The sequence below is a fragment of the Castanea sativa genome, chromosome 1, assembly GCF_040712315.1.
Source record: "Castanea sativa cultivar Marrone di Chiusa Pesio chromosome 1, ASM4071231v1".
Classification (NCBI taxonomy): domain Eukaryota; kingdom Viridiplantae; phylum Streptophyta; class Magnoliopsida; order Fagales; family Fagaceae; genus Castanea; species Castanea sativa.
This window is the reverse complement of record NC_134013.1, coordinates 28,662,445-28,734,533: the sequence shown is the minus strand read 5'-3', so window position 1 is coordinate 28,734,533 and position 72,089 is coordinate 28,662,445. Positions and strand designations below refer to the sequence as shown.

The window sequence follows — 72,089 nt, the reverse complement described above, 5'->3', positions numbered from 1 at the left end:
CTCCCCCCTGACATATTGATGCGATTGTTACTGAAGAACAGAGTAACAGACAGTGGAGGTTCACTGGTTTCTACGGTCATCCTGAAACTAATAAACGCAAGGAGTCTTGGAGACTATTGGAAGAGCTAAGCAAAATAAGTGATTTACCATGGATTTGTATAGGTGATTTCAATGAGATAATGTATGCAAGGGAAAAGGAAGATGGTAATCTACGTCCAGATTGGCAGATGAAGAACTTCTGTGAGGCTGTTAACCGGTGTAACCTGAGAGATATAGGATTTATCGGGTCTGACGTTACCTGGTGCAGAAGACTAGGTATGCGAGGATGGGTTAGAAAGAGACTTGACAGAGCCTTGGTGTCCACAAACTGGTCTGCCATGTTCCCAAATGTGAGGCTACACCATGCGGTAGCATCCACATCGGATCATTGCATGTTGGTCTTGAAGGCTCTTCGGATTAGACAGCGAGGTACTCGACGACTGAAGCTTTTCAAGTTTGGGTCTATGTGGTTGAGGGATGAGGGTTGCAAGGAAGTAGTGACTGAAGCTTGGGAACGAGCACTAAATATAGGGGCCCAACACCCGTTCTCTTAATGCATAGAAGAATGTCGAAGGTCCTTGACCACTTGGAACAAGAACACCTTTGGACATGTTGGCAGGAAGATAGCAAGCCTTCAGGAAAAGCTTCGAGGGTTGGAGGGAAGGAAAGATAATTACAAACTCATGGATGTGATCCATGAAATAAAGATGGAGTTGAACTGAATGCTATTGGTGGAAGAGGAAATGTGGCTGGAAAGATCAAGGAATAGCTGGCTGAAAGCAGGGGACCATAATACCTCATTTTTTCCATACAAAGGCTTCTAACAGACACCAACGTAACACTATTGCCAACATCAAGGGTTTGAATGATGAATGGTAGAAGGAAGAGGAGACAATGGGCAAAATCTTCGTGGAGTGTTTTGAACAGCTGTTTTCCTCTTCTCAATCAGAGGTCAGTGCAGAATTGCTGTTGGCCATCCAGTGTAAGGTGACAGATAGAAAGAATATTGTACTCCTGCAAGACTTCAGAGCTCAAGAAGTAGAAAAAGCATTCAAACAGATGCACCCACTGAAGGCGTCTGAGTCGGACGGTATGCCCCCTTTATTCTATCAGCACTTTTGGACTAATGTGAATGCTATTGTTATAAAAACTGTTTTGGACTTTCTTAACCATGATGTAGCTACCCCTAAATTCCATGAAACTCATATTGTACTTATCCCTAAGACGAAGAACCCAGAAAGAGTGTTGGACTACAAACCGATCAGTTTATTTAATATGGCCTACTAGATGACATCCAAAGCAGTGGAAAAACGGTTTAAAGTGGTCCTGCAAGACATTATATATGAAAACCAAAGCGCTTTCGTTTCGAAGAGGCTCATCACCGACAATGTCTTGGTGGCTCATGAACTAAAAAACCATATTAACAAGAAGAAGAAACGAAAAAAATGGGGAGATGGCCCTAAAGCTAGATATGAGCAAGACATATGACCATATGGAGTGGGGTTGTCTACAACAAATTATGTCTAAGCTGGGCTTTCATGAAAGGTGGATAAGTTTAGTCATGAGATGTGTCTCTTCGGTGACATATGCAATGCGAATAAACGGCCAACCTTGTGGCCACATTGTTCTAACAAGAAGGCTATGGTAAGGGGATCCACTTTCCCTCTACCTATTTCTTATTTATGCTAAAGGGTTGTCTGTGTTGCTGCACAAAGCTGTCCAAAACAAGATGCTTAAAGGGGTTGGTGCCTCAGCATGGGGTCCAAAACTTTCACACCTATTTTTTGCAGACGATAGTCTGATATTTGGTAGGGCCACTGTCAGGGAAAGTGCAGAAATACAATTTGTCCTTCAAGTATATGAGGCGTCCTTTGGCTAACAACTTAACAGGAACAAGACCTCTCTATTTTTTCAGCCATAACACAGACCATGACACAAAGGAGACAATAAAAGCAATGTTTGGAGCACATGTCATCAACCCACATGAATCCTACCTGGGTCTGCCTTCGTTGGTGGGAAAATCTAAACGAAACACATTCGCATAATTAAAACAAAGGGTGACAAGCAAGCTAGTGGGGTGGAAGGAGAAGTTACTATCAAATGCCGGAAAGGAAGTACTGATAAAGGCGGTAGCTTAAGCAGTGCCATCCTACACGATGTGTTGCTTTAAACTACCTAATACTTTGTGCGAGAAGCTGACCGGAATGGTTAGGCAATTTTGGTAGGGGACCAGTAAAAGATGAAAAGAAATTGGCTTGGTTAAGCTTTGAGAAAATGTGCTTGCCAAAGGAGAATGGCGGAATGAGATTTTGGGATTTGAGACTATTCAACCTTGCTCTTCTGGAAAAACAGGGATGGAGACTCCAAACAAACCCTTCCTCCCTCTTCTACAGAGTGTACAAGGCTAAATACTTCCTAACAGTGAGTTCGTAGATGCCTGTATGGGGTGCCAACTGTCCTATGCATGAAGGAGTATCATGGCAGCCCAAACCCTAGTAAGACGTGGAATGAGATGGCAGGTGGGAGATGGGAAATGGATCAAGGTCTAGAAGGATAAATGGATTCCAAGTCCACGTACATACAAGGTGGTTATGCCAGAGAGACTTTCGTCGCAAATACAGTGGGTATGCGACCTTATTGATGAGGACAATAAGGAATGGAAAGGAGACCTTGTTAGACAATGTTTTTGCCACAGGATGTAGATGCAATTCTTAGCATCCCCTTAAGTGTCAACGGTGTAGGTGATAGGGTAATATGGGCCAAAAACAAAAATGGAAGGTTTTCAGTCAAGAGTGCATATCGATTGGCACAAAAGGACCATGGGGAGAGCAGGTTGGCCAAATGTTCAAATCCTATGACACTGAAACAGACCTGGAGAAGACTATGGCAGATGAATGTGCCGAATAAAGTCAAGCACTTTGTGTGGAAAGCTTGTAGAAACATTCTTGCCACAAACGAAAACTTACAGAGGAGAAATATCACAAAGGATAGCTTCTGTGATGCATGTAGTGGGCACGTGGACTCCACATGCCACTTGCTTTGGTTTTGTGGCCACACAAAGGATGTGTGGTCTTCTTGCAAGCTTTTGTTACCCTTTGAAATTCAACCCTCGTAGGACTTCATGGATGTTGTATGGCATCTACAAAAGTGGGAGGAGTCACGGCTTGGTCTATTATAGCAAGCCGTCATGATTTGCTGGGGAATATGGAAAGAGAGGAATGTGGTAAGACACGGTGGCAGGTGCCGAAATGGTCTGGTAGTGGTGAAGAGCTCACCAAGGCTGTTGGAGGATTTCCAGGCAGCAAATGAACGATCAATGCCCATTGGAGAACAGAACCAAGACATAGTTAAATGGGTCCCTCCACTGTTGGGTTGCTACAAGGTAAATGTTGACGGTGCCATGTTTTCTCAAAGGAAGCAGGTCGGCCTGGGTGTGGTGATTCAGGATGAAGCAGGATAGGTGACACCTTAGCAGTCTTCAGCAAGAAGTTGGACACTCCGTTGGGGGCGCTAGAGGCAGAGGCTAAGGCTATGGAGATAGGAGTTGCTTTTGCCATGGAGGTAAGGGTTTGGGACGTGACCTTTGAGGGTGACTCCCTAGCAGTCTGCAATGCAATCCATGGTCTGACAGCAACAGTGCCCTCAGTTCTGAACATTGTAACAAGGATTATTAAACACATTCAAGGTTTTCGCACTTTTGACTTTTCTCGTACCAAAAGACAGGGAAAGGTCCATGCCCACGTACAACATGCAACTAACGTGGAGGACTGTGTAGTCTGGCTAGAGGAATGCCCTAGCCTTATTGAGAATGCGTATTTGCATGATGTACTCTCTTTTACCAATTATGAATGAAATATCTTTGAGCTTTCCCATAAAAAAAAAGAGGTTCATTGATTTTGGACTCCTTAATTTTAGTAGCCTATTAACTTAATAGGCATCAAAAAATTAAAAATTAAAATGAAACACGTGGCATAAAACACATGGCATAAAATTGGAACTCTAATTTAGAATTCTGATTTAAGTTTCTCTCAACTTCACCTATTATTATATATATATAGATATATAGATTGCCTATCTACCTTCTTTTTCATCCCTACCTTATTAATATTGAAACTATAAGTATGGCCAAATACTTTCAACTTGACCCCAAACCCACTATGGTTCGCATAAATTTGTCTTGCTCTTAAAAGAGAAGGGAGGTACTCATGAGTTCATGATCCTACCCTATTTTGCATGAACCTACCCTGTTTTGCCTTATTGTCATCCCTAATGCTTTCAACACACACATATATTGGATATTATTTCATTCCAAGCCACACAAATTATATTTAGAAGCATATACTTTATTTAAAAACTTGTGAAAATGGAAAAACAATATGGGGTTTAATTTAAAACCATTGCTAAATTATGAGATTTGATAAAAAGAAAAAGAAAAAAAAGGGGACAAATAGGATTAAGGCTATAAATTTTAATTATAAAAGAATAAGAATAGTAGGGCTGTAAATGAACAAAGTCATTCATAAAAAAGCTTGGGCTTGATTCAATAAAAAAGATTTTTCATGTTTGTTTATTTATTTATAAATAAGCCAAGTTTAATACTTAGTTTTAAGCTTGTTTAATAGATGAGCCAAACCCAAGTGAAAAAAAAATTGTGAGCAAGTTTGCGAACAAAAAGACTTGATAAAAAACAACACGAGCCTAGACTCGTTCATGCCTGGTAATAAACTTGACATGAGATTGAAAAATAAACTTGTATCTCACAAATAATTTAATTAATTAGGATTTGAGACCATTTGTTAAAACCAAACGAGCTTGATAACATGCTTAATATGGGCTTGATAATATATTTGTATTGGATCTTGAAATTAAGAGCTTGATATTGAACTCAAGCTCGACTTGAGTAGTGAATCAAGTCGATCTAAGTTGAGTTCAAACTTTTGGACTTTTGGATGAATTCTAATATTTTTCTAGATTTTGAACATTTTTTTTTTATACAAATTTTACTCTAACCTAATCTAAATGTATATGAGTGTGAAGTTTCCTCTTAGAGACTTGAACCTCGGCCTTTACTCCCACACTTCACAAATACTTATACTTATAGATTTTGAACATTTTATTTTTGTTGTCAAGCTCAAGTAGCCAACTCAACAAAACCTCGTTGGGATAGGCTTGCAATTGCAAACAAACAATCACTTGCCCAACCCTTTACCTAAACGCCGTCGTTTTCGTATTATACTCCTTCGCCCACACAGAGAGACAAAGGTATAATCGCAATTCACAGAGCCAAAGTTTGCTTTCTTCTGGTTCTTCTAATCTCTGACCTATATATAAATTATAAATCGGAAAGCCATTATAGGGAGGTGGTGAAGAAAATGACGGAGGTGGCGAGCTCAGTGGTGCACGAGGTCCTGGGCCAGAGGGCTCAGGACGTGGATGAACCTATCATCGACTACATCATCAATGTTCTCGCCGACGACGACTTCGACTTCGGCCTCGAAGGTGAGGGCGCTTTCGACGCCGTCGGCGAGCTTCTAGTCGCCGCCGGATGTGTCTCCGACTTCAACGAGTGTCGCTCGGTTAGTTCTCTCTCTCTCATTTCTTTTGAAGGATTTTCGCTTTTGCTATGTTTGGTTTCTCGGAAAGTGTGGGAAATGATGAGAATCTATAGGTTTTATGATGATCAGATTTTGAATTATTTACTCTTTTATGGTTGTTAGGATTTCACACATTATAAGAAACTATTAGGTTTTATGATTATCGGATTTCACACATCGTTCGACTCATTTTTGCTTTTGGTCCGTTTGGTTGCTCAGAAAGTGTACGAAAGAGCAAGGAAATTGGATTTAGGGATATTGAATCTCTGTGTGTTTAATCTTTTGCTATTGGTTCGTTTGGTTGAGAAAGATAAAGAGATTATAGGTTTATGGATTTGCTCAGCAGAGTGTAATCTCTCTCTTTTGTGTCTGTTTGGTTGCCGTAGTAGAGAAGGAAATGAAAAAAAATTGAATGGTGAAATGTTGGATTACTCATGATTTTTGCTGCTAAGGGCTGTCTGTTGCTTTTGGCCAAGTTTGGTTGCTAGGAAATTGCAGGAAGATGAAATGTTCTTTTGCTTGGTTTTGGGTCAGGGTGGCATGATTTTCTGAATACTATGTCCTGTTGCTTGATTTCTCAGACGGAAATAGGGGATTACTTTGATCATAATTGTATGGTTGTCCTTGCTGTGGGTCTTAATTTTACTTTTGAGCATGCTATTCAACGCCTGATTCTGCGGGCAATTTTGTCCCTATAGTTTTTCCATGAAACTGAATTGTTGCTTTTAATTTGAATTTTTGGCTCTATATTTTTTTTTTTTCGCTAAGTCAAAATTTTGTTATTAAGTGCAGTTAAGACTAAGACTATGCCTTTTTGTTTCTAGTATGGAATAATTGAATTTTTATGATTCAGATTTCTAGGTTATTTTTTCATTGTCTAAGTTTTCTTAGCAGCTATATGAAAATAAAACTTATTGTCACAGTTGTTCTGTTCAGCCCATGAAGAAGTTTTATAATTTTCTTTGCCATTCGATATTTTGATTTAACTTTTGTGGAAGTTTTTGATAGGTTTGCAGCACACTGTGCGAAAAATTTGGAAAGCATGGGCTGGTCAAAGATAAACCAGTCATGCGAAGCCTTGCAGCACCATTAAGAATGAATGATGGAATGGATGAGGAGGAAGCGCCAAAGAAGAAACCTGAGCCAATAGAAGGTCCTGTGCTAACAGAACGTGACAAAGCAAAGATGGAAAGAAAAAAGAGGAAGGACGAACGCCAAAGAGAGGTAAAAATTTAATATTAAGATACAATTATGTTGATCCAACTATTCTTGATGATTTATTGGCAATGGCTGGGTTTGGTATTATCTAGGCAGAGTTTTGGCCACATTGTTTAGCCTTGTTGACACAAATTGCGTTATTAGTTTTGCACTTGTTCTAAGTTTTGTCTCCTTAATTATCCAGTCAGAATTCCAAATGCATTTAGCAGAAATGGAAGCAACCCGGGCGGGGATGCCTGTTGTTTGTGTAAATCATGATAGTGGTGGTGGATCGACTGTCAAGGACATCCATATGGAGAACTTTAATATCTCTGTGGGTGGTCGTGATCTCATTGTGGATGGTACAGTCACACTGTCATTTGGAAGACACTATGGTGAGTTCTCTTTTGCTCCCTCACAACTCTTGCTGTCAATCTTAAGAGAAAAGAAGGAAACCAAAATAGAGTTATATATACATATATGCTAGTATCTTAGTTATTGCTAACTTATTTGAAATTATGTTAGCATATATATACATACATACATACATACACACATATATATATATATATAGAGAGAGAGAGAGAGAGAGAGAGAGAGAGAGAGAGAGAGAGAGAGAGAGAGAGAGAGAGCTGGTGTAGCACTTACACCTTTTCTACACCACTAGATTTAATAAATACTAACGGTTAAGAATCAATTTGTGGCCATGCCAATATTCTAAAATTAATGATTTAAGAGCATTAACTCACTCCTCCTTTATCTTCTTCCTCCTGTTTCTCTCGCTTTCTCTCTCATAAATGGCTACCCTTGTACTGTTATACGTATTACCATACCTCACCAAACCTACCAAGCAGAGAAAGCAGATATTTCATGATTCCTCCCACTATATTTTTTTTTCCCTTTTTCTATTGTCTTTTCTTTTTTCTCATTTTTTCGATTTGTCAAATGGTGGAAGATTAGTTTGAAAAAAAAAAAAAGAGTTCAGAGTTTTGTTTTAAAGTATGCTAATGTGTGGAGTAATTTGGATGATTCGCAATTGTAAAAAAGGAAAGTAATTAAACATGGTGCATTTTTTAAACCAGAAATCATAATTAAATAAAAAAAATTTAAAAAGAGCAAAGATAGATGGGTTTCAGCGTGAATAGGACCAGAACTTTACCTCAATTTTAGAGCACATCCAATAATGCAAGTCAACTTCTCTCTTGCCCAATTCTCAGTTGGAGAATAAGGAAAACAAAGAAAAAACAAAAATGATGTCCCCAGATCTCACAATTTAAATTGATCTGAATGGGATGTGTAGTTGAACTCAGGAAAAATGGTTGCAGCAGGAACTAGAACATGGGATAAAGCTGGGAATTTGATACAGGTGACTGTGAAGGAGAAATTAAAAGATTCATCTTTTCTTTGAATGGTAATGACCATCTCAAATGGATTAATCCTGTGTAAACCAGTTGCAGGAACTGTGGACTTAAGAAAGATAAGGAGATAAGAGAGGGGAGGGTATCTGTGTGTGGATAAACGAGACTTAAGATAGAGCACCTGGAATTTTAGGAAATAAAAAAGATTTATGACATGGTTGCTGCTTTCTTTTTTAACCGTTAGATCTAATTAGATCCAATGGCGTAAAAAAGGTGTAACTCTTAAGAGTTACACCAGTTCTATCTTGAAGCCATCTTATATATATATACTCTCCGGAGTCACAACTGCACATTGATTCTGTTGGTTCTTTATAGTGGTATTGGGTATGGGTTGGCCAATTGCCCATTTTTTTTTTGTGTTGGGGGGGGGGGGGGGGGGGGGGCTGATAAAGTTAGTTCCAGCTTACCTTTGGTTGCATGATAGTTTTCTTCTGTATTGTTATTGCCAGTTAGTGTATTGCTAAGATCAGTTTACAGTCACTCTTGAAGAGTTGACGTTTTTCCTCTGAGATTATAAGATTGTTTTGAGTTTCTAAGATCTTGTCCAAGGAAGATTAACACAGTTGCTCTTTGTTTTGAAGATTTTTTAGGCCCTGTTTGATGGAAAACATTTGGGCTATTACCTTTTAAGTTGATATCTCAATATCAATTGTTGTGATGGTGTTTTAAGCATAATTATTAGAATTGTGACTGAATTGTAGGATAGTACTATCCTACAATCCCTCTTTATCCAAATGATCCAGATCATGAGGATTGGTGGAGGAGTAGGATCGGAGGTCAGAGCAGGATCAGTGGGATCCCACTGATACTATCGTCCACACCTTTGTGGGCTTCTTCTTTGGCTTCGGGCTAAATAAATTTTGGACTATGTTAACTAGGTTTTACTTATTCGGGTGATTTTAGCTCAAATACAACCCATTAAACGTTTCTTAAACAAAAAAGAGTCATGGATCAGATCATCTTTAGCCGATCATGGGATCTCACCTCATTTTTCATCTTTGGTCTTCTGCCTCCACAGTGCAACTTCTCCAGTTTTAGTTGATTGGGTTTTAGCTATGCTTTTCTTCTTCTTACATATTTGTAATTACAGCCAAATTTTTTTTGCTAATGGGTTTGGTCAAAATTCTTTAATTCAGAGTCGATTCTTTTGTGGGTTTGGGATAATTCAATGTTTATAGTCAAATGCATGTAGAATATAAGCTTATTTACATGTGGGTTTATGAGTTTTCTACTTTTCTAAAGTTTCTTTATGGTGACTGCACAATTTTTTAAAGTTTGAACTTTTATTTAATTGGCTCAATAATTTGTGCAATATTTTTTCTGGCTCCTTTAGGCTTCATTTGAGTGTTCATAAGGGAAGGGAGTGGAATGAAATTGAATGATCATAAGGGAATGGAATGTATTGAAGTAAGGGAAATGAATGGAATTGAGTAACCTTGATTGAATGTTTTAAAATAAAAGAATAGAAAAGAATGAAAATGAATGGAATGTAAGTAATCTTGTTTGGGAATAATATAGAGGGAATGGAATGGAATCATTTTATGACAATATTACTATTAGACTCCTATTTAAAATAAAAGGTTTAATATATAGGGGTATTTTGGGAGTTTTAGTAAAAAATTCATTAGATCTAATTTCATTCCGTCCAATTCCTCCCAATTTCAGGAGGAATAAAAATTTGAGATTTTAAGGGAATAGAGAGGAATGAGTGTTCTCTTCTACCAATTCTATTCCCTCCCATTTAAATTCCCAAACAAGGGAATGAACTTTCTATTCCTTCCATTAAAACTCCCAAATAAGGGAAGGGAAGAATATTCTAAAATTATTCTTTTCATTCATTTTCATTTCCTCCTATCAAACGAGGGCTTAGGTCCTCGTTGGATTAATATATAGGTGCTCACAAATTGGGTTATTCTGCTATTTTCCATTGATTTTTTGTTGTTTTTTTTCCCTCATATGAATCTATTTTAGTCCAATTTTTCTTATAAATTTGGTTTGGCATGTAGTTAATTTGAAATATGTTTTCCTTTGCTTATGCATTGGTAACTTGGCACTTTGTTGGTAACTAATGACCTTTTGGCTAATTTTTTTTTTCCTAAAAAACCATAGATAATTTAGTTAATAGAAATGCAGTCGTATAAAGTATACTTTTGGACTTATCAAAAACAGAAGTATACTCTTCTTGTTTTTATTTTTATTTTTAAAGTATATCAATTTATATCTACATTTCTATTAACTAATTTTTTTTGTAAAAAAAGTTGACATTGTTCAATGTAGTCATATAAAGTGCCTATCAAAAAATGTTGTTATATATAGGCGGAAAGTGGTTATTGTGGATTGGTGTTGTATGTGTAAGAGGAATGGGGGGACTATTGATCACCTACTAATACATTGCCCAGTAGCCCAAGAGTTATGGAATATGGTGTGCTCACTTTTTGGGGTATGCTGGGTCATGCCACGTGGTGTTGTGGATCTCTTAGCAAGTTGGTTAGGTAAGTTTCACAAACACAAAACTAAGGTGCTTTGGAGTATGATCTGTCATTGTCTTATGTGGGTCATTTGGAGGGTAAGGAATTTACGCACCTTTGAAGGGAGTGAAAAGTTGATTAATGAGTTGAAGCATCTCTTCTTCCAAATTTTGTTTTACTGGACAAATGCTTTGGGTGTTTTTCCTTTTAACTCTCTGCTTGATATGCTTGATTTTTGTACTTTTTTGTTATTATTATTATTTTTCTGTTTTGCCTCTTAGCATACTGCCTGTGTGCTTTGTTTTTCCTTGTAATTTCTTTTAACAATTTTCAATGAAGTTTATTACTAATTAAAAAAAAGGTAGTTATATAAAGTATAAAAATACTCTATATTGAATTTGAAATTTTTTTATGGATAGTTTAATGATTATTTAACATACATAATTATTACCAATCTTCTTTAACCTTTTTCTTTAATAAAAAATCGGATCTTACGATCCTCGATCTGATCTGTAAAGCCACTCCAATTCTACTTAGGATTCCGATTTTAACAACCTTAGTTTTAAGTTCTTTTAATTAACTTTTCTTCCTAATGTTATTAACTTAAGTTGTCTTATTCATGATCTTGTAACTTTAGTGAAGTTTACCAACAAAAAATCATGTAAATTAGTGTTCCATTAGTGTGATTTATGTTTATAATTTCTTTCCCATCTAATTTATCTTAGCATTACAACCCTAATTCTGATACTTATCATGATATGGATGCTTTAAAAGGATGAAAATATCATGATTCATGAGACAGACATCTCGGAACATTTCTGAGGCGTGTACAAATCAGAATCTATTTCAATATTTTGAGACAAATTTTACAAGAGAAAAAGAAAGGAAAAAGAAATTTAAGACAAATTCAAAATTGTTCAGATTCAGTTATTGAAATAAGAAAAGAGAAATATACTTGTAAATAAATATTTGATGTGCTTACAACCTTTGGAAACTGTATTTGAAGTAATATATATCTGTTGGATTGCAACTAGTTTCTTAACTCTCTGAGTTTGTCTTACATTTTTTCTAGGTGTAATAATTATTGAGCTGTTAACACTTCAATTTTGATGCAGGCCTTGTTGGAAGAAATGGCACTGGGAAAACAACTTTCCTTAGATACATGGCTATGCATGCCATTGATGGTATCCCTGATAATTGTCAGATACTGCATGTGGAGCAAGAGGTGGTTGGTGATAGTACAACTGCATTGCAGTGTGTTCTTAACACTGATATTGAGAGAACCCAGCTTTTGGAAGAAGAAGTTCGTTTAATTGCCCAGCAGGTTGAATACATACTGTTTCAATTTCAAGACCTGCATTAGTTCTGATTTTTATCTTTATAACTGCTGTTTCTTTGTTGCTCTGTTTGCATTGAGGTTTTGTTCTCCTGTAGTGGACCTACTGAAAATATTGTGGTTGTCTTGAAGAGAGAATCGGAGTTAGAGGATGCAACCAGAAAGAGCAATGGGGAACTGAATGGGGTGATGGACAAAGATGTTACGGCACAAAGGCTTGAGGAGATATACAAAAGGCTTGATGCAATTGATGCTTATTCTGCAGAGTCACGTGCAGCCACAATTCTTGCGGTCAGTTCACAAATCTTTTGCAATTATCATTGGCTTTGTTTTTTTTTTGGGGATGAGTAACGCATTCATTGAATTAGAGGTGTGTGGCCCACAATTAAACTATAAAGTTACATTGATCAATCAAATCTAATAATTAAGTTTGAAAAAAGAAAATAATCCTGACGTGTCCATGCAATTATCATTGATTTTAAAAAAATTTCCAGATTGACCTAAGCTTGAACTAATAGCTGGGCATTTGGAGCTGGCTTCAGCCCTACCAGAATAGAAAAAGACAACTTTTTATCTTATTATATATGTTAATGAGTAAATATGAATTACCATTTATAAAATAATCAAAGAGACTGAAACTTGATACAATAGTTCCAATTATTCCTCTGATTGGGTCATTGGCTAAAGCGAAATTTTGTAACGCAGTAGGGCATGTTTTGGACAAACAATATTTCTTTTTTTACTTAGCCCCTTCTCAGTGAAAGAGCAAATAAAAAAAAAAATGATATGATTCAACCTCAAACCCACTTAAATGTAGCGGATAACAGCAGCGCCCGACAATTAATGTGTATTCAAATCATAGGATTTAGTAATTGACGATATGCAAGGTGAAAATTGAAACCAGGCGAGTACAGTAGGTTAAATATATGTATAGACAATGAAATTATGAAAAAGTAGTGGGATGTGGGGTGCATAGTTGCTGTATGTGCCTGGATGAGAGAGAGAAGAGTTGGATCAAGCCATTGTTGCTGAACTGTGGTGACCAGATGAATCACTTGATCTTGTCTTTCCATTAAAATCTTATGGTTGCCAGGTCTGCTAACACCTGATTAGTAAATGACCAGGAAGATCCTACCTTTTGGTAGATTAAAGATGCCATTCAAATTCAAATGGCTCACTAGGTAATTGGGAAGCAATAAGTACATGTGTGTTTGTGTCCGTGTCCATGTCCATTCTGGTGTGTTTTAAATTTTTAATTTATGAATTATTCTCCTATACAAACCTATAAAAAAAAAAGTTATTCTCCCAAACAAGCTGGTTACTCAAACTTCTGTTTTGGTATATTATCAAGACCATCAGCTCTTTTTGTCTGAGATACTATAATTTTTGTATATACTATTTCAGGGCCTCAGTTTCTCTCCAGAGATGCAGCAGAAGGCTACAAAAGCTTTTTCTGGAGGATGGAGAATGCGAATTGCTCTTGCTCGTGCACTGTTTATAGAGCCCGATTTATTGCTACTAGATGAACCCACAGTGCGTTCTGTGTTATGTTTCCCTTTCACAATATTTATTCTGTTCTGTTGGATTTGGGGCATTCTTTTTAGTTAAATTTAATTATTTTTATTTCAGAACCATCTTGATCTTCATGCGGTTCTATGGCTGGAAACTTACCTGACGAAATGGCCAAAAACATTCATAGTTGTTTCTCATGCAAGAGAATTCTTGAACACGGTAGTACACCAGCACACATTGTTTCTTCTCATATTAAGATATTTTTATAATTAGTTAATCTGTTGATTCTGTGTAACTTGTATCATATAATTGTTTGAGGTGTCTCATTTTGGCATCACTATATTCCCAGGTAGTCACAGATATTCTTCATCTACAAGGGCAAAAATTGACTGCGTACAAGGGGAATTATGATACGTTTGAGAGGACACGGGAGGAACAGCTTAAGAACAAACAGAAAGCATTTGAGGCAAATGAACGCTCCAGATCTCATATGCAGGTATTTTCCCTACTCTGATGATATCTATATATGTATTTGTGCTTGTTGGGCTTTGTTTGTAGGTATGTATCTGTGATTGTGAAGTTTTAATGATGTGTATAATTATTAGATCAAGTTCAAGTTATTCTTTTGTATCCATCTTACTATTTCCATGTGCCTCTTATTGCTTTGTGTTGATTAGAGCTAGCTTTGTACTTCTCGGGTAGTCAGTCTATGTTTATTTTTGAACAAACAGTTTACATTTGTGATTTTTGTTTTATATAGCTCTCTATTCTGTTACTCTGTAAATGGACCTAATTATTAGTTCAAGAGACATTCACTTGTCTAAAAGATGCATCACCACCATATTACCATGTCATGGCCAGTTGATTGCCAACTTAACCTTCTGACAGGCGTTCACCTTGATTTTTGCTTAAGTTGGAAAAATTTTCAGAATACACTGCATCAAATTTCCCATTTATAGCCCATTGTTGCTCTCTCCCTCCCTCCCTCCTGTGTTTTCAAAATTCGAGTAGCCATTGATTGACTTGAAAATTATTTTCTTTTCTGGCAGGCCTTCATTGACAAGTTCCGTTACAATGCAAAGAGGGCATCTCTTGTGCAGTCAAGAATTAAGGTACTTATTATCATTACAATTATCCTGTCCCTCTTAAATCAAATTCTGACTCCTTTTTTTTCTTTTACTTTATTTTGTTGGGCCTGATGCATGTCACTCAAACGGTTTCAAAAGTTGTTTTTCATAATTTCCTTATGTTTCTTAGTCCATTCATCTTGGTTTTATGCTTTTTGTGTCTTAAAGAATTTACATGTCTACGTTCTTTCTGTTGGATTCTTCAGGCATTGGATCGGATGGGTCATGTGGATGAAGTTGTCAATGACCCTGAGTATGCACACCTGTCCTTTTATAGTCAATTTTTACTGATGCATGTAGAATCAATCTTTGTATGAGTTTGCTCTATATCTCTTTGTAGTTTTGTGTGCTTAAAACTTATTCAACATTTTTTGTCTGCAGCTATAAATTTGAGTTCCCAACTCCAGATGACAGACCTGGCCCTCCTATAATAAGCTTCAGGTTTGCTCAGCTCATGTCGCAAAGTATTGAATTTCTGTTTTAAGTGATAACTCTCTGGGTTGTGGATTGCCTACTATGTAATTATTGTCCACATTAAATCCTTTGATTCAATATAGTTGAAGTATTTTAAAGATTAACTTTAGACTATATAGAAAGTTTGTTATATAACCTTTGAAGATTGCCACTTACTTAGATAGAATTCTTGTTGAATTGTTTTGATGTTTCTCCAATATCATTGCAGTGACGCATCATTTGGTTATCCTGGAGGGCCCTTACTGTTTAAGAATTTGAATTTTGGAATTGATTTAGACAGCCGCATTGCAAGTAGGCATGCTAATCCTAATGAATGCTTCTATTTCTTCTCTTGTACCTCATCTGTTTATGCGTTTTATGGGTTATTTTAATGGTATTGTTATTTATTATTATAATTTGTGGTGGAAGATGAAAATGCCATTCTGATGGTTCTCTCTCTCTCTCTCTCTCTCTCTCCTTTTGGTGATACCTTATCTTTTGGTACATGTAGAGTTTGATATAATTATGATAAATTAGGGCCTTCAGTACAATGAAAAGTGCATCATTTTTCTGCTATGTTGTTAATTCACTTTCTATATTGGTTGTTTGACAAGTCACTTTCTTTGATTGGTTTTCCAATTTGTTATGCAGTGGTTGGCCCAAATGGTATTGGCAAATCAACTATACTCAAACTAATTTCAGGGGAACTACAACCAAGCATGGGGACTGTTTTCCGTTCTGCTAAGGTACCTTACACACCTTTTCTTTTATCACCAGTAGTAAATGCCAATCTTAAATTCTACTAACTTCACGTTACAAATAACATATAACAGCATTACTCATCAAAAGTGATGGTAATAAAAAAAGGTCACAAATAGGATCTTTCCATGTATCCGTAATCCATGTTGCTTTACTAAAGTTTTATTTGATTTGATTTTTGTTATAAACAGTTGTGTTCTTCTCATCTTTATTACATTTTTTTAATGCAGAGAATTCCCTATATTCCTTTCTGCAACTTCTTGCAAGATTGCAGTTAAGTTTATCTGCCTATATCTAACGGGGACTAATGTTTTTTCTACAGGTTCGAATTGCTGTTTTTAGTCAGCACCATGTGGATGGGCTTGACTTAACTTCAAATCCTCTTTTGTACATGATGCGCTGCTACCCAGTGAGTTCTCAGTAAGCTTTATTTTTTTGGGAGCACTTTAGTTGTTTCCCTATGTGGGGGAGGGGGGGTTTTTTGTGGATAATTTTTGGGTATGGGAAGATTTACATCCTGAATATTTCATCTTATTGCATCCTTCCCTATGGGGGTGTTTGAATTTTTGGGTATGGGATGGGTTTCTTGGAAAATTGTGATATTAGATTTTAATGTCCATTACAGGGGTCTCCAATCTAAGAAAAACTATAGTAAATTGCTTTCTTGCTCTAGTCTCTATGAATTAAGCAAGAGGCTTAAGGTTACAAAATGAATTGTATTATCCAAGGGCAAAATTTTCTTTTGTTAGTGTTGTGCAATAGACGTTAGGTTTAGATTTATACTGTAGAGTCTCTCCTTTTTCTTTTTCTTTTTTTGGTTTTTTTTTTGGGGGGGGTGGGGGGGGGGGGTGTATTGTAAGGTAAGTAGTTTGTGAGGTTTATTCCAGACTAAGCTCAAGATTGAATTTGGGTGGGTCTCTGGTGGGTTTTGATCAACCCTTGATATGCTTTAGAGTTCCTATAGAAATCATCTTTTTGTTGGTTCTTGCTATTCAGAATATCAATGCTTGCAATCTTAAGATCAAATTTCTTATTTAAAGTTTTTTTTCTTGCAGGGTGTGCCTGAACAGAAGCTCCGATCTCACTTGGGTTCTTTAGGTGTTACTGGAAATCTTGCACTTCAGCCAATGTACACGTTGTCTGGTATCTTTTCTTTTTCTATCTTTGTTTTTAAGATAGATGCTATAGTAATGACGGGACTTGAACTTCTAGATCTTAGATTTGACTTTGACCTCAAGTAGGTCTAACTACTGGTTGATTAAATTGAAGACCTGCAAAACGAGCATGTGAACTTAATGCAGATTTTGGATGTTGGTCACAGAGCTAATCTCAACCATGTCCTTTACCATTATTCCCTAAATACTAACTTCTGTAATTGATCTGAATGAAATATTAGGTGGTCAGAAAAGCAGAGTTGCATTTGCTAAGATAACTTTTAAGAAACCACACATTCTATTGCTTGATGAGCCATCCAATCATCTGGTAAGTCAACGTCTCTTTCTTAACCTGATTTGTCTTTTCTATTCTTCAGAGAAATATGTCATTAACAAGGTATAATGAAATTGTGATGATCCTACATGTAAAAAAGCATGAAAACTTTGTTTTCCAGAAATTGGTTTTCTTTGAGATAAGTGGAATTTGTTGGCACGTTTTTGTAAAGGGGGAAGTTAATATAGGAAGAAATCCCAAGGATTTTGCTGTTGGATAACCTTTCCAGCAAAAGGAGATTAATGCTTTAGTTAATGAAATTTGCAATTTTTCTGATCTGTTTTGTGAACTTCCGTGTTTTCTTCGTGGTAAATAAGCTAGCTACTTATCTCTTGTTCATATATCATTCAAGCGATCAACTATTAAATGCCCTGAATCACATTTTAATGGTGGTATATCTCACTGAACAGCATATTATGCACATTTTCTTGACTTGAATTTCTATTGTAACAATTGAGGCCTCATAAAGCAAATGCAGTTATTCTGGATTCCAACTTTTGGATCATACGAAAATTCCAACAGCTGACTGGGGATTTGTTTTTTTAAATGAACTGTAGGATTTGGATGCAGTGGAAGCACTAATTCAGGGTCTTGTTTTGTTTCAAGGAGGCATTCTCATGGTAATATACATCTGCCCTTCATGACTCCCATTTGCAACTTCTAAATTGTTTAATAAGAAAATATGAATTTTGCTTTTCTATCTTTCTTGTGGGTGTAAATTCTATGTTTGATTGCTTGCTTACAGGTTAGCCACGATGAGCACTTAATATCTGGTAGTGTAGAGGAGCTATGGGCGGTATCCGAAGGAAAGGTGACACCATTCCATGGCACATTCCAGGATTACAAGAAGATGCTGCAGTCATAGAAAAACTTGTCCAAATCAATCTTTTTTGAGATGTAGTCCTTTAATTGATTGCAGCAAACTGTAGGGATGTGAACACGTTCCAAAAATTGTAGAAACGATTTTGAAGTTTGTCCCAGTCGTCTAGTTGGGAATCTATAAAGAGAAATTATGCTAAAAGAATGAGAGATGAAGTAGGTAACTGGCTAGTGTATTTTGAATGTACAATATAATTATATTGGCTTCAATTTTCAATGAATTGCATACCCATGTACTTGATACATTATTTTTCATCAATAAAACTTATTATTTATCTAAAAAAAAAATCTCATCATTGCATAAGATGAAAAATGGGCAGAAGAGCATGCTAAAATAAAACTTTTATAATTTGTGTTTGCAGTTCCAAGCGCAGTTAGTATTATATGGAATGGAATATATATGGTACAAAATAAGTATTTGTTTTATGCGGTTTAGGATTTGAAAAAAAAAGTATTCTAAAAATGACATAAAAACAGAAATGAAAAAAAAAAAAATTATGTACAAGTAAAGTACAAATTTGGAAAAAAAAAATTGACAAGAAAAGAATGGTTATATATGTTAAGTTATTTCTTTTATTATATTCCAATTTAGTAGTGTATTTATTATATTTTAATATAATTGAGCACATAATATATTTAAGATTTTTTTTATAAAAAAAAATGCTATGTTTTTAAGCAAAATACATTACAAGTGAATGAATGAGACGGGATTTAATATAGCAAAAATAATTTAATCTCATTTATTATCATCTCTTTTTTTATAATTTAAAATAATTTTATTGTGTTTTTTAATTTAAAATTTAATCTACGTACATATTGTGTATGGCAATAAGTGCAATCATTTAAATCGTAGAAAAATATTAATAGATAAAAAAAATACTATAATTAAATTATGAAAACGTTGCTGCTATACATATATATATGAAACATGGAGTTTAAAAGGTGACCATTTCATTGATGCTTAAAAAAGAAACTCTAACTCTATTGTCAATGAAAGTATCGAATTCAATTAAGTTAAAATGTTTTTGCAAAGTATAATAGTTATCTCTACGCCCTAGTGTTATTCCCATGAGTCTCTCATCTATTCTCATTTGATTAGAGTAGAAGATCGAGTCAAAAGAATAAATTTAGAGAAATATCCAATCACACATTTAATTTTGCAGCTTATTGAGTTGTGGGACTGGGACTGGATTGGAGTTGTGCCCATTATTGACTTTTACGATCCACCGCTTCTTTTCAATCTCTCATAATTGTACAAATGAAGAAATTGTAAATGATTATGGGAATGGTTGTGTTTGCAGTATCATTCCCAAGCCAAAAAAGAAAGAAAAAAATTTAAATGGAATGGATATAGAATTGGTTGATGTACTGGACTGTAAAGTGAAGCTAATTTTTAAATTTTTTTTTTTTAAGAGCATATATCATGCTCTAATTTTTTTTTAAGCCGGACCTTCTACCTCCCGAACTTACAAACTCCTCCATTCCATTCCTGATTCCACCCTCTCCCGCCTAAACCATTCTCAAATCCCAATCGTCCTTTATCCAAGATCCAACGGCCGATATTCAAATTCCCCCATACGATCCGCGTGCTGGTTATATCAACCAATCAGAGCTCACCTCTTGGCATTCAGTTCTCTGTAACTAACAACCCATCCCCAAACCGCCAAAACTAACAAACCCCTCTACCCCACACTATATAAATCCCTTCCCATTAATTCTCTCAATTTTTTTTTCTCACAGTCACAACACAAACACAGAAATATTACCAATTCTCTCGAATTGCTTTTGAAGCAGAGCAATGGCTGGTGTGAATGAAAGGGTGTACACAGCGTGCCTGCCTCACGAAGAAGACACTGGTCCCGTGACCCCAGTGTGCACCTACAACTACATAGGTGAAGTCCTCCATATTTACGTTGAAGCTGCAGGGGCCACTCCTCTAAACACCAATGTCCGCGTCTCCAATGTAGCGCCGTATGAACTGACTGTCAACGCCGTCGTACAACGTCCCAACAGGGGAGACCGCCACTACCGCGCCTTACTTCCGATGCCGCGCCTTTTCTACCTACCCCGCCGATACTTTTCCAGGAGTGTTTCCAATGGCCTCATCCATGTCTGCTTTCCTTTCCAACTACTCCCTAACACGTTTCAAATTCCGCAATACATCTGCAATTAAAGGTATCCATCGTTCTTATCATTTGAAAGATTTAATAAGCACAAATAATTAATCAAAATTCAGTGTTGTTCTTGCAGAGGACAAGCTTTTTTTCCATGTAATTAAAGTTTGTGTCTTTTTCTTTTTAGGTTACTGGCCGGTTTGTCGTCTTTGATTTACTAATCTTGCTCACGTTTTATAAACACTTGAATGTGCTCTGCCCTGTTGTGCATAAGAATAACATATTAGACTGCTCTGGTTAAAATTAAGGAATGCCATTTTATGTATAAGATATTGACTACAGACGTGTCTTTTCAAATTGGAGTAGTTTCTTTCACTTTTTTTTAGTACATCCAAGAAAGCTAATTAGCTGCTGACTGTTCTCCATGTTAGGCACCTATGAGCAGCAGCTTGGCTTAATGCGATCCAGATACAGATGGTGCATCCATCATGAGGAGAATATACAGTTACAACAGCAGTGACCAGTTTATTAGTAAAGTTTTGTATAATTTTTGTAATTGAAGTTTTAGAGTCATGTGCTTATTAATTGATTTTGTCATGTGCTTAATTGTTGATTAGTTAGAAGCCATGTGGTTAACAGTTAGTTAGTTAGACTATCAGATCAGTGTAGCCAGCTGGCAGTTAGTGTTAGTCAGTTAGTTGTGTCCAAGGATTGTAAGAGGCATGCAATGAGAATTCAGTCTGTTTGATCTTAATCCTATTCTTCTCTAATCCCTTTATTTTCTCTCAACTCTAGTATTAATAATTATATTGGCTTCAATTTTCAATGAATTAAGCATACCCATGTACTTGATGCAATTTTTTTTTCATCAATAAAACTTATTATTTATCTAAAAAAATCTCATCACTGCATAAGATGAAAAATGGGCAGAAGAGCATGCTACAATAAAACTTTTATAAATTTTTTTGGCAGTTCCAAGCATAGTTAGTATTATATGGAATGGAATATATATGGTACAAAATACGTATGTTTTATTCTGTTTAGGATTTGAAAAATACATATTTTAAAAATATGACATAAGAAACATTAATGAAAAAAATAATAATTATGTACAGTATAGTACAGATTTGAACAAAAAATTTGACAATAAAAAAACAATTATATATGTTAAGATATTTCTTTTATTATATTTCAATATAAAAAAGTTCAGATATGGTTTTAAGCAAACACATTACAAGTGAATGATTAAGATGAGGTTTAATATAGCAAAAATAAAAAAAGTATTTTATTATCTCATATTTATTATTATTTACAATGCTTTTATTGTGTTTTGTTTCTTTGAAATTTAACATACATACATATTGTGTATGATACGATGCAATCATTTACATCGTAGAAAAAACTTACTAATAAAAAATTCATATTACAATCAAAGTGTAAGCGCACAATTGCACCTGGACCCAAGAATAGTTATGGGCTCAGGCCCAATGAGCCTTAAACAATAAGAATTTGTAGAGTGTGGGCTTGAAACCCAGGTTAGAAGTATATGAGGATTAAATGACAAACTAAAGATTGCAAGTAATTGAAAACAACAAGGAATATTGTAACTGGGCCTCCTCGGACGTAAGCCGAGAGCTGTTCTTATATTATATCTCTCCCTTTGTCTTTTGTCTTTTTAGGTTACAAAAAGTTCCGTCCTGTTTCTGTTTCAGGTCCCTCCTTAAATACTCCTCTTTTTAATACGTTATCCACGTGTTGCCCCAATTCCTCCCTTAGCCTAGATATTTCTTTTCTTAGTGCCTTTGAACAGTAACTAGAAGTTTCCCTTCCACTGTTCAAGTGTCACCTCCCCATTAATGCGGCCAGGGTGGTAGGTGCAGGGTCTTTAATGTGGAAGTAGCAGCCTTTATTTTTGACATTTCTTCAACACCGGTGCTTCCGGGGCATTCTGAGGTTCACCCCCTTTAACCATTGGTCTTGACCGTGCCATTCCCTAACCTGTACCATGAAGTCCCGGGTTCTTTGGTGTCAGTCCGAGGGGAAAAGCATCCTCGGCTCGGTCCTCGGATCCTCGGCGTATGGGCCGACCTAGAGTATCAACAAGCCCTAAACCCAAGAGTAGGTCGGCCTTCCTTAGCGAGGCCCAATGGCCCATATCCCTATTAAGATATTTTTACTCCCCACACAAAGTATAATGTTAATATATATATATATATATATATATATATGGAATTAAAAAATTAATTTTGATAATTTCATTGATGCTTATAAAAAAACTCTATTGCCAATGAAAGTATTGAATTTAATTACGTTAAAATATTTTTGTACAAGAATTATAGTCAGCCCTACACCTTTATGTCATTCCCATGAGTCTCTCGTCCATTTTGATCATTGCAAGAGAGCAAGTATAAATTTAGATACAACCAATTGTATATCTAATTTCACAATTTATTGATTTGTGCAATTGTAATTAGTGGACATATTTTTTACCTACTATTAACTTTTGCGATCCACTACTTTTCATCGATCACTCACAATCGCGCAAGCAAGAGAAGGAGTATGGGAATTGTTGTGTCAGTAATATTGTTCAAGCCAAAATAGAAAAAAAAAACATTAGATTCAAGAATAATCAAGCTTGAATGCTATCTAGTATCTACCATATCAACATTAGTTATATAAAAAAATGTCAGTATATATTTTATATATCTAATTACAAAAAACACATTTTTCATAATAATTTTATTTCATACAATAAACACTAGTTTTTAAAAATCTATACCTAATTGTATATGTAATTATGATTATGGTATAATAATAAGTTTATTTACTAATTTTTCCTTTTTCGCTGTCACCTAAGCTAAGCTAAGTTCACAAGAGATTAAAAATTCAATCCAAGCCAAGCTAGGTTTACAAGAAATTAAATTTAATCTGAACCTGAACCTGGTGTAAAAGGTTTTGTTTGTACCTCCAATAATAACATGACAATCGTGAGTCTAACTCACAATTTCAAAATTGAGAAAGTGAGTTAAACTTGTGATTTTAGTGTTATTTAATACTGGTGTCAGTTGTGTGTACACACACTATTGTGTAATAAGTTTTACCCCAACATGACATACTAGAATTTCATATAAAGAAAAATAAAGTATGATATACAATCACATCTTCATAATTACATATATGTGCATTTGGGATTAAATTATAAGTCAGCTTATTACCTTTTCTGCCCCACAGTTTGCAGGTCTCACAATTTTTTTTTTTCTTGGTAGTTTATTTTTTGCGGATCTCACTTTTATGTTTTTTTTTTGAAAAATTCAATACAATTAACTTAATGCGGGTTCCATGGTATGGTTTTTCTGAAAATGCCAATCACTTTTTACTTATTGCAGATCCCATTTTATTTTATTTTTTTGCTACAGTATGTTAAAAAAAATAGACAAATTGTTTTGAAATGAACACACAATATAATAAAAATGAAAAAATTTGAGTACAATACTTTGTGTATTCCTTAGATTCCCCCCACTTAAATTTTTAGCAATGTGGACCGTTAAATCAGCACAATGCATTAAATGGCCAAGGATATCCTCCATTCCATTTCGCCTTCTCCCGCCTAAAACAATCTCAAGTCTTAAAGACGTAGAATAGACTGCCATGGCCTATGTAAATTGCAATACCATGGTGTTGTAAAACTTCTGATATGCTTTAATTTTCATCAATTTAATGTGGTGGTAGCTGAAGGTGGGCTAAATCGTCGTATGTGATTGGTAATGTACTAGCTAGACCTATGTACTTGACTACTTGATGCATTATTTTTCATCAATAATACTTATTATTTATCTAAAAAAAATCCTTTATCACCGCATATATAACATGAAAACGGGCAGGAGAAGAGCACACTAAAATAAGTTTCAAGCATGGTTAATATTATACAGAATGTAATATATATATATGGTACGAAATACATACATGTTTTTATTCAGTTTAGGATTTGAAAATAGAGCACACTAAAATAAGTTCCAAGCATGGTTAATATTATACAGAATGTAATATATATGGTACGAAATACATACATGTTTTTATTCAATTTAGGATTTGAAAATATATATTGATGAGGATAATTTTATAATTAACTCATGAAGGAATGAAAGGCAACAGATACAACGCTCTCGTCAGGCTGAAGGGAGAGAGCTGACGACATTAGGCTGAAGGGAGAGAAGTAATGACATGACACTGAAGGTCATAAGTCGACAACCTTACATACGCTGACAACCTCATGAAATGGACGACTCAGCAGGCTGACCGGAACAAAGGTTGAAGAAGACAAGCAAACCCGTCCATAACATTGCTTGGCTCCCACGTATATGTGAGTAAGAAGAGTTCTTACGTCACACGTTTAATCCTAATTAAAAAGACTCATATAAGGAAAAGAGTTCTAAGGGATACCCAAAATCCACGAGTTACTCTCCTAGAAGGAAAGTACTTCTTGGCCAAGACACAGATTTCGGCCTTACACTACTATAAATACCCCAAAGCCCTCATAAACCAATGTACGCATAATTCACCTCAGCTCTAGCATTTTAGAGTTGCGAATAAGAGATTTCCTCTAATTTGATCGTTGGAGGGTATTTGGCCGGTACCACACCGGTACTCTTCTTAAGGTCTTCGGCTTTCGTGTTGTGCAGGTTCTCCATCGGGAGCACGTAAGGACCGTGTGGCTTACTGACGATTTTCGACATCATTAGTTGGCACCGTCTGTGGGAATTTAGCGACTTATAAAGTCGTGCTATCACTTTGCGGACAAAGAGTTGCATGGTACTCACTCACTCGATAGTGACCACTAACAATGTTCAAGGAGACGCACCACACACGACGGCACTCAAGAGGCAAGTCCAAATTTTGGCCGCCGATGTGGAACGCCTCACTAAACAGAATCAAGACTTGGAAGAACAATTGCATCAAAGGAACGTGGGCGCTAACACCCAGGAAGAAGATCAAGAAGGAACCAGCACGGAAAGAAGAAACCAAGAGGGGCCGGAAGGCAACAACGCCCCTAGCAAGCCGGAGCAACAAGACACGAACCGGCTGTCTATCACCGATATTGTCCCACCTCACATAGTTGTTGAGATGCAGATGATGAAGGAACAAATGGATTGCATGATGACGGGTGTCCAACGACCTTGATGATCTGGTCCAGTAAACCGACTCACCCTTCACAGCGTTAGTTAGTTCGTTCCCCCTCCCACAGAAGTTTTGCATGCCGCAAGTAGAAAGCTACAATGGGTCCAAGGACCTTTTAGATCATTTGGAGTCCGTCAAGACCTTAATTCTCCTTCAGGGGGTGCCAGACGTGATTATGTGCAGAGCCTTCCCCACAATGCTGAAGGGACCGGCAAGGATTTGGTTCAGTAGGCTGACGCCCAACTCCATTGGTACCTTCAAGGAGTTAAGCGTCTAATTCGCCTCGCACTTCATTGGAGGGCACAGGTATAAGAAATCCACCGCATGCTTGATGAACATCAAGTAGCGAGAAGATGAGACGTTGAGGTCCTACATAGCTCGCTTTAATAAAGAGGCTTTCTCGATCGACGAAGCAGACGACAAGATACTCGTAGCAGCGTTCACCAATGGGTTACGGAATGGTAAGTTCTTATTTTCCCTGTATATGAACGACCTGAAGACCATGTTAGATGTGTTTTATAGGGCAACTAAGTACATGAACGCAGAAGACGCACTGCTGGCTCTAGAAGAGAGGCCCAAAAAAAGGGAAAGACAAGAAGACGCGCGATCGAATAGGGGGCGAAAGAAGTCTAGAATTGAAGAATGACGGGATGATCGACGCACCAGACCACCCGCGGGGAGATTCACAAGCTTCACCCCGCTGACCGCTCATATCGACCAGGTACTGATGCAGATCAAAGATGAAGGAGCCTTGACTTTTCCCGGCAAGCTAAAGGGAGATCCTAACAAGAGGCCAAGGGACAAATATTGCCGCTTTCATCAAGATCATGGCCACGACACAGCTGACTTCTACGACCTGAAGCAATAAATAGAAGCTCTCATTAGGCAAGGAAGGTTGCAGAGGTTCGTTAGCAAGGAGAGAACGGACCCGCCACAAGATCAAGCTCACCGACGGGAGAACGAGTGCTTCAGACAGCCTTTAGGAGATATAAGGATGATTGTAGGGGGCACTGCAGCTGCTGGGTCATCGAAAAAAGCTTGGAAGACATACCTCATGATGGTTCAGAACATACAACTGACGGGTTCCGTACCCAAAATGTCGCGGATCGACAATCCCTTCATTGGATTCTTAGAAGAAGATGCACGACGTCTTCACCACCCCCATGATGACGTGCTCGTTGTTACCATACAGGTAGGAGACTACAACATGCACCGAGTCCTCGTTGACAACGGTAGCTCGGCAGACATACTCTACTACCCCGCTTTCCAACAAATGAGGATTGATAGGGAGCGGCTAGTTCCGACTAACGCCCCGCTCGTCGTCTTTGGAGGAACGAGGGTATTTCTCCTTGGCGTCGTCACTTTGGCAGTAACCGTTGGAGGCTAACCTCAGCAGATCACCAAGAATGTAGCATTCCTCGTAGTCAATTGCTCATCAGCCTACAATGCCATCATAGGACGTCCCACCCTCAACTCTTGGAAGGTAGTAACCTCGACCTACCACTTGATGATAAAATTTCCTACTGATTATGGAGTAAGAGAATTAAGAAGGGATCAGGTGGCCGCACGCGAATGTTACGTAGCTATGATGGAGATGGATGACCACCTCCAGGCCATGAGCATAGAAGAACGTCGGGCAGCAACGGAGCCTGTTGAGAGACCCGAAGACGTACCTCTTGACGACTGCCAACCGGAGTGGACAACCAAGATTGGCACCCTTGCAGACCTAATGGTACGTCAAGCACTCGCGACCTTCCTCAAAGAAAATCGTGACGTGTTCGCTTGGAGCCATGAAGACATGCCAGGAATTGACCCGTTGGTCAAGGTGCACAGGTTGAATGTGTCGCCATCCATTCTGCCTGTTCGCCAAAAGAGACGAGTTTTCGCCCAAGAGAGAGATCGGGCGGTGGTAGAAGAAGTCCGCAAGCTGCAAGAGGCGAGATTCATTAGGGAAGTTTACTACCCTGATTGGTTGGTGAACGTCGTGATGGTAAAAAAGAGCAACGAAAAATGGAGGATGTGTGTCGACTTCATAGACCTAAACAAAGCATGCCCTAAAGATAGCTACCCCCTCCCGTGGGTTGACCTCCTGGTGGATTCTACGGCTCAACACCAGTTGTTGAGCTTCATGGACGCGTTTTCCGGATACAACCAAATCCAAATGGATGAAATTGATCAGGAGAAGACTTCGTTCGTAACAAGCCAAGGCCTTTTTTGTTACAAAGTCATGCCCTTCAGCTTAAAAAACGTTGGCGCAACATATCAAAGGCTCATGAACAAGATGTTTGAACAACAAATCGGGTGAAATGTCCAAGTATATGTCGATGACATGCTAGTGAAAAGCCGAAGGGAAGAAGATCACTTGGGGGATCTCAAGGAAACCTTCGATACTCTCCGCTCCTACAACATGAAGCTTAATCCGGGCAAGTGTGCCTTCAGAGTGACGGTGGGAAAGTTCTTAGGATACATAGTGTCCCAAAGAGGTATTGAGGCTAATCCAGATAAGATCCGGGCTATAATGGAAATGGCGCCTCTGAAGAATGTGAAGGAAGTGCAAAGCCTTAATGGCAAGGTCGCCGCACTTAACAGGTTCGTATCCAGGGCAACGGATAAATGTCTACCATTCTTTTGCACATTGAAGAAGTCTTTTGAGTGGATGGTCCAATGTCAACAAGCGTTCGAAGACCTGAAGGCCTACCTCTCTTCGCCACTGCTACTAAGTCCCTCACAACTAGGAGAAGAATTGTTCCTCTATTTGGCCATCTCTGCAGGCGCCGTCAGTGCGGCCTTAGTCAGAGAGGACGATAAGGTGCAAAGGCTCATATACTATGCCAGCCGGGCACTTCATGGCGCAGAAGGAAGATACCCACTGATGGAAAAGCTCGCCTTCGCTCTAGTCATGGCAGCCCGCAAGCTCAAACCGTACTTTTAAGCCCATACCGTGGTTGTCCTGACCAACAAGCCCTTACGACGAGCGATGAGCAGCCCAGAAGCCGCAGGATGCATGGCTTTATGGGCAATAGAGCTAAGCGAGTTTGACATAAAATATCGCCCACACATCGCCATCAAGGGATAAGTGGTCGCTGACTTCATTGTGGAGTTCACCAATGCAGAAGGCCAGGGGGCAGAGTATCCCCAATGGAGTGTGTTCACGAACGAATCGTCAAACAAGAAGGCTGGTGGAGCAGGAGTTGTACTCCAGTCTCCAGAGGGCGACAAGATCGAATGCATGGTTTGACTTGATTTTCCTGCGACTAACAACGAAGCGGAATATGAAGCCCTCATAGCGGGTTTAGATCTAGCCAAAGCCGTAAGGGCCGCAAACATGGTGATCCATTGCGACTCTCAAGTCGTCACTAGTCAGGTAAATGGCAACTATGAATGTAAGGGAGAAAGGATGAAGAAGTATTTGGAGCAAGCAAAGAGGAAGGTGAATGAGTTGCAGGCAAAGGTTGTCCAAATCCCAAGGGGAGAAAATGAGCAAGCCGATCGCCTTGCAAAAGCTGCATTAGCAAGATACATGACCACCCTCGACAAGGTACTGTCCTTTATTTAGTTTTCACCACTAATAGACGTCATTGACGTACATGAGATAGGATCCGAAAACAATTGGACCACTGCTTTAGCTTCTTACCTGAGAGACGACACCTTGCCTGAAGGGAAGGAAGCCGCAAGGAAGCTGAAGGTCCAGGCGGCATGATTTGTCTTAATAAGAGATGTTTTGTACAAAAGGGGTTTCTCTCGGCCATACCTGCGATGCTTAGGACCCAAAGAAGCAGATTATGTAATGAGAGAAGTACACGAAGGGATTTGCGACAATTATTCCAGGTCGCGGTCATTGGTACATAAATTAATACGGGCTGGATATTATTGGCCGACCATGCAGAAAGATGCCCAGACGTATGTCAAAACCTGCGACAAGTGCCAAAGGTTCAACAGCATTATCAGGCAACCGACAGAAGAACTAACCCCAATAACAGCTCCGTGGCCATTCGCCCAATGGGGACTGGACATCATGGGCCCATTCCCAATTGCGGCTAGGCAACTGAAGTTCTTAATAGTCGGCATTGACTACTTCACCAAATGGGTAGAAGCTGAAGCCCTAGCCACAATCACCGAGAAGAACGTACGGAGCTTTGTTTGGAGGAACGTCATTTGTAGGTACGGAATTCCAAGGGTCTTGATCTCAGACAATGGTAAGCAATTTGAAAATGACTCATTCCGAGACTTCTGCTCATAGTTACGAATCAAGAACCACTACTCTTCCTTTGCCCATCCCCAAGCTAACGGACAAGTTGAGGTCACGAACTAATCCTTGCTTCGGATAAGCAAGACTCGGCTCGAGGGGCAAAGGGTATATGGCCAAAAGAGCTACCCAGCATACTATGGGCATACAGGACGACAGTAAGGACTCCTACGGGAGAAACTTCATTCCAGCTGACATACGGGAGCAAAGCGGTCATCCTAGTTGAGATTGGACTCACGAGCTATAGGGTGGACAATCACGGCCAGGGAAGAAATCACGAAGCCATACGTCTACAGCTTGATCTAGCTGACGAGGTCAGGGCGACGGCTGAATAGAGACTTGCATGATACCAGGACCTCATGGCCAAACATTACAACTCTCGAGTCAAACACCAAGACTTCAAAGTCGGAGACCTCGTCTTGAGGAAAGTGATGGGCACCGCCAGAGATCCCGCACAAGGAAAGCTTGGCCCAAACTGGGAAGGACCCTACAAAGTAACATCATGGCTAAGGAAGGGCACCTACCACTTTGAGACATTCGAAGGGTAGAAGCTACGCCACCCATGGAACGCCGAGCATCTCAAGAAGTACTACCAGTAGAAGACAGCATGAAGAACACTACTCCTCATTTCCAGTTTATCTAGTTTATTTCTTTTAATCATTTGTCTTAGATTATTTTTGCTTACAATACATTTTAAGCCCAAAGGGTTGAGGTTTATTCTTTTTGGAACAATTTTCATCACTATGCATTCATCATAATAAGAGGAGTTAATTCAAAAATGACTGGTATATTTATTATGTTAGATAGTCTTCAAGAAGACAACATTATCAAGTCCACAAGATGGACAAGTCTACTACTAAAATGGACGAAGTATTTAGTCTGTCAAATGGACGACCTCATCCTTTAGTCCACTTATCTTCTAGTCCAAGAGGACGATGCTGTTATTAAGTCTACAAAGTAGACGAAGGCACCACTAGCTCCGCAAGATGGACAAACCTACACAATAAATGACCTCGTTATCCACAAAGTGGACGAGGCTACTGCTCGGTCCGCAAAGCAAACGACCCTACTGCTAAAAGCAAAAGGCAGATAAGCCCGTCTAAAAAGTGGACGAGTTTCAGTCCACAAAGTAGATGAAGCTGTCATTACTATCCTCAAAATGGACGGAGTTATTAAAAATCGCCGTTACCCGTAAAGCTGACGGGTATATGATAGCAACCTAAAATAAGTTTTGTTAATCAGCTAAGAGAAAGCAGACGCCGTTACCCATAAAGCTGACGGGTATATAACAACAACCAAAAAAAAGTTTTGTTAGTTAGTTAAGAGAAAGCTGACGACATTACCCATAAAGCTAACGGGTATAAGAAAACGACCTGAAATAAGTTTATTTGTTAGCTAAGAGAAAGCTGACGTTGTTGTCCATAGGCTGACGGGCTCATCACGAGCAAAACAGACAGGTTCGATAAGTAACTTAAATGGAAAACAGGAATATGTCTCGAACATATAGCAACACATTGAGAGTAACACAAATAAAGTAATATTTTTACAAAAGCCCAAAACAACGGGCGTTAAACATCAAAATTCGTCTATGTTTTACAAAAAAAGAGAATGCTTAAGTTCATGGAGCTGGGGCGTCTTGAGACTTCCGGTCACCTTTAGCAACAGTAGGCTGAACGCCAGGAGTAGAAGGGTCAACGACATTATGATCGTCGCCATGAAGAGTAGCTGACGGGGTCAAAGTGATGAACTTGTCCACGGCTGGTTGTGCAAGAGTGACACTATCATCATTCTGGACCGTCTCAAGCTTGTTAGCTTCGTCACTTTCCTCATTGACGGTGTCGCCCGCAGGAGACGACGGAATAGGCTCATCCATAGTAATCTTGGATAAGTCCAGATCAGGATAAACAGACTTAACCTGTTTTAAATAGTCCTTGAATCCGTTTCCATAATAGATAGCACAAGTGTTTATGAAGGACTGTGAGTCCTTAAATTCTGTCACGACGTCACTCCTAGCTGTTGCCACCTGGTTAAAGTGCTTTCAACTTCTTTTCTGCCGTCACTTTGGCATCTTGTTCTAGTTTCCTCTGACGGCTTTCCTCAGCCAACTTTTCCTTTAGCTTTCACCTCGCCACCAAGAATTTTGTTAGCCTTCTTGTACTGTTGTTGCCCGTCTACCAGATTCTTGACACGTGTGTGTAGACGGGTAGCCACCCCCTCCTTAGCAACGCACCTGTCTTGCAAAGCCTTCATTCGAACCATAGCCTCCATGGCACAAAACAACGTTAGCTTATTGAAACTCGTCTGACGTCAACATACATAAAAAAGAAGAGAAGAAAAGCGTACCCGAGCAAGGTCAAATAGGCCCGACGCCCCTAATGCTTTCGTCGCACGCTCAGCACAAAGGTCCGTCTCCTCGCTTTTCAAGATGGACTCCACCACCTCCACGGTGTAATCCTTATGGGTAAGAAGGAGACGGTCAGGCCCTTGGTTGACGAGACTAGACACCGTTATTAGCCCTTTGCTTGCCCCATGGGCTGACTTTGGAGACGACGGCTTTTTAGGGGGTTTATCCCCAAGTGTAATGGCCGCTTTCTTCCCAGAACGGACTTCTTTCTCTTCAACCTTCCTCTTGGCTCCCGTTTTCCCGACGGTCTTAGGAGCTGACGAAGGCATCGCCTTCCCTTTGGCCTTTTTCTCCTCTTTCTTCTTCTTGGCGGCAGCAGAAGCCCGTATTCTTTGCTTAGCTACCTCAATTTCTACAAAAGACAGTGAAATTTAGGAGGAAAACGACACAAGGGAAGAGACGAAAGAAATCCGGAAGATGCTCACGATGACGGGAATAGGCATTCAGGTTGCAAGCTTCTTCAGTCTGCTCCGGACCCCCACAATATAAATATAAAGTATCAAGTGTGATCAGGTCTCGACACTTCCAATCGTCCAACGAGATAGCCGTCACTTGGTGGATGAAATCCTATTGTTCCATGGTAATGCGTGGACGAACGTTAGCTGAAAAGAAAAGCAGACGAAGTTAGGAGTCAAACAAATGAACCAAGTAAAGAAGTAGATGAGATCAACTTGAGTCCCTGACATATGCCCAAGTGTTGTCAAAACCATGAGGCATTGACTCCCACTCCTCCTGACAGCACACCCAGTTCGTCTGCTTTACAAAAAAGTATTTGCCCTTCCATTTTCTATTTGAGTCAGGCATATTTGATACCAACTTTAACTCCTTCTTCCTTACTGCAAAATGATATATCCCCTTTGACGAAGAGATATGTTGGGGATGGTAGCACCAAAAGAACTCATCTAGGGTTAACTGACGGTGTCCACCACTTAGATGACCCCATAGAATCTTGGCACCGATGAATGTTCACTAGGCATTAGGGGCAATCTGGTTGATGGATATTCCCAAAAAATTAGCCAGCTGACGATGTAATGCTGTCAGCGGTAGCCTTAATCCTGCCGCGAACATGGCATCATACATGCCAACATCCGCGGTTCGTCCTGAATAACATCTCTCACCCTTCTCGGGGAGATGGATTGGAATCTCAACTGGTATTTGATAACGGGCACGCAGGTTATTAAAAACGTTAACGGACATCGACGGCAAGAATTCGCTGATGGTCCAATCCGGGGGTAAAATGAAAGGACGGTCGTCCCTGGGGGCCCTTAAGGTGCTCTCTAAGACCTCCTCACCTTCGTCGTCATTACCCCCAGCATCAGCTCCCTCTCTTTCCTTGTCACTCGTCCTTTTACCTCCGTCACGTAATCCTTCTCCCTTACTCTTATTGTCCTTGTCTTCACCCTCACTCTCTTCACCCTCACTCACTTCACCTTCACCACAACTCTCCACTTCCTCTTCAGAAGAATGGGTTGACGTTCCCCTCTCTGACGAACAGGAGAAGCCCTTCTCAGGCTCACGACCCGATTGAAAGACTTCGTCGTAACCTGCTTCCTCGCGGATCGACGACTGTTCACTCGTCGCCTCCCTAGACATCTGACTACCTACAAGCGATGGATTCATTCTAAGAACCTAAGACGACGACTTCGCTATAGAAACTAAGCTATAAAGACGAAAGTAAAATGAAGAAAAGGAAAGAGAACTTACAAGTGAATACTTAGCAAGAGACGCTCCTGTGAAAAGTGACGGCGTGAAAGGTCACAGACTTGTGAGATTGATGGACGAAGGAGATCAGAAAGTGACGGCTTCTCTCTCAATAGCAGCAAAGGATGAAAAGTTGGGAATGAAAGAAGAAAAGAAATATATATAGGCAATGGGGGCACAGAAGACGAAGTAACATGCTCGTCCAGACGCGAAGCCAATCAGTCCGTACCACGTGTCCTGGCATTTAAAGAAGGTGGCTCGAATTACCATGCATGAATGGCCTTCCAACGATATTAACTCCATAACCTGTCAGCTATAACTGACGGGGTCATGGAGTAGGGGGCAGCTGATGAGGATAATTTTATAATTAACTCATGAAGGAATGAAAGGTGACAGATACAACGCTCCCGTCAGGCTGAAGGGAGAGAGCTGACGACATTAGGCTAAAGGGAGAGAAGTAACGACATGAAGCTGAAGGTCATAAGCCGACGACCTTACATACGCTGACGACCTCATGAAATGAACGACTCAGCAGGCTGACGGGAACAAAGGCTAAAAAAGACAAGCAAACCCATCATAACATTGCTTGGCTCCCACGTATATATGAGTAAGAAGAGTACTTGCGTCACACGTTTAATCCTAATTAAAAAGACTCCTATAAGGAAAAGAGTTCTAAGGGATACGCAAAATCTATGAGTTACTCTCCTAGAAGGAAAGTACTTCTTGGCCAAGGCGCAGATTTCGGCCTTACACTACTATAAATACCCCAAAGCCAAGCTCTCATAAACCAAGGTACGCATAATTCACCTCAGCTCTAGCACTTTAGAGTTGCGAATAAGAAATTTCCTCTAATTTGACCGTCAGAGAGTATTTGGCCGGTACTACACCGGTACTCTTCTTAAGGTCTTTGGCTTTTGTGTTGTGCAGGTTCTCCATCGGGAGCGCGTAAAGACCGTGTGGCTACCGATTTTCGGCATCATCATATATATATATATATATATATATATATATATATATATATATTCTAAAAATATGGGAGAAAACTAAGGCAATGAATATGAGAAGCCATGAACTTGGAGTCCTGGATTAAGTGACTGAAGCTAGCCGATAGGGAGTGCGAAGGACTTTGAAGCTCAATAGCTGAATCCCCTTCAAGCATATATAGCACGGTACATGCCAATTTCCAATGCGAATTCCAATTTATTAGCGTATTTATTCTATATTAATATAATTTCATGAGATGTTAGTAACTAATTGAGCACATAATAATATATTTAACCTATACAAAAAAATATGTTTAAGATTTTATTTTAAAAAATATAGCCATGTTTTTAAGGAAAATATATTACAAGTGAATGAATGAGATGAGGTTTAGAATGGTAAAAATAAAAAGTATTTATTATCTCATATTTAGTATTATTTGAAATAATTTTATTGTGTTTTTTTAATTTAAAATTTAATGTACATACATATTGTATATGACAATAAGATGCAATCATTTAAATCGTAGAAAAATATTAATATGTAAAAAAAATCATCTTATAATTAAAATATGAAAACGTTGATGTTTAAAGAAAAAAAGAAACATGGAATTAAAAATTTGATTTTGACAATTTCATTGATGCTTACAAAAAAAAAAAAACTATTGCCAATGAAAGTATTGAATTCAATTAAGTTGAAATACTTTTGCACAAGTTTATAGTTAGAGTCTGTTTGGATAGAACTTATTACTGAAAACTGAAAACACTGTAGCAAAATAATTTTTAAATGTGTAAAAAGTACTGTTCATGCCAAAAAAGTACTGTTCATTGGCCTAAAATCACTGTTCATGGCCAATGAACAGTGACAGACACGCTGAACAAAAAAAAAAAAAAAACCAAAACGTAAACGCAGGACATGGACGTTGAAACCAAACGCCCTCTTAGTCATACGCCCTCATGTCATTCCCGTGAGTCTCTTATATGTATAACATTCTTATTTGATCTCGACATGATATCAAATCCAAAGAAGAAATCTAAAGAACACCCAATTTTATAACTTGTTGACTTGTGCAATTCTGTGGTAGATATTTTTTGCTCATTACTGACTATTGCAGTCCACCACTTTTCGTAAATCACTTACAATCATACAAGTCAAGAAATTGTGAATGAGTGTAGGAATTGTTGTGTTCATAATATTGTTCCCAAGCCAAATTAGAAAAAAAAAAAAAAAAGAGATTCTAGAGGAAATGTAATATTTAAATAGAATGGATATAGAGTATTGATGTTGATGTAGTGGTCTCTCTAATCCAAGCTAAGTTCACGAGACTAATTAGTCTAATTCTAATACCACATAAAAAGTCGTAATTTTTGCCACAATTATCCTACGTGGCAAATTGTGAATGTCAATTTTAAATGGACCCACTACTCATAATCCACCACATGAACAGTTATGGTAAAAATTGTGGTTTGTTATTTTGATCCTAAATTTTTGAGTTCACAATCCTCCATTTTATGCCTTTTTTTTTGGCCAAAAATTTAGTTTTCGCAAAAAAAAAAAAAAAAAAAAGTCTATGCCTAAAGTTCTTTAATTATGCAGCATTTTTTGAAACTCAATTTTGCTAAAGTTGAGTTCTTAGTAAAAATCAAGTTTAGTGAACTCATCTAATAATCAAACGAGTGATCATGTAGATTGTCTGTTGTAGCATTTTAAAATTAAATATCTCACATAGAATTTGAGATTTGTAAGCTAGAGTTCCATCAAACATTTAAAAATTAAAACTGAGAGAAGCAAGACATTAGAATTTTATGAAGGATATTTTATGTTTCAAAATAGCCTACTTAACTAATAACTCCGGCTATAGGCTTTTGTTTGCAAAAACTGAATATTTAAGAGCATATATTATGCAGTAAGTACCTAAAATATCCACTAACTCTCCCACCCTCTCGCATCAAAATGAAGACTTCATGGTAAATTCACTAGGAAACTAAACCCGTAAAACCACCAGAAAGGCCGAAGCCGAAGCCGAAGCCGAAGCCGAAGCCGAAGCCAGAACCCGTACTCTTCTAGTTCGACCTCTTCGCCTTCCTCTGTACACAACCCAACCCGCCAAACTAACAAACTCTTCTATTCCATTCCACCCTCTCCCGCCTAAACCATTCTCAAATCTCAACCGTCCTTACTCCAAAATCTAACGGCAGATATTCAAATTTCTCCAAACGATCCGCGTGCTGGTTGCACCAACCAATCAGAGCTCACCTCTTGGATAATTCAATTCCCTTTCCCTCTCTCACTCACACTCCTATATAAATCTCTTCCCATATTCTCCCATTCTATCACTCACAGTCACAGGCCACAGCACAACACAAAATCAAGTATCTCATATTTCTTGGACTATTCCAAATTCCAAATAAAGCAATGAATGTGAAAATTTTTACTCCCTGCCTACCTGCTGCTGCTGAGGATAGCAGTGTTCCCGTGAATCCAGTCAGTGTGCAAATACACCTTCATTGGTTCCGTCCTCCATTTTTTTTGTGGAAGCTGCAGGGGCCACTCGACAAAACGTCACCATCAAAGTCAATCGAGTGACGATGGAATTGATCATTGAGGCCATGGTACAGCGTGAGCACAGGGCAGACCGCCGTTACTACGCGCGAATACCATTATTGCATTTGCATACCAGTGTCTGCAAATATTCATATGAAAACATGGGCTGGGATGTTTCTAACGGGCTTTCAAATTCATTGACCAATCTTTCGGATCAGCTTTGATTCTCGGCACGATGAACAGCAACAATCAACCACAGCAGCAGCGGCAACCAAATCCAAATGTTCATTACGAACGTACAAAATGAGCTCAGAAGACATGGATCAACACTGCTGGAACCAACCTTCGAGATGTGAGGGCCCAATTGGATTTTTCCAACTGCGTATGCAATGTGAACGGAGTGGCAGACGGTGGTGGCGATCAATTTCCAATGGCCATTCCGGTTCCTTCTGGATTTTACGACCCAGGAAAGCTCGAATTTGGTGTTATAGGTTCTCTCATTCTAGTCAACTTACCATTTATTTCAGAAGAACCCGTGAAAGTTCGATGCCTAGAGTTTAATTATAGCTATATGTAGGGTTATCACTTTATCATATTATGTAAAGTTTCTTTGGAAACCTTAATCAAAGTACTTGGGTTATATAAATTTCAGTTTATATTATAATGAGTGCGACGAATTTGGCTACGTTTTTTGTTGTTTGTTTTGAATTTGGAATAATGTTGTCTCTTTGATGGCTTTGCCTGCTTAATAAGAAGATACAATATTATTGTCTCTAAACCAATAGAATTTAGTTGGTTCAAAACTTCAAATGCCGGGTTAAGACACTGAAAATGAGAAAATATATTCCTCTGTTCTAAATAGGCTGGGATAGGTTATAGATCATTGAACCTGGAACAATATTGTCTCTTTGCTGGCTTTGCCTTTAGCAACATACCCACATAATCAAAGGTAGTTTATATATAATGTTTAGGGATCATCGTGGCTGGTATATATTTTGATGGTAAATTATATGAGCGTCCTGTCTAGTTCTTTGGAATTATTAAAGCTCATTTATGTTAAGCAGCACATCAAGTTTCAATTTGATTTTAAGGATTTGTATCAATTGAAATGAATAGCATCAAGGAAGTTATCTCATGTGAAGTTAGATTCTATAATAATCTAGCATGTTCATGATGTATGTATTGGTTAATAATCGTGTTGATGTTTAATCGGCAAATTTGGTGTTCCCCTAGACTTGTAGATATTAAATTAGATAAGTTGTCATTATGATTCTTGGAGTTATTTACCATGGAATTTAAAGAGTAATAGTTATTACTAGAGTGATTTACATTATGAACTGTTAAATAAGTTATTTGCATTGTTAAATGGTTATGGCCTGTTGAGCTAGTGTAATTAGTTGCACAATTAATCAAATATAGCAATTGATTGATTCAAATTGTTGAGTTTGAAAGGGTGGCCATTATTCTTGCTACGATTTTGTACTTAAAGCTACGTTGTATGAATTTGGATGGCTTGCCCGTTGCTAATGTCTATTATCTTAGATACCGTCTTGTACCTATTTGTAGAACCCTGTTGGATCTTGTTCAATACATTGTAGTGTTTTGAGAGGTCAATGCAATCTACTATATTGCTTTTGAGCCTATAGGCTAAAACTGGTTCAAAGAAACAAATTATTGTAAATTTCTACTATATGGCCTTTGCTGTCTACTTTACCGTTGAGTCTTACATATGCATATATAGATGGATATTCATGATTGTTTTATATGCTTGGTATCTAAATTGCAATACCATGGTGTTGTAAAACTTCTGATATGCTTTAATCTTCATCAATTTAATGTGGTGGTAGTTGAAGGTGGGCTAAATCGTCTATGTGGAGGTAGTTGACTACTTGATGCATTATTTTTCATCAATAAAACTTATTATTTATCTAAAAAAATTCTTTATCACTAAAATAATTGATGATTGACAAACACAGCATGAAAATAAACAAAATTAAACCCTAATAATCAAAATTGACAACAAATTGTCACTACTCTGCTGTCCTTTCTAGCATTAGCTTTGCTTATTCATTTTGAGAAGAAAATTAAAAATTGATTTGTTTATCATAGAAGAGGGGGCTTTTGTTTGGTTTGGTGCGCAAGTGTGTGTGTGTTTGAATATTGAGTTGTGTTTGTGTTATGTGGGTTTGGGCTATGTAAGCGATTATGAGGAACTCTAATTGTTACTTGAATTAGTCCATTCCGGGTATAGCACAAATGTGGTTAGTATTTTCTCGGGTCTCGGGTCATGACATTGAGAGTTAGAGCTTTATCCAAATATTAGATTTAAGTTTGGAGAAGCTAATATGCATGGAAATTTAGGTGGTTTTGTACAGAATTATGTGCTATATAGCGTTAAGGGTTGTTATATCAATTGCAATCCAATATAGCGTTATGGGTTGTATAGAATTATGTGCTATAAAGCGTTAAGGGTTTTGCTTTGTTCTATCTGGGTACTAGTAAAGCTTTTGTTAGTTAGTCATAGCTTTGACATAATTTTCCTATGAAGTATGAACCCTTTGTAATAGTGGAGCAGGTTTATCTATAAAATGTTTTATAGAATTTTATTATACAAGAAAAGTTTATATTCTGATGCCTCCTGTTGTTGTGGAAGAATTTTGCTTAGTGGGCTATCCCTGGTTTTACAATGGACTGCTATCCATGGCAAGATTCATGGTTCCTTTCTCATGATATCTATTTTTTTTAATCTCACTATGAATTATGAACTGAATTAGTTAGTGGAGTCACAGTTCTCAGAGTCTTTCAGTACATCATGCCATAAGTGTAAACATGTGTATAATAGATTTTGTGTCTTGGCTATAAAGTAGCTCCTAAATGATGCTTCTGCCAGTAAATAGATAGCTCGAGCTAGACAGAAATGAAGAATAGTCAGGCCTTTGTTGGGTCCCATTCTTTTTTCTCTTGCAGAAGGAATTATATTTTTACATACTTCAGTATTCAGCTTTTAGGTGGCTTTCAAGAGAAAGAACTACTCATGTTCTGTACTTTACTCTTATTTATTCTTAATGGCTTTCATATCTGTTGCCTTGCTTCATCTCTTCTAATTTGTGACCAAGAAACTGGCATTCTGTTGTGCCACTACAATATCAGCCATCTAATTGTGAATTCTCCAATACTGTTAGGTCTTATCTGCGAAGGGTCAAAAAGCTATAGATACAGCTCTTAAAGCTGATTTGGTTATTTTAAATACTGCTGTTGCTGGGAAATGGCTGGATGCTGTTCTCAAGTAAAAAGTTCCTCATGTGCTTCCAAAGGTTTTGTGGTGGTCATGAAATGAGAGGGCATTATTTCAAAGTGGAGTATGTTAAGCACCTCCCTTTTGTTGCAGGTGCCATGATTGATTCACATACAACTGCAGAATACTGGAAGAACAAAACCCGAGAGCGTTTAGGGTATGTTACTAAAATCAATTAGTATATGCTATGTGTTTCATGTTTATCTATCCAATCAATCCTCAAGTTTTGATGCTTATTTCACGCAACTTGTCTCATTAAGATGTTTTTGTGCAATCCCAACAATTAGGCCATATTTCCCCTTCCACACCTCATTGCATTGTTTTAGGTCCCATTTCTCTTAACTTCTTGCAAGGGGTGAGAATATCTAGGAAGGAAGAGTAATAGATCACAAAGCTAACCAGCTACAATTTGGCTTCATCAGAAATGCACCCTTTACCTTTAGAGAGGCCATATGAAAGGGAATCCAGGACTCTTGCTCTCTGAAATGTCATAAATGTATTACAGAGTGCCATATCCCATACCAAGTTTCTTAAATGTTGGCACTTAATGTCTAATAACTTAAGCATCAGAATAAAAGTTGTAAATCAATTCAGGTGTAAGACATACTTAATTTTCTTCTGATTAAATAATTTCATAGCAGAATTGATTGAAAATAAAACCAAGCAAATGAATTTGATGAAAACATAATAACCAGTGGATAAATACTACTAAGACTTCATCTAATTGCTGTACATCTGTAACACCTTGTATTTTTTTTTATACCAATTTAATTGTTATACTTAAATTATAAAAGAGGCCTACAATTAAATGGATTAAATTGATCTGAGCCTAAGAAATTAAAAGTGAGATATTTACTTTGAAATATGAAGCCCAAGTGAGGTGACATAAGTATATATATATATATATGAGCCTTGTTAAGCTTTAAAAAAAAAATTAAATAAATAAAACCCTAGCTTTCTTCCTCTTTGGTCACACGTGTATTTCCTTTTACTTCAACCAACTATTTGAACTCTGTTTTCTTCACTGTAGCGTTGAGTTGGAGTCTACAGGTATGATTTTCTAATGCTTTAGATTTAAGAAGTTGGAATAGTCATAGGTAGAAATTGTTATGAACCTAGACTATCTCTATACTAATAGAAAAGATTGCAGCCTCCATTGTTGACCGAATCAACCATCACCTTTTTGTTATTGGCTAAAACAAGTCCAACGGCATCATGAGAATTATAGGCTACTAGATTGATAGTTAAGGCTTCTACATGGCTTCCTATATTTGATTGAATAGATATATGTATAATAATTTTTTACTATGAAGATTTAAAGCTTTTAAAAGGGAGTTTTGGCTTCTCTAGCAGACTATGATGATTATTGTAGTAGGAATTGTATAAATAGCTGTATGGTCACCATAGACTTTGAAATTGAACAAATAGAGTAATAGGCTTGGATTTTGTGACCATGTTAAAGGGATAAGGGTGTTTGTGTTAATATGTATTCACACATAGCCTCCATTGTTGACCAAATCAACTATCACCTTTTTATTGTTTTCTAAAACTTGTCCAGCAAATTTAATGGGGGAATAGGCAACTAGATGAATGAATTAAGGCTTGTACGTGGGAGCCATGTTAGATTGAATATATATATATATATATATATATATATATATATATATATATATAATGTTAGAGTCAAAAGATATCCCACTTGATGTATATATATAATATTAGAGTCAATACCCAGTAGCATCAAGTGAGAATGCTAAGCAACTATATAGATAAATTAAGGCTATACGTGGCTTCTAATATTAAATTGGATAGTTAAGTGAATAAATAGAAGATTTTGGATATAACAATTTTGTCTAGGATAAAACCGTTTAAGCGTGAAAATAGATTTTTAAGTGGGAAATTGTGTATTGATGAACCTATTTTTGGTGTTGCTAGGTTCTAATTCTACAGATTTGTTGTGATTCAAGGAAGGTTGATTTCCTTTATTTTTGCAACTAAGAGGTAAGTAGTGTTTGCTAATTTTGGGGGTTTTCCTAAAGCGGTGTTTGATTATTAAACTATTCTATATCAAATAAATATGTTGATATTATATATAAATTGATACTTTATAAATGCTTGATGTGCACGTTGAATATTCATTTTAGGAAAAACATGTGGGACAACCTAAATTTATTTAAACTTGTATGTGTGAATATATATTGATATTTTGAGAATTATGTATGAATTATTTATGTGAGCATCTTGAATATGTTTTGAAAACCTATGGCAAGTCGTGATTAAAAAGCTCAGTATTTTGTCAGTCCTTAGCAAGGGACAATTATACTGTAACTAGTCCTTAGCAAAGGTCGGTCCCAGAAAATGGGACAGTCCACATTTGGTAGCTCCTTAGTAAATGAGTACACTATTGAGGATCCAAAAAAGAAGTTCCTTAGCAAGGGAGTGCATCTTTAGGTTTCAAAGGAACCATCCTTAAGAAAGGGAATGAAAAGGAGGTCCCAGTCTCAGAAAAAGGGATAGCACAATCTTGTCAACGGGGCGTAAACGTTGACCACGAGTAAAACTTAGGAAATTGTGTTTGTGATGGTATTGATATATATATATATATATATATATATATATATATATATATATATATATATATATATATACACATTATGATGGCTCACTATATAAAGATTATTATTTCTTTTATATGAAATATTTGATGATAAAATATTGATGAGGTATGAGTAATGAATTGTTTGTAAGAATTATTTTTTTAAAGGTTGTTCCCACACCCCAATGTTAGTGAATTCCACTTATTGAGTTATCTCACCCCCCTTTATTTTCCCTTACAGATACATTAGATAGGTTATTGGAGTAGAGATTCCTGGAAGTCCACAGTTACAAATTATTTTGTGGGACTGAAGATTTTATTTTTACTTTTATGATATTAAACATTGTACTGGAGAATTTTTTTGAGGATATTTTAATTTTTGGTGGATTAGAGCTCTGACATTTGTGATGAAATTTTTAGGTTGCCGAATTCTTTTATTTATTATTTTTATAGATTTTTCAGATTAAATAAAATTTTATTGCTTATGATTTTTGGGGTGTCACAACATCAGCATGCTACTTTGAGTGGAGAGCATCTTCAGGTCAATCTTCACTAACCATTGCCATTAATCAGGTTTTTAGAGAGAATGACATAGTTCTCTTGGCACATAGAACTGTACACGTACTTAAACTTTATAATAGGCTTTGTTGATATAGCATGTAATGTAAAATTGGTAAACTCTTTTTGCTACCTATTCTATGTAATTCCGATTCCATAGATAGAATACACTTTCATATGCTTTCTGCAAGTGAGCTTTTCTTATAAATGTCCCTGCCAATGCGTTACAGGATTAAAATGCCCGAAACTTACGTTGTGCACCTTGGAAATAGCAAGGAACTAATGGAGGTTGCTGAAGATAGTGTAGCCAAGAGAATTCTTCATGAGCATGTTCGAGAGTCTCTTGGAGTGCGGAATGAAGATCTAATCTTTGCCATCATAAACAGTATGCTCTCCTTGTGGATGAGATAAATATGTTTTCCTTCATTAGTCTGATTGGTGAAAGTAGTATTGTAGTAAGTCACTTGGTTGCAAAATATTCCACACTTTTTCTTTGAAGAAATCTTACTAAATAGATGATTTCTTGGTAATTAAGTTGGATTTTAGTCCATCTCTTACTAAGTTGACATTTTGCATTGCAACTGTGATTGGTAGCCAACTGCACTGTTTTTGGATAGTCGTGTGAATTTTTGTATTTAATGCATATTTAGCTGTGTTCTTTATGATCCTTACTTTTGCATATCCTCATAAATTTATTGTTGCATGCAGGCCTATGATCTTCTTGAGATCTGTCACTACTTGTACATCGTTGCTTTAAGATGCACTTATATTTCCTTTTCTTTTCTTTTTTGTGGGTTAGTGGGGGAGTTATGGTGAGGCAAATAAATGAAGCTCTAATTAACGATGTGTCTCTTCCAAGCACTAAGGTTTCCTTAAGGATGTTCTTGATTCTCAATAGCAGAACATGAACCTTATTGTGCATGGTTTTTCAGTTTGGAGTTAAAAGTGGTAATTTGTGATCTCTTCCTCATTTGTTGAACATTCTGCTTTTGTAAAGTAGTCAAACCTACTTTCGAAATTGCAATCATATTTCCCCATCTTCCTATGTCAGGATGGTATCTTTTATTTACTTGGTATTGTCTTCTTGGATATTACATTAACTTTTTTGCATTATGTTTCCAAATTGGTTCTTTGTTTCAATACACTACCCTAGGTTAGATCCATTTGTGACTGTATTATTCAAAATTTATATTTTCTGAGCAACATGCATGATATAACAGGTGTTTCACGTGGGAAAGGTCAGGATCTATTTCTTCGTTCCTTTCATGAAAGTCTGCAGCTTATTAAAGAGAAGAAACTGCAGGTGCCACCAATTCATGCAGTAATAGTGGGAAGTGACATGAATGCTCAAACGACGTTCGAGACAGAATCGCGGAACTTTGTACTAGAGAAAAAAATTCAGGACCGTGTTCACTTTGTCAACAAAACCCTGACACTAGCTCCTTATTTGGCTTCGATTGATGTTCTTGTTCAGAACTCCCAGGTACTTTCTGCAAATATATCGTGTTAATTCATGTAGGAGACAGTTCTTATGTTCTATTTTATTATTTCCTCTTTCTGCTGATCACCTTTATTACTGATATTGAAACCTACACTCTTGATTTGATACATGATTGTTGTAAGTACTTAATCATTGTAACTGCTTTCTCATTGGTCCTCACCCCCACTCTTCCACCAAGGACCATTTGCTAAAGTCCAATGGCCCTTGAACTAACTGCCATCCCATCTCCCATAAGTAAAGTCTTTGGTTCAATTCAATCTGAGGCAGGTTAGTTTGTTGTGTAAAAATGAAAAGGAAATAACAGGAGAATTTGCTGTGGTAAAATTTACAATAAGGCGACAAGTTGTAATGTTTTCCTTCAAATATCTTGCATTACCAGTGGTGTCCTTGGCATATGATGTGTTGCATATCATCTCCCTTTTTTTTTCTTTTTGGGCCCTGCACCTGGGGGTTGGGGGAGGGGGGGGGGGGGGGGGGGGGCGCTGGGGGTGTGTCTTTCATTAGTGTGCATAATCCTCTTGTCATTTCTATGTTTTCTTTGCAGAAATGTGTTCTAAAGAGGGCTTATATAACTAGGATCTCTTGTTTACTCAAACCTTGCAATATAAAAAAGCCAAAAACTAAAAAAGGGACCAAATCTCTACTTTCTGATCGTGTGCATTTATTCAATTCTATATGTGGTGTAAAATTATTGTTCATGTGAAACATGACAATATGATAAAAAAATGCTAATGACGGTGAATATGTGAGAATCTGACTATTCAATGCTATTTTGATGTATTTGTTATCTTATTTGGCTTGTTTCTACCCCCATTTTTCTGTTTAACAAAGAAGAATAAGAAATCTTGGTTGCCCTGTTTCATATTAATTAAGCTGCATTTTGAACATCACCGCTTTTTAGGTTTCTTTGTTCTTTTTATTTCATATTTAGTGTTCTTTTGGTTTTATTTTCGTTTCTTGGACTCTATTTGTTTTGTGCTCCACTCCAAGTGTTTAAACTAATTGCTGTGTAGGCCCGAGGAGAGTGCTTTGGAAGGATAACCATTGAAGCAATGGCCTTTCAGCTGCCTGTGTTGGTAAGTCTTCATCACATGATATGACTTCGTTTCCAACAATTTCTGCATTTTAATTAGACTATGGTAAGTTAAATACTGTCTTCTTAGGCCGATGAGTTCCAACTCAAATCACACATCCTCCCTTGCAAGAGCAACATGGAGGGTGAGGTTGACCAATAAGTTCTAGCTCAAATGACAACTCCTCCCAATGTAAGATCAAGCTGAAGGGTGAGGTCATTGTTCAAAACCCACTTGGTACATGTGTAATTACCAATAAGGGAAAAAAAAGGAGGGTAAGGTTGTGGGTTCAAAATTCATTAGGCGCGTATGTAACTTATCAAAAAAGAATATAATGTTATATCATTTGGAGTGGAAACTTCCCTTTTCCACAAAGTTTTAGTTTCAATTTGATTTATTTTCATGTTGTGTTTGTCAATCATCAATTATTTTGGCTGTTTTGCTCATCAACTGCATGGCATTTGATGAAGAATTATTTTAGTGATCAATTTTGAAGGGTTATTAAGACCCCTTTTTTAGTTATGTAATAGTCAGTATGTGTGTTTCTTTCAGAGTTGAATCAGCTTTTGTGGCTTAGAAGCTTACTTTATGCAATTTATAGAGGTTTTCTGAAAGTTGCTTGGGAATGATAATAATTAATTGTTTGTGCCGTTTTTGAGGGCAGCAACCCCTTACCTAAGGTTATCAAAAAAATGTGAGCCCTAGTTATAAGTTCAAGAAAATGTGTAAATGATTTTAAAACAATTCAAAAAAGATAGTGAAGCAAAACCTCTTATGGCTCTCATTCAATGGAAAAAGAAATAGAGGCTTAGGTCCCGTCAATGTGAACTCATTTCCTTCAAAAACGGGTAGGAGAAAGAGCACACTAAAATAAAAATTTTATAATTTTTATTAATTTTCAGTTCCAAGCATGGTTAATATTATACAGAATGGAATATATATATTCTAAAAATATGGGAGAAACTAAGGCAATGAAAATGAGAAGCCATGAAGTTGGAGTCCTGGGTTAAGTGACTGAAGCTGGATAGGGAGTGCGTAGAACTTTGAAGCTCAATAGCTGAATCCCCTTCAAGCATATATAGCACGGTACATGCCAATTTCCAATGCGAATTCCAATTTCTTAGTGTATTTCTTTATTTTAATATAATTTCATGAGATGTTAGTAACTAATTGAGCACATAATAATATATTAAGATTTTATTTTAAAAAATAAAATCTAACAAACCCCTCCCCAAACCATGAGATGTTAGTAACTAATTGAGCACATAATAATATATTTAAGATTTCACGAGATGTTAGTAACTAATTGCCCTTCAGTTCTCTATAACTAACAACCCATCCTCAAACCGCCAAAACTAACAAACCCCTCTATCCCACACTATATAAATCCCTTCCCATTAATTCTCTCAATTTTTTTCTCACAGTCACAACACAAACACAAAAAATTCCAATTCTCTCAGATTCCTTTTCTTGAATTCCAAAAGCAGATCAATGGCTGGTGTGAATGAAAGGGTGTACACAGCGTGCCTGCCTCACGAAGAAGACACTGGTCCCGTGATCCCAGTGTGCACGTACAACTACATAGGTGAAGTCCTCCATATTTACATTGAAGCTGCAGGGGCCACTCCTGTAAACACCACTGTCAACATCACCAGTGTAGCGCCGTATGAACTGACCGTGGACGCCGTCGCACAACGTCCCAACAGGGGAGACCGGAGCTACCACGCCCTAATTCTGATGCCGTTCCATTTTTACGTGACAAGAAACTTCGGCAGGAGTGTTTCCAATGGCCTCATCCATATCTGGTGTCCTTTCCAACTAATCACAAACACCTTTCAAGTTCCGCAACTATATCTGTGATTAAAGGTATCCATCATTCTTATCATTTTGAAGATTTATCACTAAGGTATTGATGCAATTAATACATTAATGTCTTTGAAGATTTAGGAAGATTCATTTTCAAAGTAAGCAAATGGTACCAATCCACACTTACAAATGTATGGCTGATGTGATGTGCTTTGAATATTAATATTGCAATTAATTTACTGATTTAGGGTAACTCCCACATGTCTTTGATAAAAAAAGAAAAAAAAAATTTGATGCATGGTTATGAGATTTACACTCTTCAATGTTAACTAAACAATAAATTTGTAGGTCTTAACTGGCATTTTTGTTGTGCAATTTCAATGTGTATGGAACTATACATGAGCAAGGTTAATAAGCCCAATAATTAATCAAAATTCAGTGTTGTTCTTGCAGAGGACAAGCTTTTTTCCATGAAAGATTCTGTCTTTTTCTTTTTAGGTTACTGGGAGGTTTGTCTTTGATTTACTAATCTTGCTCACGTTTTATAAACACTAGAATGTGCTCTGCCCTGTTATACATAAGAATAACATATTAGACCGCTCTGGTTAAAAGGAAAGCCATTTTATGTATAAGATATTGACTACAGACGTGTCTTCAAATTGGAGTAGTTTCTTTCTCTGTTTTTAGTACATACTATCTCTCTTGGTGCCATCCAAGAAAGCTTACTTGCTGACTGTTTTCCATGTTAGGCACCTATGAACAGCTAGCAGCTTGACTTAATGCGATCCAGATACAGATAGTGCATCGATCATGAGGAGAATATGCAGCACCAGTAACAACAGCAGTGCAGCATCAACACTTGGTTCCAGACGTACAGTACCAGTTTATTAGTAAAGTTTTGTATCATTTTTGTAATTGAAGGTTAGAGTCACGTGCTTATTAATTGATTTTGTCATGTGCTTAATTGTTGATTAGTTAGAAGCCATGTGCTTAACAGTTAGTTAGTTAGACTATTAGACCAGTGTAGCCAGCTGGCAGTTAGTGTTAGTCAGTTAGTTGTGTCCAAGGATTGTAAGAGGCATGCAATGAGAACTCAGTCTGTTTGATCTTAATCCTATTCTTCTCTAATCCCTTTATTTTCTCTCAATTCTAGTATTAATAAAAGAACGAGAGATGAAATAGTTAACTGGCCAGTGTATTTTGATTGTACAATATAATTATATTAGTAGACTGCCGTTACTCCGCTAAAATACTTGTCCCTACCCATCGCTACAGACTTGAACAGATAGGCTGGACTGTTTTTAATGGGGAATGTCATATCTGGTTTCCTATATTGAGGCTTTGAATTCTCCGGAGCTAGCATCAATCGTGCAATATGAGCCGGGTGTCACTGTCATCTCATCTAAGCAGAATAAAAGGAATCAACTCTACATTTTATGTCACAACAATTAACTACATATGTGGAATTTTTTTTTCCCGTGCTTTCCATTTTCTCTCTGTGAGAAAGCTGAATAAATGAAATGAGTGTTGGTTATTGAATACAGCGGTTGCTTGCATATGTGTATTTAGTTTCAAAATTAATCAAATATGGCACTCAGATTGATTTAAATCGTTGAGTTTGAAAGGGTGGCCATTCTTCCTACTATATATTTTGTACCTAGAGCTACGTTGTATGAATTTGGATAGCATGCCCGGTGCCAATATCTATAATCTTAGATACCGTATAATCTTTGAATACATTATAGGTTTTTGAAATTTCAATGTAATCTGCTATATCGCCTTTGAGCCTTGGGGCTAAAACCAGTTCAAAGAAACAATTTCTTGTCTGTGCAATCTGCTATATGGCTTTTGCAGTCTACTGTACCCCTGTTGGGTCTTATGCATATAGAATGATATGAATGATGATGTGTTCATGAACAAACTCATAAACATGAGAGTTAATTTAACTATGAATAATATTATGCTTTATAAGTATACTTGTTTAAAAATATATTTGTATAAACTTTATATAAGATTGTATTATTTTGTAAATAGGTCAATATAATATTAAATTATTCTTTTACAGTTTATTGATGATTAAAAAATTTATTTGTAAATAAAATTCATAAATTTGCGAAGTGGTAGAAAATTTAGTCATGATTTTATTACTATATATGGGAAATGAATGAGTTAATCAACTAGCTCATGAACAAGCTCGAGCTTGTTCGACAAGAAAATGAACCAACCTTAAACATTTAATCCTGTTTAACAATAAACTCAAGTTCACAAATTAAATTACAGTCACGCCAATCCCATGAGTCTCATATCTATTCCCCTTTGATTATGGCAGAAAAGGAAGTCAAAATAGAAAACTCAAAGTAGGTTTCGGGATAATTTGGCTCGAATAGATGACATCTACCATGTCAAGGTGATACTCTATCTTTAAGTCATATTAAAAAATGTTTTATATATATAATTTATATATTTAATAAAGAAAACATGTAGTTTTCATACGATAAACATGGGGTCTTTTCAATAAATAAAAAAAATACACAAGTGTAAATATGGTAAATTCAGCAAAAAGAAAAAGAAAAAGAAAGTGTACATATGGTATATTCAACAAAAAGAAAAAGAAATAGTGTACATATTGTATAATAAGCATAGTTTCCTAATTCTGCGTATTGTCTTTCACCTAAGTCAATCCCATCTTTTTTGGCGGGTGTTGGAAGTTCAGTCCACAATCTTCCAATGCTTAGCTCCTTTTAGGCAAAGCATATATATGCGCAAAGTTCCTAAAATACCATAAACTCCCCTACCCCATCTATTCAAAGCCAGGGACCTCATGGTAAATTCACTAGGAAACTATACAACGGCCATTAACAAACTCAAGTTCAACCTTTCGGCATTTCTCTGTAACTGACTAACCCATCCCCAAATCGCCAAAACCAACAAAGCCGCCAAAACCAATCTCAAATCTCAACCGTTCTTAATCCAAAATCCAACGCCCCAAATTCAATTATCCTCCAAACGATCTGCGTGCTTGTTACATCAACCAATCAGAGCTCACCCTTCGGATAATTCAATTAAGTCCCTCTCAGTCACTCACACTGACTCCTATATATAATATAATATAAACCCCTTCCTATTTTCTCTCATTCTCACACTCACACAGTCACAACACAAAACCAAATATCTCGTAATTCGAAATTCCAAAGGCAATGAATGTGAATAATGGTGCGCATGCGCAACAATATACTCAGTGTCTACCTGCTAGTGCTGATCAGGATGCCACAGTTGCTGTGACGCCAGTGTGCAGATACCTCTACGTCGGTGAAGTACTCCATTATTTTGTGGAAGCTGCAGGGGTCACTATCCAAAACGTCACTGTCAACATCAATCGAGAGCGGATGGAATTGATGATTGAGGCCGTGGTACAGCGCGAGCACAGGGTAGACCGCCAATACTACGCGCGAATAAGAATGGATAGCCACGACTACTTACTTGAAAATGCGAGCTGGGATGCTTCTGACGGGGAGATTCATGCCTGGTTTCCTTTTATATCATCATAGTTCTTACTATTAATTCATCATTTCAATCTCAGGACCATCCATCTCTCTCTCTCTCTCTCTCTCTCTACTGATCATACTTTTAGAAAAGAAAATGAAAAACAATGAAATATGAATGTAATTTTTAGTCCAATCACTCTTTGTAAGAAAGCTGGATAAATGAATGAACGAATAAGCGTTAGATGTTTATGATTGTGCTCTTATTAGATGATGTAAATGTACTTTTGAGGAATTTATCTCATGTGAAGTTAGATTCTATAATAATCTAGCATGTGCATGATGTATGTAGCATGTGCATGCATGATGTATGTAGCATGTGCATGATGGATGTATTGGTTAATAATCGATGAAGGTGTTGAAGTTTAATCGGCAAATTTGGTGTTCCCTTAGACTTGTAGATATTAAATTATATAAGTTGTCATTAAGATTCTTGGAGTTATTTACCATGGAATTTAAAGTGTAATAGTTATTAATTACTAGAGTGATTTACGTTACGTACTGTTAAGTCAGTTACTTGCATTGTTAAATGGTTATGGCCGGTTGAGCTAGTGTAATTAGTTGCACAATTAATCCAATATAGCACTTGATTGATTCAAATTGTTAAGTTTGAAAGGGTGGCCATTATTCTTGCTACGATTTTGTACTTGAAGCTACGTTGTATGAATTTGCATAGCATGCCCGTTGCTTTTGAGCCTATAGGCTAAAACTGGTTCAAAGAAACAAATTATTGTTACTATAATCTACTATATGGCCTTTGCAGTCTACTGTACCCCTGTTGAGTCTTACATATATATATGCATATATAGAAGGATATTCATGATTGTCTTATATGCTTATTGGTATCTAAATTGCAATACCATGGTGTTGTAAAATTTCTGATATGCTTTAGTTTTCATCAATTTAATGTACATACATATTGTGTATGACAATAAGATGCAATCATTTAAATCGTAGAAAAATATTAATATGTAAAAAAAAAAAAATCATATTATAATTAAAATATGAAAACGTTGATGTTTAAAGAAAAAAAGAAACATGGAATTAAAATTTTGATTTTGAAAATTTCATTGATGCTTAAAAAAAAAAAAAAAAAACTCTATTGCCAATGAAAGTATTTTAACTTAATTGAATTCAATATATTGAATTCAAGTAAGTTAAAATAACTTTTGCACAAGTTTATAGTTAGCCATATGCACTCATGCCATTCCCGTGAGTCTCTTATACGAATTCATTCTCATTTGATCTCGACATGATATCAAGTCCAAAGAATAAATTTAGAGACACATCTAATCGAACACCCAATTTTATAACTTGTTGACTTGTTCAATTTCATGGTAGGTATTTTTTGCTCATTATTGACTATTGCGATCCACCACTTTTTGTAAATTACCCACAATCATACAAGTCAGGAAATTGTGAATGAGTATAGGAATGGTTGTGTTTGTAATATTGTTCCCAAGCCAAATTGAATGAATGTCTATCAATTTTAAATGGACCTACCACTCATAATCTACTACATAAACAGTTATGGTGAAAATTGTGGTTTGTTATGTGATCCTAGAATTTTTGAGTTCTAAATCCTCCATTTTATGGCTTTTTTTTTTTGCCAAATATTTAGTTTTTGCAAAAGAAAATTACTGAAAAGCCTTTGCCTAGAGTTATTTAATTAAGCAGCGATTTCGCTAAAATTGAGTTCTTAGTAAAAATGGAGTTTAGTGAACTTCTATTATAATCAAACGGGTGCTCATGTCGACTGTCTGATGTGGCATTTTAAAATTAAATATCTCACATGGAACTTGAGTTTTGTAAGCTTGAGTTCCATCAAATATTTAAGAGTTAAAATTGAGAGAGGCAAGACATAGGTATTTTCTGTTTAGTGGAACTCGAGTTCCACGTAAAATTTTCATTTACAATGCCATATCAGACAGTCATATTAGAGCATCCATATTGGTTTTTTTTCATTCTATCCTATTTTACCATCCCAAAAAGTCACTTTATCAATTATACAATACAATTTTACAATACTTCCAGCATTCCAACTTTTATTTTTCTATCCTACTTATTAAAATAATATTTCTACACAATAAAATAATATATCCCACAATCACCATCATTTACAATACAACACATTATTTATTCTTTCTCTCTTTTTCTTTCTGTTCAAGAACCACAGTCACCACCACCGCTGCACTACACACACCTGACACCACCACCACCACCAGCAACCCATAATTTATCGTTAACACCAAAAAAAAAAAAAAAAAAACACAGACCATCAACACCACCCTCTCTTATCATCAACACCACAAAAAAAAAAAAACACAGCAACCCACCGCCACCCAGCACCACCAAAACGACACAACCCACAACCACCGTGACCCACACCTCAACCACCCCATGATCCACCGTGACCCACACTTGTGACACCTCGACCACAACTATGAACCCCACCATGACCCACACTTCAACTACAACCATGAACTACACCGTGACCCATCATGACCCACACAATGAACCATCGAACTTGAAACCAACCCACACCACATACCCAGCAACAACCGTGAACCACCACCACCACCACTAAAGAGCATGACTGTGAGCAAAACCCACCACCAAAAAAAAAAAAAAAAAAACAGACCTACGGCAAGCAAAACCCAAACCCATGGCGGCAAACCCACGATGAGCAAATCCCAGATTTACGTCGGCAAACTCAGACCCATGGCGAGCACACCCTAATTTCGTTCAACCACCCAAACACCACCCAATCGTCACTCCAAAACCCATTCCAAAAATCCAACACAAACCAACACCGATCCTTGTCGCCGCCGTCAGCCAGGCCGATCTGCCATGGTGTGGTGGCTCGCCATGGTGTGGTGGTTATGGGTTTTGGGTCTAAAGAGAGAAGGAAGAGAGCAGAGAAATAACGAGAGAGAGGAGAGAGAAAGTATTGGAATTGTTTAATAAAAAGGAGAGAGAGAGAGAGAGAGAGAGAGAGAGAGAGAGAGAGAGAGAGAGAATTAAATAATATTATTTACATTTACAATTTAGCTACAGTGCATTCTACGTTTAGAATTACACTGAAGCTGAATTGCAAAAAAATTTACAATTGTTGGCTTTTACAATAACTGATGGAGTGACGTTTCTGGGCTTAAATGGCAAATTGGGTTTACATTTGCAATATGCCCTATGGGCTGTGGATGCTCTTAGTGTCCATTTGCTACTAGGCTGTGTTTGTTTTGGTTGAAAAGGATTTCAGGAAATCCTTTTACACCAGCCTATGTGTTTGGTAAGTATAGAAAATTGGGTCAAACGGAAATTAATTTCTCCGTTGATTGTAAAATAACCCTCTCCAGTTGGAAATGAATTTCAGTTTCTATTTTACCTTCAAATAATTTCCACCCAAGGAAAATAGAAGAGAGAGAGAGAAACAGCAAGAAGAGATCACACCAGAAGCTGAAGCGTTGATCGCACCAACGCCCCCAACCCCACCGAGATCGCACCCCAGACCGATCGTCGCCACCCAAGACCAATCCACCCAAAACCGATCTCGTTCTCGACCTAAAGCTCATCGGCGCCGCCGTTCTCGTTCTCGTTCTCACCATTGTTCTCGTAAGCCCATCTGTTCAAACCCACCCTCGCTAGAAGTCTGGTTGCATCCCACCACACCCATCACTGAAACCCAGAAAACCCATTCCTCAAACCCACTCTGACGAACCCACCACTCTGATGAACCCATTCGTCAAACCCACCACTTTGACGAACCCACCACTCCGCGAGATTGAATCCAGTCGCCTCCTCCGTGAGATCAAACCCAGTCCCCTCCACCGCGAGATTGAACCCAATCGCACTGATCTCTCTTCCTTCTTCTCTTAATTTGACCGGATTTGATGATTTTTTTTTTGTTGGGTTTTGTTTGTTTTGTGTTTATTTGTTGAGAAATGATATTATATATTTGTTTGGAAGCTGAGAAAATGTGAGCAATAAGTAAAAAATGTGTTTTCTATAGTATTTTCAAGAATACAACCAAACATCAAAAAATATTTTTCAAAGTATTTTTTAAAATGCCACAAAACATCTAAAAATATTTCTTTTCCGAAAAATATTTTACACCTGAAAATCATTTTACACTCAAAAAACATTTTACAACGAACCAAACACAGTCTAAACTTGGGTTTCAAAATAGCCTACATAACTAATAACTCCGGCTATAGGCTTTTGTTTGCAAAAACTGAATATTTAAGAGCATATATTATGCAGTAAGTACCTAAAATATCCACTAACTCTCCCACCCTCTCGCATCAAAATGAAGACTTCCGCTCTGTTTGTTTTAGCAACAACATTTTTTAGAAAATGATTCATTTTCCAAAGAGCATTTTCTGGAAAACTATATCATTTTCTAGTGTTTGGTAACGGCTTTGAAAATGAGCTTGAGAACTGGTGTTTGGTATGCAAATTTTTATTTTTATTTTTTATATTTCTTGTGTAATTTAAAACTTGTGTATTATGTAAACCAACTAATGTAATCAATATAAATAAAAATAAAAAACCAAGCATGAATTTAGTTTTCATACTAAAATTTTGACAATAGATACAATCAAAATTAGTTGTCAAATTTTCATGATCTTTACTAGTCATCTTGCTCATATATATGAACAGAAACGTCCACACACACACACAAAATTGACAAGGAAATACATTTAATAAGTAAAATAACAATAACTTTTAATTGTCTACTCTTTTTGCTGGTATATTAATTGTCTACTATGGTTAATCACAAGTCTTTAATATTACTCAAAATTATGTATTCATAAAATGTATCTACATAATATATTATCACTACATAGTATTCGCATAATGTATCTATCAACAAAAAGGATTGTCCTATGTAAAAGCAATTTAGAGCCATATAGGCACTGTGTTTAATATTTTCGTCTTTTACTTCATTCATTCATTCTTTCTTCTTTTTTATTTTTTATATTTTCATTTTTTTAGCACTTTTATGTGCAAAAAAAAAAAAAACTTCTACCTAGAATCCATCAAACCAAAAAATTTCTTAGAGAAAAAATAAAATAAAATTTGAAATTCAAATTAAAGAATTGGGATTTTGGTAGAGAGGAATGAAATAATTACCGCTGCAAATATGTTCTCTTTTGCAAGTTGGTAGAGATGAATAAAATAATTATCGAGCAATGAGGGGAAAAAATCTACTCAGAGAACTGTGTTATAAAGGGGAACAGAAATATAGAGAGAGAGTGAGGAAGAGAGATCTATGGAAGAAGAGAGACCAGAGTTAGTGACAGTGATGGTATGAGGAAAGAAAAAGAAAAGGGAAGAGAGAAAGAGTGAAAGAGCGTACTGTGAGAGAGATAGATTGTTTTCCAAAATTTTTTTTTGGAAAACAACCTATAAAAAACGAGTTTTATTTTTATTAGGATTTTTCATCGACTAAAGATAATTTTCCGTTGATCAGTTTTTTTTGTACTACCAAACACTGAAAAATGCGAAAAACAATCTTTACAAAAATTTTTACAGTAAAACAAACATAACGTTCATGGTAAAGTCACTAAGAATCTAAACCTGTAAAACCACCTGAAAGGCCAAAGCCAGAACCCGTACTCTTCTAGTTCGACCTCGTCGCCTTCCTCTATTCTATACCCAACCCAACCCGCCAAACTAACAAACGCCTCCATTCCATTCCACCCTCTCCCGCCTAAACCATTCTCAAATCTCAACCGTCCTTAATCCAAAATCTAACGGCAGATATTCAAATTTCCCCAAACGATTCGCGTGCTGGTTGCACCAACCAATCAGAGCTTAGTTCTTGGCATTTCTCTGTAACTAACTATTCATTCCCAAACCGCCAAAACCATTCTGAAATCTCAACCGTCCTTAATGTAAAATCCAACGCTCCAAATTCAAATATCCCCAAACAATCCGCGTGCTTGTTACATCAACCAATCAGAGCTCACCTCTTTGGATAATTCAATTCCCTCTCACACTCACTCACACTCCTATATATATAAACCTCTTCCGATATTCTCTCATTCTCTCACTCACAGCAAAACTTAACACAAAATCAAATATCTCATATTTCTTGAACTATTCCAAATTCCAAATAAAGCAATGAATGTGAATAATTTTACTCCGTGCCTACCTGCTGCTGCTGAGGATAGCAGTGTTCCCGTGAAGCCAGTGTGCAAATACTCCTACAATATTGGCTCCGTCCTCCATTTTTTTGTGGAAGCTGCAGGGGCCACTCGACAAAACGTCACCATCAAAGCCAATCGAGAGACGACGAAATTCATCATTGAGGCCGCGGTACAGCGTGAGCACAGGGCAGACCGCCGTTACTACGCGCGAATACCATTATTGCATACCAGTGACTGCAAATATTCATATGAAAACATGGGCTGGGATGTTTCTTACGGGGAGATTCATGTCTGGTTTCCTTTCAAATTCAATGCGTCTCATCCTCAAATTCCTCTACGTAGTCTCCTTTAATTTCTCAAAGGTATCTATCATCATATATAATATACAGTTCATATATACTTGTTAATTCATCACTCATCGCACTATTATTAATTGATGATTTGAATTCTCAGGAGCATCCATCACTTGCAAGGTCAGGAAGCAACTCTCTCTCTACAGTTTATATTTTTAGAAAAGAAAATGAAAAAACAATGAAATAAGAATGTAATTCTTTTTTTTTTCTTTGGCTTTATGGCTTCATCCAATCGCTCTTTGTAAGAAAGCTGAATGAATGATAATGGAATTTGATGGTTGTGCTCTTAGATGATGTAAATGTACTTCAAGGATTTTATCTCATTTGAAGTCACGTTATGTAATAATCTAGCATGTGCGTAATGCTAGATGTGTAAGCTACAAATGATATATGTATCGATATCGATTAATAATCGGTGAAAGTGTTGATGTTTAATCGGCGAATTTGGTGTTCCTCTAGATTTGTAGATATTAAGTTATATAAGTTGTCATCAAGATTACTGGAGTTATTTAATTTAAAGTGTAACAACAGCTATTACTAGAGTGATTTACATTGCTGTTAAATCAATTACTTGCATTGTTAAACGGATATGGCCTGTTGAGCTAGTGTAATTAGTTGCACAATTAACCAAATATAGCGCTGGATTGATTTAAATTGTTGAGTTTGAAAGATTGGCCATTCTTGATACTGTTTTGTACCTAAAGCCACGTTGTATGAATTTGGATATAGCATGACTAGTGACAATTTCAATTATCTTAGATACCATAACCATATTAGGGAGTGGGAGAATAAATCTTGTACCTATTTGTAGAACCCTCTTGGGTCTTGTTGAATACATTATAGTATTTTGAAAGATCAATGCAATCTGCTATATATATATGTATCGCATTTGAACCTTTCTGTTTCTTGAACCTATGTTTCATTTGCCAACTGCAATATGTTGCAGCTTTTTCATTCGCTTTAGTCTTAGTTTGATTATTATGAACTGGTAAAAATTTCTATTCAACAAATATCGTGATTTTGTTAAATCAAATTGGCCGCTTGTGCTACTATGTGTGAGACAGTGGGGATAATAATTAATAACCAGAAGTGTGTGTGCATTAGTAAGGAAATTCAAAAAAGGTGAGTTTTTTTTTTTGTGGCTAAGTATTGCAAAAATTTTCAATAAATTGATATGGGAAAACTCATAATGGAGACTAAATATTTGAGAAAGAATAACCAATAGTATTCAGTGAGTATGAGAGAGAGAGTAGTGATGGAACAAATTAGGGTGCAATAAAATATGGAATTGGTGTGCTAGAACAAAATACAAGTATTAGATAAGGTTGAGTTTGTTTTTTTTTTTTGAAAGGTATTTTCTATATTTATAGGTGTTTAGTTTGACCGTGAAAATATTTTCAACTTGAAAACTATTTTTTGATTGATTGATAATTAACCTCCTTAGAAGCGTAAAACAGTTTATGCCTCACAACAAATCCCTCACCACCACAACTTAATTGACCCATTAAAATACTATGTGAGTTATTGTGACCCACCTTTAGACATGGCAAAACGGGTCAAAATTTTCTAACCAAACCCGAAAAATACTCGACCCGAACTTGATTTTTTGACCCGAAACAAAAACGGGTTGACTCGTGACCCGACCCGAGTTTTTCTAGTTTTTTTGCGGGTCAACTCGACCCGACCCGCAACCCGAACCGAACCCGAATCACTTGTTTAAAACTTTTTTTTTTTTTTGTAAAAAAAAAAGTAAAATTAAGACAATAGTAGTTTAATTGTTTATTGTGAGCTTTAAGGAAACAATTGATACATTTACATATGCAAATTAATTGAAAGATAAAATGTTGAGCATTTTGTAATGAGTAAAGATTTTTAGATATCAAATAATAAAGTACATGTCAAGATAATATGGTTACAATAGAGTTAAAAATATAGATTTAAAATTGTAAACATGTGCAAGAAACATTTACAAGCGTAAAAATAGTGAAGCCAAAGTATCAAATTAGCATAAATTATGAATGCTTAGACTTATTTTTTAACGATTTATGTCCAAAATAAATGGTTTTTCAAAATAAATTATGATATTTTCTAGAGTGTGTGTTGCTTAACAATGATATGATATTCATAAAAGAGACCATGTATAAATAAGTAAGCAATCAAATTTTAATGTATATCTCAAATTGAAATAGAGTGTCAACCACAATTGATAATAGATTATAAAATTAATTTTTAAGATTGTAAATTTCTTATATGTTTTTATTCTTTATCAAATGAGTTATCCAATAAGTCATTTGCAATTTTGTTGTATATTTTGGAATGTTGATATTGTGTAGAAATAAAACATGTGTATTTGTTTTACTTATGTTTGTGTTATTTTGTTTTAGATAGCAATGTTAGGATTTGTATAATTTTAAAATTATTAAATAAGTATTAATAAGTTTAACTGAATTCATTCTTGATATAAGTGGTGAAGTCAAAATAATGCGTTTTACATCAAATAATTTGTTGCATAACTTTCCAAATGACAAATACATGTTGTTTTATTTATATAAAAAAAAATTCATGTGAAAAATACGAGTCAACCCGACCCGGCCCGCAACCCGATTGACCCGAACCCGTTTTTAACTTGCTTAAGATGACCCGCAACCCGATTAACCCAACCCGACCCGCTCGTTTTGCCATGTCTACCTTGGCCAATTTCCAATGGCCATTCCGGTTCCTTCTGGATGTTACGATCCAGGAAAGTTTGAATTTGGTGTTAGAGTTTCTCTCATTCTAGTCAACTTCCCATTTATTTCAGAAGAACCCGTGAAAATTCCACACCTAGAGTTTTAATTATAGCTATATGTAGGGTTATCACTTATCATATTATTTGAAAACCTTAATCAAATTATCAAAGTACTTGGGTTATATAAATTTCAGTTTATATTTTAATGGGTGTGATGAATTTGGTTATGTTTTTTGCTGTTTGTTTTGAATTTGGAATAATGTTGTCTCTTTGAGGGCTTGGCCTGCTTAATAAGAAGATACAATAATATTGTTTCTAAACCAATAGAATTTAGTTGCTTCATATGCCGGCTTAAGACACTGACAATGAGTAAAAATATATTCCTCTGTTCGAAATAGCCGGGATAGGTCATAGATCATTGAACGTGGAATAATATTGTCTCTTTGCTGGCTTTGCCTTTAGTAACATACCAACATAATTAAAGGTAGTTTACAATGTTTAGGGATCATCGTGACTGGTATATATTTTGTTGGTAAATTATATGAGCATCCTGTCTAGTTCTTTGGAATTATTAAATCTCATTTATGTTAAGCACAACATCAATTTTCAATTTGATTTTAAGGATTTGTATCAATTGAAATGAATAGAAGCTAGTTATGGCTTTCGTTCTCTTAGAATGGAAATTTGATTTTATTTCCTTTTAAATTTAGTAGTCCATTGGAATGTCAAAACGAACATTACTTTGAAAGGAAAGGAAAGGCATTGAGATTCTTAATCTGCCATTGGTATCTTTTGATATGGTTAAGGGTCCGTTTGGATAGAGCTTATTGCTGAAAACTGAAAACTGAAAACACTGTAGCAAAATAATTTTTAAATGTGTGAATAGTGCTGTGGGACCTATTTTTAATATTTTTTTTCTGAATAAAGTACTTGTGGGTCTCATGAACAGTGCGTGAACAGTGAAATTGGTCTCCGCACAATGAAATAACGTGCACAAACAGTATCGGTTACTGTTCATGCACGTTGAAAAAAAAAAAAAAAAAAAAAGCTACAAAACGCATAATCTCAAAACGTGGCCACAATAAGCTGAATTCAAACTCAGCTTAATTGTTCATGTAATTTTGGTATTGCTCACATACCCTGCATAAAAATCAATGACCGAGTTATTATATAAGCCCAAAGTCTAGATGAGATCCACCCATTTGAAAATTAGGCACTAGTTCCACAAGTATACTCCATTATATAAGCCAAGTTTCAGTTTTGATTTTACAGCTAGGAGGTGATCATCCCTTGCTGTTTGGTTTGCAATGCTGAAAACTTCACTTGTTTTCTATACTATTCACTGACTTGCCACCCCTTTGGGATCATGTAATCCTGTAAAAGCCCTTTACTTTAGCCATCATAGTGCTGGGATTCAGCTTTCATAGTTTCACTTGTCGTGGTAGGCTTCTCTGATGGCTATGGTTAATTTTGCAGCTTAAAGATGCAGTGCAACTCTGTAAAGAAATTGCCTTCCAGTAGAAAAAGAGGCAATATCACACGTAATGCTCACAAACATTAATTCACATTGTTTATTTTGAACTTAAATTTGGTTTACTTGCGGTCACGATGCATATAGTGGATTATATTTTCTTTTTATCTGTATTTGCTACATATTCAACTATTTGCATTTCTCTATTTTGAGGATTCATTGTTCTTGTTTCTGAGTTGTAAGGTGCTTAAACACACCTTACTAAGTTGATAGGTCTGACCAAGTGTTTGCATTCCTCAATGACTTGAATTTTTAATTATAATTTCAAGGCTTCTCAGAATACTGTGTTCCCCACCTCGCCTCCTTTCTTTTCTCATTCTGTTCATTTGTGAATACCTCAACAAAGATGATCCAGTAACTATCACTGATAACTGCCCCCTATTTGAATATTCTTGCAGCTTTATTACCATTGGGGAATCTAAGGTCTTGTTCGTTGTTTAGGAGTTTCCCTGAGCATGCCCATCCTAAATTCCAAATCCATGAGAAGCCATTAGATAAGAGGAAAAAAGTACATCATATTTTTCTTTAAATGATTATTAAAGACCCTTAATCCATAGAAAACTGTTGAAAAAGAAAGGAGTAACAATATTTAAACAGAGAAAATTATCTGTATTAGAGTGTAGGGTTTTTCAATTGAGAGGTTTCCTTTGGTTGATGCATACCAGATACTTCCCGTTTCTTATTTGCACTTTGCTCTTTTATCCTGCTTTAGTCTGTTTTCTAGCTATTTATGGGAATTCATAACAATGATTATAGGAACAAGATATGTTACATTTTTTTTTTAGTCTTTGTGGATCATTCAAATGCTAGAGATTAATCTCTTTAATGTCAGATATTTTTTTTGCTCAAACTAGAATTAGTGTAATAAAATCCAGGAAATTGTTACTTTTTGGAGTGGATAAAAATTGTGACATCTTACATTCAGTGGTCAGAGATATCTGTACTCAAAATTCAATGCATGAGTACTTCACTTTTTTTTTTTCTTATCATTGTTGGTAATGTCCTGCCTTGCCTCCATCAGAGTGAGTACCAAGGAGGAGTTAGCGCCTGGAACTTTGATATTCAGGATTTGAAAGCACAAGAATCACTGACGCAACATTCATTTTAATATTTATCAATTATCAAGTTAATTCATATTGACCTATATCTTCCATTCAAAAAAAAAAAAGTTAATTCATTTTGACTGCTGGGAATGAAGTCATTCAATATGCATCAAAGATTTTCATCATTATCGTCATTGCTGCTGCTGCTAATAATAGACTGCAGCTTCACAGAATTGTCTCATTAATTGTTTTTCTCCCCCTAATAGGGTTTAGAGATTATTTAGATGACAAATTGAAGGCTAATCTGGTGCAAATTAAAGGATGATTTTCAGTAACATTAGAACTTGCACTTCTGATTCCTTTTATTGGAGTACTGAATAGGGTTCAAGGGCTTGGTTCATTGTTTATTAACTGAATTTATGTAATATTATGCTGCAGTAACATTTTACGGGTTTATTCATCCAAAAAAAAATATATATATACTGGTTAAATTTTGAAGTAGACTGTATACAGAACAGTGGCATATTGCCTTATTATTAGTGGAAATTATTCAGGTGACAGACTTTATGCCCAACCTCAGGGCTGCCGGGTTTTGGGTTTCCTCTACACGAATTTTTTAAGACTTGGGAGCAACTATGAGTTGGACTGAGCCCTCAGATCCCCGTGTAAGGTTAAGGCTGGGGAGTCAAAGAAAGTGATTCCTATTTGACACCCAGAAATACTTGCTCACCACACCCTTACATATATGTGACAAAAATTATGGTAGCAGATGATGGAAAACGCTTTTCCTAAAAAGAGTGGATGTTGGAACCGTGAAGTACTGGAAGTTGATGGAATGACACTGTCAAAGAATGTTTTCCAACCATGTAATCAGATTCAATTTACCCATTTGGTTTATTAATCCTGAAGTTATTTTGATTTTAGACCCCCAAAACATTCCATTTCCAAAAGCTGGAAGTGGATTCCAACTTCCAAGCCAAGAGGCTAGGTTCAATTCTTTTAAGCCAAAAAAGTTCAGAGGTTTTTGCTTCAATAAAAATGGACAGTTCATGATTGTGGAAATGACTTATTATTTTACTTTAATACATTGCTAGAATTTGGGCAATATCAAACCGGGACATACTATTTGCTTCATTTCAAGTAACCTATGTATGCCATTGGCTTATGAAATTCAGCTCAGTTTGCTATTCACTGTAGATGGTAGCGAGAGTTGGTTGAAGTCACTCACTGTTCAGTCCTCCTTTGCCTGATGCACCAAAGCACTTAAGCACCTACTCCACAAGGCATTCTTTACTATCTACATTTTCTTTTTCAGTTATTGATTTGATCCTCAATCAAAACGGGAAGGAAAACCGGAAAAGGGAGGAACATCTTTTGGCTGCATCTAACAAAAGTTTCGATCTACCAATAAACTGTAATTATAGATCATTGTATCACTTAGGATCCAACTTGTAAGATATTTGGTTGAAATGGAGAAAACAGAATTCATCAACAATCAAACGCACAACTACAACGAATTCTGAATGGGTGCCACATTTTATAAGACATGAATTTCGCATATATTACATATTGTAGCTTTTAAGTTTGATATGGCAATTGTATAACCATCTTCAAAATATGGTATCTAGCATATATGGACATTACCTTGAGATTGATTTTTTGATAGGAAAAGGACTAAGTAGCTTCATCTTAAAACAATAATCTAGACCAACAGCAGCAAAAACAAAAAGGAAAAGATTCTCAGACACAAATACAGCTCCATCAAAAGCATGCAATAAGAAGCTTCCAGTATTTAGTTCCAAAGGTGGTCCACTACCCAGCATGGCAAGACCTGCATTGTGAATTCAATTTTTAAATCAGAACCTGAACTACCTGGTGTCTAAACTCTGTAGTACCAAGTTTTGAAAAATCATACAAGTTCCTTTTACTCAAAACTATATACATACCTTTAACAAATCCAAAAGCTGCAGATGTCCCTGTCTTAAGCTGGATATTGTCCAAATCCCTTCTTATTGTGTATCGAAATGTTATTCCAAACAGTGCGCAGCTGATAAAGTTAATTGTAAGAGGAAGTATGAGTTCTGAACTGCTTGTTGCTTGGGTTAAAGAGATGGGCAGGCCTGCAAGGGTTCCAACAAGGGCAGAAATCAAAGCTGCTTTTACAGACTCCACTCTCTCCTCATTTCTGTCAATTTCTTCACTTTCTTTCTCCAAAAAAGTATCTCCATCTTCAATTCCGTCCACATTTAGCCCTAGTGAGCGCTTTGCTTCTTCAACCATTTCTCCTGCTTCTAATATTTGCCTTTGACATTCTGCAACCTTAGTGTGCACCGCATTGAACACCGTTAGCAACAAGAAGCATCTCAATAACTCAAATCAAGGAATCAAACAAAGAGCTGTCAAGGAAAGTAGGTAGTTTGTTAGGTTGAAGTTTGCCACATTCCCTACACCTGCTTATGGTGCAAGAAGGGACAAATCCCCATGAAACGAAATGTATGTGTTTATGATGATAGATCAAGATCATATTGTTTCAGAACCATCTACTTACAATCATCTTAGAAGAAATTTCAAAACTGTACCATCTTCACCTCACAACAAATTTAACTACAAAGACAAACTAAATGTCAAAAGAGCAGTCCTAATTCTTCAAAAGCATAAAATTGCAATGAAAACCTCTTCTAGACCTTATATATACAAACATACTCAAACCATTTCATTCACTGTCCAATGCTCTTTACATGTAGATTTTAGTTTTACTACCACAATCACAGGTCCACAAGACACCCACAACAATGTCAAAGTTGAATTTGCACTTAGCACCATCCAGACTGGTTTTCGAATCTATCCAATTTACAGCATAAAACACAACAAATTGTCTAGAATCAAAATTGCCCACATAATGAAATCATCCAAAACGTCCAATTCTCACATCAGTAGTCATTACTTCAACTTAATGAAATAATAACATTACACATTCTCTAAATCAAAATTATCCACAATATGAAATCATCCAAAATGTCCATTTCTCACATCATTTGTCATTACTTCAACATAACGAAACAATAACATCTCCTCCAATAATTTAAACAATGAAGCATAATGAGACTAGCAAGTAACAGACCTCAGAAGCTTGGCTCTCAAGCTGGTTAATGTAATCCCTCATCTGCTTCGCCTCAAGTTCTTGTTTTTCAATCTCTGCCAGCTCTTTCTTGGCCCTCTCTACCCTCTGTGACGCTTTGTCCAACCCATCAAGCAAAACCCTGTTCTCTTCTCTGTTCAACAGCTCCCCTACTTGCTTGTCCACCATACCAGCCAGTGCATCCTTCAGATTACCACCGCTACCTTCTATCTGGCCCGAGTTGTTGCATTTCACTATTAGGATTCGAGGCCTTGAACTTGAACAGGCTCTGCGAGAGATTGGAGACGTGATAGGAAACGTTACTGGGGAAAGAGTTTTGGGGTTTGGAAAAGGAACCAAAGTGAGCTTGATTGTGGTGGGCATGGCGTTCAAGTTCAACCAATGCCTTTGTTTATCCTTTATTCCTTTTAACGGTTTGGATTATATATTTCGGCCAGAAAAGATAGTCAAAATACTTAAAATTTGAACCTTTTTATTTATTTATTTTTGTTTCTATATGTTTTCAAATGATAAAAGTCAGAGTTGAAAATCTGACTTCAAATTATAATTCAGTTGATTTTTCATATATGTGTAATAATTAATTATAGAATGTATGTAATAAACATTACTCTTTCTTAAAGAAATTGTTTAAAAAAGAATAATTATATATATATATATGGAAATGATGAATAATTTATTTGTTATGTAATTCACAACTCCCCAAACTATAAAATAGACCTATGTCCTCTCTTAAATATTGGAAATATGCAAATACCCCGGTTGAGGGGGAAATTGATGTCTTTGAATTAAACATTGGGAAGCTAAGCCAAAACTTAATTATGGGCTCTTGAGATGATGTCTAAAGGCTTTCGGTGTGGTGATATGCCTATCCAAGCAAAAAATAAAGGCTACACTTGACAAAATAGCAACAAAAGCCCAATAAAAATACTTCACAATACTTAATTAATACGTTAGTGGTCCTATCCTAATAGTGCAAGAAAAATAAATTCTCCAGTGGTAGGGGTGAAATTACACTTAAGTCCAGCAGTCATTGATTAAATGAATTTAGGAAAGTTTTCACTCTTGGGGGTCCTTGTTTCTCTTGTTCAGGGGAATTTATTGTACTTTCATCCATCGTTACATCAATTTGAGGAAAGAATTCCATTGTTACAGATACATTATATCCTTTAATAGTAAAACAAAAAGTAAAAAATAAAGGTTTTATGGGAAGGAGAAAGGGGTTAATTGGCATGGTGTGAAGGGGGAGAGAGATTTCAGCTCAGTGTAGCAAATGTTGAACTAAGATTTTGGAGAATACATATACATGGCATGAATGGGGTAGTGTGGCTATATTAAGTGAGTGGGTATTTAGGCTTGTGGTGGTGTGATGGAGTTAATGCTGGAGTTAAGGCTTTAGTGAGTATGGGGTTGTTTGTGACTAATTAGGAGGCATTTATGGGCTGTGACTATGTAGAGGAGGAAAAGGAATATCTGAGGCTAAGTGAGCGTGGGCTAAGGGGAATGAGTTGTGAGCTTGAGGAGAGTTAAACCACAAGCAAAATGGCAAGCAAATCAGAAGTTTCAGAGGGAGTAGCTATGTGTTTGTGGGTTGTGGTGCTTATGCTTTTATAGTGGAGTTTAGGGAAGCATTAATTAACAAAAGTCCAAAAAACGTAAGGCTGATCAGAAGCAGAGCATTAGGCTTAATCATCTTAGGATTTGGCCAGAAGTGGGAGATTTGCTTTTGGGGTTGCCTTGCTTCTTTGGGTAATATGACACATGGTGAGTTTTTGGGGTATTTTGCATTAAATGTCAATATTTCTAAAGCTGAGTTTAACCAATAGGTTTAAGGCAAGTATCAAGGAGGAATCCTAATGCTACAACTGAGATTTGGACCCCAAGAAGTAAAATTCAACACCCCAAGCCAGGTGTCAAAGTTTAAGCCCACTTTAGGGGGTTTCACTGGAGATCCCTTTATGCCCTCCAAATCACATGTTCCCAATTTTTCCCCTTTAGGATTCATGGGCTTGGCACATGAACCATGTCTTGAACGTTTTTAACATTTATAGCATTGATTTGTTGAGATTTGGATAACTTGGTTTCAGCTCCCCTTCCGCTGGAGATGTAGTCTTGAGGAAAATGATGGAGTTCCATCACTCATTAGACTTCAGTTGATATCACAACCTTCAGGCACTGTTCACGTTGGGTAGAGGGTGACAGAAAGTTGATGGGACATCCCCTAGTTCATTCTCAAAGACTTGGTTCTCTTGTAGAGGCCTCCAGCTGCACCTTGGTTAAGGATGAACAAGAGCTGGTTGTCTATTTTCAGTCCTTTGCCTCTTGCTGGAGCTCTTTGGATCAGGCTTGCTCTTGTGGGCTGGTCCCTTTGGGCTGGGCTATGTTCATCCTACAAAATGGACATCAACAACACATGTTGCCATGGGTTTTCATCCCTCATGGTCTTTTATTATTAGTAAACATTTTGGGTTTTCGTAGATATTTGTAATGGGTCTTTTGGCAATGAGTTGCAATATTTGAAATAACAGGATAAGTTTAAAAATGTCTTCGTAAATAACATTTACTATTTTTGAAAAATGATGAATTCCATCTCATAAGTAATGTTCATGATTTCTAATAATCACATCATAATTTAAATGGTGAGTTTGTGGGATTGAATAGTTACCCTGAGCTTTGAAGATAAATATCATGGATGCTGTGATGTAAAAGATGACCACACATTTCATGGGTTTATAATATGAGATGAATATCATAACTTCAAGATAACTTCCCATGAGCTTTTATAAAATGATTGCCATGGTTTTTGCCATAGTAATGTTTAAGAAATAATGTCCATCTTTTAAATGAAATAATTATAACATAATACTTTTTGCCAAGCGTTAATAATCTTGAGCTTTTGATAAAATATTGCCAACGTAAATTGGACTATTGATATTGTCAGTGAGAACTGGACTTTTTGAGGTTGCCAATGAAAATTGGGCTTTTTGATATTGGTAGTGAGAACTGGGCTTTTTGATGTTGCTAGCAAGAACTGGGCTTTTGATGTTGCCAATGAAAATTGGGCTTTTTGATAAATAATTTGTCATGGATTTGAATCATGGATTTTGATTATGGGGTTGAATCCCATTGATAAAAAAGTATTGCCATGAATTTGAATCATGGGTTTTTTTTCAAATATTGCTAAGCATAAAAATATTTGGGCTTTAAAAGGAATGAGATCTTAACTCGCTCAATAAATAATTTAGGCTTTACAAAAATATTGGGTCTTATAGTGCTTTACATTTGTAGCCCAATTTTGTAATGGAAAGAAGAACGGTTGTGGGCTAGCATAGTAATAGTAAAAAAATATTTAGGTATGCCCAATAATTTGTTTGTGACGTTTGAAAAATATATAGGTGTTATTTAAATAATATTAGGTGTAAAAAAAAATGTACCCTAACATTCAGCCCCCTGAATCACGTGTGATTAGATTTTTACTATATATTTTTTGAAAAGAAAAATATTTGGATCACACGTGCGAGTGCTTTTGTTTTATTATTATTGTGGGGGTAGAAGGATCAGAATATGTTCTTGGGCCTTGGGCTTGATCCGAGGGTATTAACTTGTCTGAGGAGGGTTTAATGGTAATAACAATACCAAATTTAGAAGCCCACAAGTAAACTATTGTGAGAGAAGTTGGTGGAAATAGTCCGAGGAGGGAGCTCTCCTCGGCTATATGAAGTGAAGACTATACTATATGCCATGATGTTTATAAGGAAATTCTAGGAAGTCAGGTGGACAAAGATGTGTTCCACAAAGGATACGGAAAGAGAGAGTGAATGAGAAGTATCTTAGACAAAGCTGCTACCACCGCATTAAAGACTCTGCACCTACCTCTCTGGCTGTATTAATGAAGAAATGACCTCTGAACAGTAGTGAGTCAGCCTTACAATTATTGTTTGAAGACTTCAAGAGGGTTGTGGATGGGACAAGTATCTAGATTGGTGATCTAAGCCATACGTGGAAGATGGAGGGAAGAAGGAGTTATGATATAAAAGAGAAAGGCATTCAAGTAGAAAAAAAAAGAAAGAAAGAGAAAAAGACTGTACACACCACCTTCAATTGTAACCTATTTTTGAAAGCACGGAAAAGCAATACAAGTCACCATCTGTTTATATCCGAGGAGAGTTTCTAATACATGATCAGTTCGTCGCACATAAATTGGGAATCTAGCCCATCATTTTTGTTATCCAACATCCATAGAACCTAGGTTTCAAGCCCATACTCTACAAATTTCATTGTATAAGGCCTTTTAGGCCTGCACCCTTCATATTGTTGGGTTCGGGTGCGAATCGTGACCTTATTATTATTCTTGTTGTTATCATTATTACTATATATACACATATATATTTTCTTTTATTATTATCATTGTTATATTTTTTATATATAAATATAGATATACGTTGTTGTTGTTGTTGTTATTCAATTATTTAGTTATTTATTTTTTTGAAAAATAGAGACTGTTTGTGGTGTTATGTGTGAAACCTTGTAAAACCTCATCTCAGACACTAGGGTGGTTACTGTTGCCTGCAATAATTGTAGCCCCTAGCATGTCTTTTCAAGGCTGGGTTTCACATTTCTCAGTGCAACTAAAAGAATTAATTCTGCTTTTCCCCCATTATTCTTTGTCAAGCCTAAGAAACAGAGAGAGGGAGAAAGAAAAAAAAAAAAAAGAGAGAGAGAGAGAGAGAGAAAGATGGGGTTTCACCTTCTTCTTCCTTGTTTTCGGCACCACCAAAAAGGAGAGAGAGATAAAACTCCTTACTTTGTATCTTCCCTTTGATTTTCGGCAACAGAGAAGAAAAGAAAAGAAAACTTCTCTTTAATGAGAAATTTAGACCCCGGTTGATAGAATTAACCAGTTTTAAACCAAAGTTGTTAATTAGATTTATTATGTATAAAACTTGTTAAAACAAACAAACATTAGTATCATGTCAATATCATGCACAATGGAAAATTAAATAAGACAAGATATGATAACCCAAGAAAACTAATAAAACAAACTAGTTTTATAGTAAAAAACCTTGGGAGAAACCTTTCTGAAAAGCAATTTACTATAGTAAAGAGAAGTTTCAGGTCTAGTACAACACCTTTGTCCTTAGACTCTACAATTTTCGTAGATGAACTAGTAGTAGAAACATTTTACTGCTTGAGAACCTCTAATCTCTTCAATATATGAACACCACCCTTTGATGCACGGATCCCAGTACGTGACTAACTCCTTTGCATGAATTCCAGTACGTGACTCACTCACCAACTTGAAGAAGATTGTTGGCTGCAAAGTTCTTCACTTCATCAACA

At 36.6% G+C, this 72,089-nt stretch overlaps 3 protein-coding genes and 1 pseudogene across 3 annotated transcripts; 3 read left to right on the top strand and 1 right to left on the bottom strand.

Moving 5' to 3' along the window:
• The first annotated feature begins 179 nt into the window (after positions 1-179).
• Positions 180-593, top strand: LOC142624288 (uncharacterized). The gene has a single exon (XM_075797818.1). The coding sequence runs from the start codon at positions 180-182 to the stop codon at positions 591-593; it is 414 nt and encodes a 137-aa protein (XP_075653933.1).
• Positions 594-5,214: 4,621 nt separating this feature from the next.
• Positions 5,215-18,491, top strand: LOC142610253 (ABC transporter F family member 3). Its single transcript, XM_075782023.1, has 18 exons — positions 5,215-5,615; positions 6,642-6,857; positions 7,036-7,225; positions 11,832-12,040; positions 12,185-12,343; positions 13,457-13,585; positions 13,682-13,783; positions 13,914-14,060; positions 14,614-14,676; positions 14,898-14,944; positions 15,073-15,132; positions 15,374-15,456; positions 15,796-15,890; positions 16,226-16,312; positions 16,959-17,046; positions 17,300-17,385; positions 17,949-18,011; positions 18,137-18,491. The coding sequence occupies exons 1-18, from the start codon at positions 5,412-5,414 to the stop codon at positions 18,254-18,256; spliced, it is 2,148 nt and encodes a 715-aa protein (XP_075638138.1). The 5' UTR covers positions 5,215-5,411; the 3' UTR covers positions 18,257-18,491.
• An 18,815-nt stretch (positions 18,492-37,306) lies between these two features.
• Positions 37,307-46,620, top strand: LOC142624282 (uncharacterized; annotated as a pseudogene).
• An 18,508-nt stretch (positions 46,621-65,128) lies between these two features.
• On the bottom strand, positions 65,129-67,159 carry LOC142607161 (uncharacterized). The gene is made up of 3 exons (XM_075778589.1): positions 66,735-67,159; positions 65,560-65,932; positions 65,129-65,444 (listed from the first exon to the last, which is right to left on the bottom strand). Exons 1-3 carry the CDS (start codon positions 67,113-67,115, stop codon positions 65,254-65,256), a joined length of 945 nt encoding a protein of 314 aa, XP_075634704.1. The 5' UTR covers positions 67,116-67,159; the 3' UTR covers positions 65,129-65,253.
• Between the last annotated feature and the right edge of the window lie 4,930 nt (positions 67,160-72,089).

Excerpts from the sequence above, each read along its gene's own strand:
- LOC142624288 (XM_075797818.1), top strand. The coding sequence starts at position 180 with ATGTATGCAAGGGAAAAGGAAGATGGTAATCTACGTCCAGATTGGCAG.
- LOC142610253 (XM_075782023.1), top strand. The coding sequence starts at position 5,412 with ATGACGGAGGTGGCGAGCTCAGTGGTGCACGAGGTCCTGGGCCAGAGG. Across the intron at positions 6,858-7,035 it reads AGGACGAACGCCAAAGAGAG|TCAGAATTCCAAATGCATTT; the intron begins GTAAAAATTTAA and ends TTAATTATCCAG. Across the intron at positions 12,344-13,456 it reads GTGCAGCCACAATTCTTGCG|GGCCTCAGTTTCTCTCCAGA; the intron begins GTCAGTTCACAA and ends ATACTATTTCAG.
- LOC142607161 (XM_075778589.1), bottom strand. The coding sequence starts at position 67,115 with ATGCCCACCACAATCAAGCTCACTTTGGTTCCTTTTCCAAACCCCAAA. Across the intron at positions 65,933-66,734 it reads TTGAGAGCCAAGCTTCTGAG|GTTGCAGAATGTCAAAGGCA; the intron begins GTCTGTTACTTG and ends GTGCACACTAAG. Across the intron at positions 65,445-65,559 it reads AGCTTTTGGATTTGTTAAAG|GTCTTGCCATGCTGGGTAGT; the intron begins GTATGTATATAG and ends TTCACAATGCAG.